Genomic DNA, 69,424 nt, shown 5'->3' with positions numbered 1-69,424 from the left:
AGCAGGGAGGGAGCAGGGGGGAGCAGGGAGGGAGCAGGAGGGAGCAGGAGGGAGCAGGAGGGAGAAGGGAGGAGCAGGGAGGAGTAGGAGGGAGCAGGGAGGGAGCAGGGGGGAGCAAGCAGGGGGGAGCAGGAGGGAGCAGGGGGGAGAAGGAGGGAGCAGGAGGGAGCAGGGGGGAGAAGGAGGGAGCAGGAGGGAGCAGGAGGGAGCAGGGAGGGAGCAGGGAGGGAGCAGGGGGGGAGCAGGGGGGAGCAGGGAGGAGCAGGGGAGTGCAGGCAGGTGGATAAGAGGAATCCCCCGCCGCCTCTCTGTCATTCTTTTCTTCTCTCTTGCATTCCTGCTTCATTTGCCGCCGCTGTCTTTAGGATAATGAAACGTTTCTGTGTTGTGAGTTCCACACACACTCTCTCTCTCTCTGCGTCGCTCCTCTCCGCTCTTATCAAGTCGTCTGTCTGTCTGCAGCGATCCCTCGTGTTCCTAGCGGCCCAAATATTTCCTCCTCTGGCACGTGGCACAGATGTAAATAACTGCTCTGCTCTTTAATTATGCCTCATCGTGCTCTTTACAGTTACACACAACACATTATGATTATACTCTGTCTGTCTGTCTGTCTGCCTGTCTGTCTCCACCCCTCTGTTTGGCTCCCTGTCTTCAATTATATACATTATGGATATAAGTGGAAGTGTTTACTGGCATCAGAACCATCTTAGGAAATGAGTCAAGATAAGCAGGTGTGTGTGTGTATTCTGTTTTTTAGCGGTGATTAAGAACGCATCTCTCTCTCTCTCTCTCTCTCTCTCTCTCTCTCTCTCTCTCTCTCTCTCTCAGGAGGCATAAACCGGGCCGGGGCGGCGGTGCCCACGTTCCTGCGAGCCCCCACCATGCTCCAGCCTCACCTGGACATGAAGCCCTTCCTGCAGTTCCCCATGGACACGGCCCCGCCTCCACACAGCCTGAGCCTCTTCCACAACTTCAACGCGGTAGGAATTCACACACACACACATACGCGCACACACTCCACACCACCACAACCACTAAGTAGAACCTCATCCATTAGTGTAACCTTAATATCGTTGTAATTCCTCCCTTAACCCCCAAAGCGAATCAGAACCAACCCGTCCATGGTTCCTGGTAACAGGATGGGATGTTGTCATGGTGACACAAATAGTATACTTTTGACCTTATGTCAGATGTGTATTTAGATGATCTTATCCCTTAAACATTATAAGGTCTCTTTGATGTGATATTTATACGTTAGCATCCTGCTCCTGTCTCCGGGCCATGACTGCCGTCTGATCATTGAGACGGGGCCGCTGGGACATTAAGCATTTCACCAGCTCGGCATAAAGTGCTGCCTGCATCTCCCGCCCGCCCCCACACACACACACTCTCACACACACACACACACACACCCCCCGGACTCCATTAGGGAGCGTAAACTCCAATCAAGTCAGCAATATGTAAAATGAGTGAACTCTGTGCTATCTGGTGCTATTCCTGGAGCGCGTCTGTAACAGAATGATCCTGCGCGCGCGTGTGTGTGTGTGTGTCATCCTGGTATATTTGGCTGCGGCGCGGCGACGTGCACACACACACACATACACACACACACAAACACACACACACATACACACACACGGTGGAGGAACATAGCCGTTTCTCGTCACTAAGTGCGAGTGTTTGGCAGGAGTCGGCACCACGTGTGGCACAACAGGGATGGTAACAGGAGTCCAGAGGCCGTTAACCACACTTTAAGTATACAACCATCTTAACAGCCCTCCGTGGACGTAATGTAAGTGGAAGCGTTGGCACTTAGGCTCCAGCTACAGACAGATTAATAGAGATTCTGTTATTGGGCAGGCACTTCCTGTCTGCTAGTAAAGCCCTGGAATTAAAGATGTATACTTCTTGCGTTCCGTCTCGCCGTCTCTCTGCCTCTCTGCCTCTCTGATCCGCTGCTTATGTTTGGGTCACATCCCTCTGTTCTGCCTGCTTCCTCTGCGCTGAATGTTAATGTGTGTGAAGGTCCAGGGGGGGACACGGTGAATGTTAATGCCCCGGTGCTGTTCTACAGGGCTGTGGCCAGGAGATGGGGCCATAGGAGAGGGGGAGGGAGGACATTCTGACCTCTGCAGACTGGCACACACACACACACACACACACACACACACACACACACACACACACGGACAGACGAGTACTTAAAAGCTTTTTACTGCGTTTTGAGTTGAGCGGCGTTTGATTGTATCTTGTCAGAACATCCAGGGAGCAGAGTGTCACAGCCACCTTCAGCTGGTGTGTGTGTGTGTGTGTGTGTGTGTGTGTGTGTGTGTGGTGTCATTCTATACTTTGACTGTGTGAGCTCATTTATTCTAAACTGTTTACATTGCCTTTCCTGTCTTGTTGGGCTTTTAAGCGACTCTGAGCTGGGATGAGTTGGAACAGGTTGAACTCTTATTAAAGCTATCAGTTCCAGCCGGTGTCTTCCTCCTTTGTGCGCCCGCCACACAGTGGAAACGTGGACGTGGATTAAATTGCAATGAGGTCGCCGTCACAGGAGCAATTTGACTGACAAACGCCGGAGCGGGGCAGAGGGCCGCTTTCAAACTTTCATTCTCTATTAATAAGTGATCTGTGCCCGGTTGGTGCGGCTCTAATGAGACTGTGCTTCAGATAGAGTGTTATCAGAGCCTCAGCAGAGGAGCGGACACCCCCCCCCAGCCCCCAGCCCCCCAACGCCCCCACCCCTGAAGCCATATGCAGCTTTGAATGCTCCTCTAATGCGATTTGTCCTCTATACCTGCTCGTCCTGCTCCGTGCGTCTCCAGACAGACAGTGACGAAGCTGAATAATTTAGCCGCAGCAGCTGGTACTGATATGGATGCATATGCCCCCACACACACACACACACACACACACACACACACACAGTCTGAGCCGTGCAGCGTGGGTTGTTTCGGCTGCAAAGTCAGGAATTTAGGATGAACGTATCTAATCACGCAACACCATGTGCAGACTTGTTGAGTTTCACCTGCTGCAGGGTCAGAACCAGACTCCATCCAGCACTCTTCCCCCGCTCTCTCCCTCTCTCTCCCTCTCTCCCTCTCTCTCTCTCTCTCAACTAAGTCCTCCAGCTGTCTTCCTTTTTACACCACAACTTTTCCCACACTAGCTGTGCCATCACACTTGTTCCCTTTGACAGACCGGCACAGCTTATAAATCAAGGCTGAGCAGTTGGAATCTTTCACGTTTACAGTCGCAGTCCAGTGTGTGTGTGTGTGTGTGTGTGTGTGTGTGTGTGTTTGGGATCGACAGGAGGGGCAGAAGCTCTACTGGCCCGGAAAGAGCTGAGCAGGAAGAGAGAAGGGAGAGAGAGAGAGAGAGAGAGAGAGAGGAGCCTGGGACAAACCATGCTGCCTGCATCTGGACAGAGGGAACATGCATGAGGAGGAGAGAGAGAGAGGGAGAGGGAGAGGGAGAGAGAGGGAGAGAGAGCAAAAGGGGGAGGAGAGAGCAGGGGAGGAACAGTGAGGGAGCAGCAGGACAGGGAAGCGTGACAGAGGCAAGAGCAGAGAGGAGACGGTAGACGAGACAGAGACACTTGTTAGGGTGATGTGTCAATGAAAGACGAGAGAGAGAGAGAGAGAGAGAGAGAGAGAGAGAGAGAGAGAGAGAGAGAGAGAGAGTCCTCACAGCAGCAAACACTTTCTTCTTCTGAGCTGAAAGTGCTGAAGGGGAGAAACCAAACAGATCTCTGAGGCGGCCGTGCATCACCAGGCTGTCCATCTTCATTTTTTTATGTAGTTAAGTTTTTTATTCAGCACTGACAACCGACCGGGCGGCTGAATGAGTGAGGGAAGTTCACCTCACACTCTCACACACACCCAGAACCACACACACACCACGGGCGGCGGCGGCGGCGGCACACACACAGGAGGATCAATGCAGCTGCAGGCTTCCACAGAGGCGGAGGAGAAGAAGGTGAGTGTTAGGAGATGTTAGGGAAGATGAAGCTTTTGATTGCTTCTTCTCTTTATCTCTGTCTTCCTCTCTGTTGTGCTTCCAACTGGGCAACACACTAAAGTCAAACTTGTGCTTCAAAGGCTTTGTTATTATTATTATTATTATCTGGCACGCTGCAGGGTTTACAGCTCGTGCCAGAGCGGCCCCACCGAGAGACACGGCGCCCAGCATTCCACGCTGCCGGAATTCGAGCATTCCATAAGATTTTCGTTTGCAGGGCATTGAGCAAACACACTGGAGAGGGGAGGGGAGGGGGGGAGGAGGGGGGGACAAAGAGAGAGGAAGATGAAGGGCGAGATGGGAGACGAGAGGGAAGACAGTTAAACCACCAGAAGAGCGAAAGAAAGGGTCCAGAAGAAGAAGAAGAAGAAGGAGATGCTGGCGTCTTGTCTGTGGGAGATGTGTGATGTTTGAACATAAGGAACATCAGAAGGTGCTGTTGGCGTGACAACACTCACAGAACCCCTATATGCCATTTGACTCCCATAACTCTCCCGGCTCTCTTTCATCAGCGGATCAAGGTGTCTTTAGTTGCGTGTTCCTCAGACGAGCTGTAGCTTTAGAGCCGTGTCACTCGGGGGGGAAACGTTTCCTCGCCCCGACTGCTCCTCACTCTGAGTTTTGGAAAATCCCTCATCAGTTACATCATCGTACTCCAGAAAGGCTCGCTGGCTGCTGCCTAGTGTGTTTAACAGCTGAACCAACTGGCTGGATCGTAGTTGACCCACACCCAGAGTCAGGGCTGCTCTGGCTGGCTCCTCTGGCTGCTCTGGCTGGCTGGCTGCTCTGGCTGGCTGCTCTGGCTGGCTGGCTGGCTGGTGGCGGGGGGGAGAGGCCCTGTGGTTGATGTCGTCCAGCCCTCCACCTTCTTCACCTCTTGTTAACCTTTGTTTAAAGGGGTCTGGTGGGTCACAGCATGTGTGTGTGTGTGTGTGTCCTGAGGTAACACACACACACACACACACACACACACACACACACACTGAAGTCAGGCCCTGCCTCGATGGTTTCTTGCGGATCCCATTTTGTTAGTTGAGTGCTTCGTCACTGCAGAGATCTTCACTCTGTTGTTTGGACAGATAGGATCCAGCGACGCCATTGGCCAATATCCTGTTAGGCTCTGTGCATCGGAACATCTGGAGAGGGTTTGTTTTGGTGGAGAGGAATAGAGGGAGTATAGAGAGAGAGAAGGGACCGGAGCCAAATGAGATAAGAATGTGTGATGTGAGGATGTTCACCCCGCCCTCTCTCTCTCCCTCACTCCCTTACTCCCTCTCTCACCCTCTCCCACTCTCTCTCTCTTTCTCTCTCTCCTTGCTCTCTCTCTCTCCCTCTCCCGCTCTCTCCCCCTCTCTCTACCTCTTTCTCTCTCTCTCTCTCTCTCGCTCTCTCTCTCTCTCTCTCGCTCCCCTCCCACTCTCTCTCTCTCTCTTGCGCTCTCTCCTTGCTCTCTCTCTCTCCCTCTCCCGCTCTCTCCCCCCTCTCTCTCTCTCTCTCTCTCTCTCTCTCTCTCTCTCTCTCTCTCTCTCTCTCTCTCTCTCTCTCTCTCTCCCTCCCTCCCAGATGGTGTGTATCTGTGTCGTCTTGTCACCCTGTTAAACTCTCTCACCCCTCCTCCTCCTCCCCCCTTTTCCTCTCTTTCCATGTTTACCCCGGGTTCTTGGGGGTTGCCGGGTAACGGGCCCCCGTGCAGATTCTGGACTTGCTTGCGTTGGAGCTATGTGAATATCAATTTCCTCCGTGGCTGCTCGGGCCGACATGGAGACGTTTGTGTATGAGAGGGAAGCGTGGCTGAGGGTGAGCGAGGAAACGCTTGGTGTTTGGCCAAATGAAACCAAGGTAAGGAGCCAGGCTGAGGTGTTTGGGCTCTGACAGGCTCTGACGGGCTCTGGCGGGCTCTGACGGGCCTCGCCGAACCGACCCGGTTGCATCAGACTTGGAGAACCCTCTGGAACATTCTTACCACTTCAAAACATACAGCCTGGTATCCACACCATCCTTCAGTCCGGAGCTTTTGTTTTCTCTTCATTCCTCCGCAGCTCCATCAGAGCCACATCAGTGTGTGCATGTTGCCTGGTTGAGCTTCAGACGCAGTGCCAGACTGTCTGCGCCCATAAATCCACCTCAGCCAGCGACTCAAAACTAATGCTAAGGTCAATTAGCCGCCATCGCTAGATAAATTCATCTTCAAAGGCAGACGGATAATTGGAACGGGGCCTTTCTGATCGGCGCGGTCCGGGTCTTTGTTTTAAACGGGCCGGGCTTGATCCCCCGACACGTTGGAGAGCCGCTTAAGCGGGCTGCTTAAATTTATACGAGATGCTTAACATCACATCTGTGACCGACAGCCCCGCTGAAGCAATTAGCATAGGCAGATACTGTGTGTGTGTGTGTGTGTGTGTGTGTGTGTGTGGAGCTGTGTGTTGCCTGTGCCCTGTGATCCTGCCTGGTCAGGATCACAGGGCCCCGGGATGTGACAGGTGCGCGTGTGTGTGTGTTCGCCGTCGTAGCAACAAACTGCCGACACGGTTTGCTGGAGATAAAGAGAAACATGCAGCGAGGACGAGACGCCGTTAACGCTCCTGTCACTGTCACTCGTAAACACGGGACATGACCTACGGAGTCGTGACAGCAGGATTCCAGTTACGCAAACCTGTAGGACATGAATGACTCACTCACTCACCAGATCTCCCTCTCTCTCTCTCCCTCTCTCTCTCTCTCTCTCTCAGATGGATCCGGTCCAGAAGGCCGTGCTCAACCACACCTTCGGAGTCCCGCTGATCAAGACCAAGAGGCCGGTGATCTCCTGCAACGTCTGCCAGATCCGCTTCAACTCCGAGGTACAAAGATCGGGGGAAGATCTCATTCACACACACACACACACACACACGATCCTCTTCTCCCTCTCCTTCCTCCACTCTGGATCTCTGTTTTAATGGTTTGAATGTGCTGTGGTCCACATTTCAGGAATGTGTTCGTCACGCGTCCTGAGCCAGCGATGTGACAGAGGATGTGTTCCGGCGGCGTTTTTGTCTCGGTTGTGTTTTGGCAGTGGAGATCCCGCTGGAATGTCATTTATGGGAGACGGCGTGAAGTTAGCGGGAGGAAAAATAAGCAGCAGGCCCGTCAGGAGTGGGAGAGAGAGCGTGAAATAGGATTCCTGCCCGAGCTTCTTCAGGGATTCTCTCTCTGCTGACAAATCTCAATTAAGATCTTCTCACATGAGGCAAAGTCAACGTGTGAGGAGTCAAAGTTGCTTCCTTCGGTGCTTTTATATCCTTCCATCCATCAGTTTTAAGAGCAGTTTCATCTGTTTGTCCATATGGTGCACTTTAGATCTGCAAACACAATGGGAGTTTAATTGCACATTCCTCCCACTGGCAAGCTGCGGCTTTCACTGATGGCAAATTAATGAAAGAGCAAGCCGGTCGTTTGTGATTCCAACCTGTTCTCCATCCTCTCTTACCGCCGCTAGACCGAGAGGAAAACTGTGTGTGATTGGTGATCGTTCTGTGGTCCAGGGCGTGCACACACACAGCAGGCGGGAGCGGACGGAGCGGAGCTATATATACTCGCCCAGGGCTGCAATCATGGGTTTGCGTGCGGCCGAAGGAGCTCCAAGGCTGTGATTTCAGCTTTCTGTGCTGTACGTTCATAGACGACAGGAAACGGTGAAGAGGCAGATGTTTACAGTGCGGAGAAGAGAAGAGAGGAGAAGAGAGAGAGAGAGAGAGAGGGAGAGCTGAATGTCAAACAGGAGAGGGATGTGTACGTTTAACAGCTGCTTAGAGTGACGTCATCATACAGAATCTCATGTGTTGCTGTAACGGTGTGTGAGTGAAAGTGCACAGGAGCTCTTTGGATGCTGTGTATGCAGGACGGAGTGTGTGGAGCGGTGAGGGATGATGTTTAGATCAGAGCCGGACAGAGAGCCGGAATGTTTATCTACACTATTTCTCTCACTTACCTCAGTAGTTAAGCGATGACACAGCTGAACCGCTCTGAGCCTCGGGGTTTACTTCTTCATATGAGCTCACTTTGGACATGTGACCCCTCCTGGATCAGCCTGTAGGTGGGACGTCAGCGGTTATTGTCTTTATTAGCAGTTTAGATATTTGTAGTTTACTGAAATTAAGGCAAATAACAAGATTGATGATTTGTTGGTGGTTTGTTGTCCAGCCTGAGTGGAAATAAGTCTAGAATGTGGAACAGGACAATACAACTGAACTGTAGTGAACCTCTTTCTGAGTGTGTGTGTGTGTGTGTGTGTGTGTGTGTGTGTGTGTGTGTGTGTGTGTGTGTGTGTGAGCCCGGTATGTCCCCGTGTCCGTCTGCTCTTCTCCACTTCCTGGACACATCCTTCTGCGCACCGTTATCATCAACACCATGAATCATCGGACCAGGAACACGAGCGGATTAGGTTTCCTAAGAACTCGCTCTTCCCACTGAAGCGCACACACACACACACACAGGCACACACACACACTGTGATGCGAGCATGCGGATCCTCTCAGATATGTGCGACTCCTCTGCCTCGCTGTTGTCAATGTCACTCTCCCTGCCAGTGTAACAAGAAGACGGCGACGCCGCAGCACGTGGGCTTTGTCACGTCTGCTGCAGACTCGCAGACTGGCGGACTTGGAATCCCCCCTCACCCCCTCCTCACCCCTCCTCACCCCCCTCCTCACCCCCACCCAGTATAACCACAGCTCCAAGAATCCTGGGCTCCAATCCCAGCTTTGTTTCTGAGGTTCAGGCTCTGGATTATCCTGCCCTTGAAGTTGACATTTGGGTGTCTCCTCCGCCTGTGAGACGGTTGGGGAGCTTGGTGAGCGTCTCTGCGTCTCTGCGTCTCTGCGTCTCTGCGTCAAACGTCCCCGTCTCTGTGTTTGTCTTCAAAAGATCTCAGCTCCTCCATCCTTCCCCACCCTGGCCGCACTCATTTCACGCATCATTTTCACATCATTTATTTCTCCCATTTGCTCTTCCTTTCTCTCTCTCTCTCTCTCTCTCTCTCTCTCTCTCCCTCCCTCTCTCTCTCCCCCCCCCCTCTCTCTCTCCCCCCTCGTCCTATCTGTCTTCCTCTCCTTTTCTGCATTATTTACAGCATGGAAATGCCTCAAATTGGCTGCCACTACTTATTATAAGATGCATTCGTCAAGGGCACGGATTAGTCTCTGGCTCTGACAGCCCCGGTGCATCTTGGGAGAAGTGTGCGAGAGGAGACGCTGGGGGGGGGGGGAGGAGGAGGTTTGGCTCCTCCGTCCCTGCGTCCTGTGTGGGTGTGAGGAGCTAAACGGGGCCATATGCAGAGTAACCTTGGTGGCGTGCTGCATTAGTGACATCACAGGCTTTGTCGCGCTGCATTGACCAGAGCTGCTGCAGCATCACGATGCACCTCTTCCTCTTCCTCTTCCTCTCTCCTTCACTCCTCTCCCTTGTTTGCTTCCTTACACTCCTTCCTTTACTTCTCTCTTTGTGTGTTTTCCTTTAACTTCCTCGCCCCCCTTCCCTCTCCTGCATCTGGAGTTGCTGCATTGCGCTGTGACATCACAGCGTTCTCTCCTCGGCACGACGGAAAGCCTTTCTCTACGTTTGGAGCGTCCTGCATAATAAATCCTACGCGTGTCAGCCTCATGTGGAGCAGCTTCTCCTCCCTCTCTCTCTCTCTCTCTCTCCGTCTCTTTACATTGCCTTGCCTTGTTGTGTAATTCCCTGGATACACAACATCTCTCCCTTCTTCCTCTCTCACTCTCACACCGGCGCCCGTATGTTTGGCAGAGTTGAAGAAGGTCTCCATGACTCCTCTGCCATTCTCCACGCCTTACCCTCGCCCTTCCCCCTCCCCCCCCTCTTCCATTCCTTCCTGCATCTTTCATGGATCACGTCTTTTTTAGCCTCACCCACACACTTCTCCACCCTGCAGCTCCTTGCCTGGCTCCAGTTACTGAGGTTCTAAATCCAGAGTCTTGTTTGTCATCACGAATTACAAGACTCCCCCCCCCCCTGTTCTGCTGCGGCGGCGCACATCCCCGGTCCTGAGCCGCTGCCCAGCGCGTGATGGCCGCGCTGTCACTCAGAATCCCCCGGGGCTGTCAGCACCCACGGCAGCTGTCAGCCGCCGTCCAATACCGTGTCGCTCCCCGGCTGCAAACTAATCCAGCCACTTAATAATCTCGCTCGTAATGGCCCCCTTGATCTAATATTATTTGGCCGGCGCGGCACACGGCGCGGCCCATCTGCTCGCCCGCACGCACACACACACACACACACACACACACACACTCACACACACACACAGACATACTGGGAAACGAGCAGAGTATGAAGCTGTCAGGTACCTGATTGAGGTGTCTGGGTCAGCAAATCTGGTGAAAGAGAGATAGAAACATGAAGCAAACACATGTCTTATCCTAGCTTTGTGTGTGTGTGTGTGTTTATGTTTCTGTGTGTGTGTTTGTGTACGTGTGTGTGTATGTGTGCATGTGTTTATTTTGCGCAATCACAACAATGTGAAGCCAGACCGCTGGCGACAGCTCAGCTAAGCAGCCCCACGTCTCACCCGCCGCACTGTCCCAGACACACATACCTCAGTGTGTACACACACACACACACACACACACACACACACACACACAGACTTAGTGTGTCTTCACAGATGTCCCGATGCTCCCCTGACCAGCCATTCGTCTCCATTGTTTACTCTGAGAACAAACGTGTAAGCAGTGGTCTGTCTGTCTGTCTGTCTGTCTGCCTGTCTGTCTGTCTCTCAGCAGCTCAGCAGCCTCTGTCATTGATCTGCGCCCCCCTTTGGTTTTCCCTCCGGCGGAATGCAGGACATTCTCCGGTCCTTATATCTCTGATTTATGGTTAAACTGAGATAATACAGTTCTGCTCTTTCCTCTGCCTGGGCTGTGATCTATGTTTAGATTCAAACAGACCGAGTTCACTCTGTGTTTGAGCAAAGGCCAGCAGGTGAAGACCATTACTGTCACAGGAACGTGTGTGTGTGTGTGTGTGTGTGTGTGTGTGTGTGTGTGTGTGTGTGTGTGTTGTAGAGTGCCTGGCACCCCACTGACCCGGGTTTCAACCTTTCCCCCCCCCCTCGGCTCTGGACACTTAGGTCATGCATTCTATAGATTTAACTCTTTGTTTACTGTAGATATGAAGCGCTTGATCGTCTGTAGTCCCCCGTAAAGCCGGACTGAGACGAGGGCAGATATAGGATGGCAGGGACGGGTGGAGTGCAGGGCTCTGATGTCCTGATCGCTGTATCATTGCATCTTTGTATTCCCATGATGTAATCCATCTATCCACTGTAAACCTGCCCTCCGTCTGCTGCCTGCACTCTCCAGAGCGTATTGAATAACATGCAAACGTGTATGTGTGTGTGTGTCTGTGTGTGTGTGGGTGTGTGTGTGTGTCCGTGCTCATTGTTGTCATTTGTGTTAACCTCAACCCTAAACTTGTGTTCCTTCCTGTCTCCTGCCGTCAGAGCCAGGCAGAAGCCCACTACAAAGGCAACCGCCACGCCAGGAGAGTCAAAGGCATCGAGACGTCCAAGAGTCGTCCTCAAGATGGGGACAAGGCCCAGACGGCGCCCCCCACCTCGTCCCCTTCTCCGCCCGGAGCCCCCGGCGCCGCCACCGACAGCGACCCCAGCAAACCGGGTAAGAGAGAGAGAGAGAGGGAGCGCTGATTTCCCCCGAGGGTTGTTGAAATGGTCGCCACCCAGGACGGTCGGGGGCCGATGAGGTTTCGGGGGAAATTAGATGGAAAATAGTCTCCCTGAAATATGAAGAAATAACAAACACACACACACACACACACATACACACACACGCACACGTTCTGCTTTACCAGCTTCTCCGCCGCCTGTGTGGTCTGACAAACGGGCCGGCTCAGCTCCAGCATCGCTTACGGCCCGCCGCTGATTAGGCAGAACTCATAAGCTGGAGTCGGAGCGATGAGCTATAAGAAGGAAACGTTACAAGTGTAGAAACAACACGCCGCAATAAATTCCTCCTTTAAAATCCCTGGAAAGCTGCACTTGTGTAAATTGAACTCTAACTTCAGTCGGCTCGCGTGGGTCTGAACGCCGCTCCACCTGGCAGAGGAGCGGAATGGAAGCGGGCAGGTTGAGAGGAAAAGTCAAACTGGAAACAGACGGCGACTCTCATTTTCCAACACGGCGGCAAAGTGCGAGCCAAAGCTGAGCTCCCCAGAGAGCCCAAACAAAATACTTTAAAAGATATTTGCCCCGGGAGGCGACTGATTCAGCTCATTAAAATATATTATAGTGGCAGTTACGGCTCGCACGCGCCTCCTCTCAGTGTGTCTGCAGGTTTGTGTGCTGATTTAAAGACTTTCTGTATCCATGTAGAACCCAAACAGCCTCACAGACTCCAGTAAACATTGGAACGTCCTCCCGCCTGGCTGCTCCGGTGTCGACCCGCTGACTCAGGCTCTGAATATGCCGGGCCGGTGCTTTTCGGTGAGGTTTAGGCAGGTTTCTGGAGAGGAAACTGTTTCCTGACGTTTCCCCTTTATCATGGAGAGGATTCAAAACAAACACGATGGTTACATGAGCCAAACCGGGTCAGAACCAAAGGGCCCACAGAGTTCAGCGCCTTTGCCTCCTTTTAGCTCTGTAAATATTGTTCTTTCCGCACTTTGAGAATTTTCCTCGATTGCCCTCAAGTGTGGCTCTCAGTCCGCTGAGATCAGCCCCATGCGAGTCCTCATGAGTGAAAACGCAGAGCCGGCAAAACAAGCCTGAGAGTAGCAACATGTGAAAGAATGCCGTTTTCCATCCAAAGCCTCATTCTCGTGACCCTGGAACCCCATCTCTGTGTGTGTGTGTGTGTGTGTGTGTCCTTAGTGTGATCTTGTCCCAACGGAGGGGGAGGGGCTTAAACACACACACATGCTTGCACACATCTACTGTACACACACGCACACACATGTAAACAATGTGAGCATGAGTGGCGACAGAAGGATGAGGAGCTTTTCCCACAGCTCACACACGCACACACACACACACACGCACACACGGCCCCCGTATAAACACACACACCCATTCATCAGCAGCGGGAGTGTGTGTGTGTGTTTATACGGGGGCCTCTTTTGAAATCATATATTCCCGTGAGGCTCAGAGAGATATTGTGTGGAATGAGCCTTTAGTCGCTGCTTCACCTGAGGCTGATTGATCAGAGCCGACGCCACAAACAGGAGGAATCCAGGCGGAGCTTATTGTTTGAAGCCGTCACAGCGGGTCGGGAACGCTCCGAATCAGGGGCTTGCGGTCAGCGCGGCCCCCTATGAAGAAGAGGAGGAGGAAGTGGCGGGGGGGAGGAGGAGGAGGAGGCCCTGGGCTTTGGGGGGGAGGGGGAAGGGGGGGGGGGGGGGGGGGGGGGCCTGGGCTTTGGGGGGGAGGGGGGGGGGGCCTGCGAGAGAAGAGAAGGAGGCGCTGCAGCTGTTTACTTGGAAAGAAACTCTGCTCTCCCCTTCCTCCTTCGTCCGTCCCTCTGCTGTGTGTGTGTGTGTGTGTGTGTGTGTGTGTGTGTGTGTGTGTGAGACGCCTCCCACTTTAATGAAGGCCCTGTTAAAACCACCCTGACATTATAGCACCACACACACACACACACACACACACACACACACACACACACACACACACGCGCGCGCACACACACAAGGTCAGTGAAAGGGATGACTTTCATGCGAGGGTTTTGGGTTGCGTGTCTGTGTGGTGACTGCAGTGTAGAGTTACACAGAGCTGTTACACAGAGCTGTTACACAGAGCAGCATGTGAGTGGTCTGCTCTGTCCTATAGAGCTAAACCGACCTTCCTCTCTTTTTGCTTTATCAGACTCATCTTCACACAAGTCCATATACGTTGGCTGAAGTCATAAACACGACCTTCAGAAAAGCACCACCTGTGTGTGTTTGTGTGTGTGTGTGTGTGTGAGTGTGTGTGACTCAGAGTTAGGATGCGGGCCAGACTTTAGAGGGGAGGGGGGGGGGGGGAGGCTCCTCTCTGCATTATGAATGAGGCTCAACCCGCATGAGGACAGCGTTGTGTTTCAGAGCTCGTTAATCATTAAGAACAAGTGAGGGGAGAGACCAGACGTCCAACCTGAGTTACCCTAACATCTGATCACACACACACACACACACACACGAGTCCCTCCTCCAGCCCCTGTGGGTGAACCTCATGTTATTCTTGCTGGAGCAGTGAGGTGATGATTTGTAATTCAGTTTGTTTACTGCGGTTTCTAACTGCACCGCTTTCCTCCCACGTTAAAAATAAGCCCATGTCTCCTCTCGCTGTCCTATAGGCTCGCAGGACGCACACAGTCATTCTCCTCCTGTTTATCTATACAGCCAGACAGGTTTCCATTGTTGCAGAGCTGTGCTGGATCCATCCTCGCGTTTCCCTGCGTAAGCATTGGTTAATAAGCTAAATTCAGCTCTAATTCCATCTTTGCATTCCGGCTTCTTCCGGCATCCTGAGAGGCCCGGAGGAGAAACCAGATCATTTAGCGTCTCACACTTCCAAGGATGAGGTTGAACTTTTGCCTCCTGTGGCGAACAATGAAGGAGCTTTGTGGCTGAATTCAAATTAGTCCTGATTTAATCCTGCGGTTTGATCAACAAAGCGTCTCTCCCTGAACGCCACAGCCTGCAAACTATACATAGCTTTAATTTCCTGAAGTGGATTAGGGAACGCAAACACACCAGGCAACAGTGTGAAGCATCTGGACTGAGTTATCTCTCTCTGCTGACCTCTCCTCTCCCCGTGAATAATGCCTCCTCCTCCTCCTTCTCCTCCTCCTCCTCTTCCTCGCTGACTATGAGCCCAGCACGCAGGGAGGAAGGTCAGTTAACGGCCTCATCCATGTTTAATTAGACTCACAAAAGTCTAAGAGAATCTAATAAGTTGTGTGTGTTGCAGGGTTTCTCAGGGCGAGAGAGAGTCGCCTCACTTTGTCACTCCGGCCCAATCTATAATTAAATCTCTCCTGGTTTTTTTCCTCCTTCGGTAAGTAAATGTGACAAAGAGGAAAAAGGCCCACAAGGCTCAGCGGGGTGCCTGATGCGGTGAGACAAGACGGCACGTTGAATCAGGCTGAACCTGCTCTAAAGAGGGGGGGGGGGGGCTGAGGGTGAGGAGACGCTGGCGGGCAGCGTGAGGTGAAACAGCGAGCAGGGCTGCATGCGACGGTTTTGGTGTGGCGGCTCTCCAGGCCAGCGTGGATCAAGGAAATCCCCCCCCAAATTACCGTTTGGCCGCCCAGCCCTTACTCTGCCCCGCCGGAGCTTAACTCAAACCACATGTGATGGATTCTTGCTTTGTTTCTCAGCATTGTATTGAAGTCGTTATGAGTGTGTGTGAGTGTGTGTGCGTGTGTGTGTGTGGGGAGGGGGAGGGCATCGGTGCGAAAACATCTTGATAGGAAATTCACTGACGTATAAAAGTGCTTTAGCGCTTTCATTACGCCGTCCTCCTCCCGGACGGCGCCGCAGCTTCGGAGCGCCGCACTCTCATCTCAGTCGTGAGTCACAAACCTTCACGACTCCGCCCGGGGGAGCGCTCGCCCTCCGGCGCCGCGGCCTTATAGAGTCCTCAATGTCAAACGCAGTCAAAATAATACCAAATAATCCTTTTTTAAACTCAACATCTGTTTGACGAGCGCACGAGCCAAGCAGCTGGAAACTTCCAATACGGAAAAGAGGGAATTTAGATCTTGGAAAGAGGTGGAATGGAAAGCACTCGGAATGGCATCGTCTCCTCCGATGATGCAATGGAGGGATCTTGGACAGGCCCGGTTACCTGTTATGTAATCTGCCATCAGACTGCGTGCGACTCAGGCCGGGCCTCAGCGCTCAGGACAGCGACCCTGATGTGTTTATACGTGAGCAGCTCCATGCAGGAATCCATTAAAGCTAATTCAGCCCTTTAACTCAATCTCTGTTCCCTTCAGCTCCATGTTATCCCTTCATCTGCTGTGGCGTTCCCTCTTCCCTCTGCCTGTGTTAGGTGCTGTGGGGCGTTTGGGTGCGGTGAGGAGGGGGGGGGGGGGGGGGGGGGCCTGAAATGTATCCAGATGAAGGGGGTCTTGATTCAGCCGACGCCCATCGCTTAGAGACTAGCTAAGGCATGACGTATGGGAGCGGCTGAGCACAAACATGTGGCTGTAAGAGTATAAACATGTTCTATAATGAAACTCCTCCCTAGCAAATATGAGGAAGGAGTAACAAAGTCACACACACACACGTGATCAACAATGAGCCATCTCCAGAGGAGGGGGGGGGGGTGCGAGGAGAGAGGGAGAGCGAGAGCAGAGCTTCCTGCCTGTCTCTCTCTCTCTCTCTCTCTCTCTCTCGCCCCGGGGGCAGAACAAGTGGCGTTCAGCGTTTCAGCTTTCGGCCAAAACCAACAAGAGTGCAGACAAACATCCACAGGTTCAGATATGTGTTTCCTCTTTCCCCCTTTCGAAACGACCACATCAGTGAAATATGGCCACGGACGCTTCAAAAGGCCGAGAAGCGTGTCTGTGTCGCACACGCAGACACACACACACACACACACAGACACGCTACACAGGTTTGCCTCTCTGATGGGCTTTATGTGTATCTGCTGTTTAAATTAAAAGGAAGCTTTTAAAGGCGGAGGCTGCGGCCGGTCCAGTAGGAAACAGCGAGCACTTCCCTCTGTGTTTACGTTGGTGCGTCTGATGCTTTCACCACATTGGAAAGCCTGAGTGATGCGGTGGAGCAGCAGGCGTGTGTGTGTCTGCTTCAGTCTGGACTCCACAGTAAAACCATTTATTGTCTGATTTATGCAGTTAAACTAAATGTGTCCCTCTCTGTTTCTGTCCTGTCGTTGCAGATGAAACACGAGTCCTGACGCAGTTAAACGGCCCCCTGCTGGCCCCAGGACCTCTTCCTCCTCTCAACACCCCTCCCACCCCACCCATGGACTCCCCCCTGCCCTCCCTGTGCCCCCTCCTGCCCACCGCCGCCACCGCCCCCCAGGTGCCCCCTCCCTCCTCCTCCCCGGGCTGTGGCATCGGCATCGGCATCGGCACAAACCCGGATCAGTCTGGATCCGGTCCCCCGGTTTCAGGGGCCCCCGGCGCCGGCGCGGCATCCGGCAGCCCGTCCAACCCCGAGACGGAGGAAGACAAGGCCAAGAAGCTGCTGTACTGCTCGCTGTGCAAGGTGGCCGTCAACTCCCTGTCACAGCTGGAGGCCCACAACAAAGGTGAGGTCCAGGTCCATGTCTGTGTCTGTGTCGCGCGTCTTCTTCTCTCTATTCAAACATGCTGCTGTTGCCAAGTAAACGTCTGGCTGTGGCTCCTCTGAGGCGTCTCAGACGGTTGTGACCTGGATGAGGGCAGGGACAGAGTGAGGAGCAGAGAACTGATCTGTTTGACACTGAGGGAGGCAAACCTGTGTAACTGAGCACCACACACCTGTGCTGAGGTGCCTCACCTGTCTGCGCCCGCCGCTCACACACTCACACACCTACACACACTCACACACAAACACACAAACACACAAACACACACACAGAGTTTGTATTGCGATTGTCAGGCAGGCATTAGAGGGAAAAGCTGCCTGAAGCTCCAGTGGAATGAGAAGCAGAGGAAGGATGTGAAAGCGGCTAACCAGCGCACGAGGGACATGTAGCTCACAAAGAAGATAGGCTGTTATGTGTTGAGCTCATACCCGCCTCTCCATTCTGTCAGGCAGCTTTCACACATGACAACACACTGCTTCAGAGCGGCACAGACCCCTGAGGAACCCTGTGCCTGCTTTACTCCAGACTCCCCTCCCTGTTTGCCTCCACTGTGACCTTGTTTGCCCACTTAAGGACACTGTTCATACCCACAGACACTGTTTGCACTTCCGACACACACGGAGACACACACAGGCTCCCCGCACACGAAACAGACCAATCATCTGCCCCGAAGAAGAAACGGGTGAAGGATTCTAGGGCATTTTTCAAATCTAATGAAAGGAAACACACAGATTTATGTCCTGAATGTAAATGATGGCTCCTATAGGCAACGACACATGGAGTGACATCATTTGCCTCTCATCCTCCTCTCATTTCAGGAGGTAAAGAGCGGGGATGGATGTGTGGAAACTGAATCTTTATCATAAACAGGTTGAAATCATGGAGTTCTTTAGAGAAAATATCAAACTCAGGCTTGAATCAAAGCTTAAACGTCTCTTTGGTTCGGTCTGATCTCAAAATAATCCCACTTCTGTCTAGGCGCTGGATGAAAAGCAAGCGGAATAGTTTCCCCGAGTACAAATCAAGAGCAGCTCCTTTTGAAAGAGGGAGAGAATTCTGTGCAGATGAGCTTTGATAAGATTATTTCCCCGGGTCTCCTCGGTTGTTTGATGGCCGGAGCCTCTCAAGTTCGTCCCGCCAGACATCGACGCGGCCAACAAATGCTTTTAATGTCGACGTGTAATCACCGGCACCATTATGAGTGAAGTAACCTTTGGCAGGCTTTTGGAAAGGAGATTTTATTGAGCTCTGACAAATCGTTCAGCGCTCCGCCCTCACAGCCTCGCGACCGTAAATTCATCTCACACCCGCCCGTATGCACATGCCTCCCGTCCTATATTCATTATGTATCTGCATGTGTGAAACTGAAAGATCACAGGCGGCGTTCTGCAGCTTTTAAGCAAACATAACCCTGTGTCACTGCCGGCTGTCAGTGAGCTGGCCCGCACATCAACCCCCGCCGTGATTTACAGCCGAAACTCTTGCAATCTGGAAGCAGTCCCGCTCTCCCCTGCTCTGCAGAAACATCAGTGTGTGCATGTAAGCCGCCGCATGTGCGACCCAGACACCAGCAGCAGCAGCAGCGGCGGCGGCGGCGGCGGCGGCGTGCGTGGCAGCGAGCGAGCGAGCAACAAGCGAAGAACGATGATGATGTGCGCCTGAGATTGTCTCAACATTTATGCAACAGTTTCCTCTCGGCCTCGGTTTGTTTTTGTGCGTGTTTTTCTGTGCCGTGTTTGTTTGTGTTTGTTGCTTCACACTCACAAAGACTCGGCTCAATCCACCGGGCCGTCCATTGTCGAACCAAAAATAGAACAAAGGCAAAATACAGCAGGCACCAGAGTCCGGCCTTTTCCTCCACAGTTTAGACCCACAGCCTGCATCTATAGGCCCCCCTACACACACACACACACACACACACACACACACACACCCCAGGCCCTTCCCTCCTCTGTAACCTTAACTCTGTTCAAAGAGATTTTCAGAGTGACTCAAACTCTCAGTCAGATCCAGTGATAGAGGGATGTTTCACTCTGAGGGTAGGAGACAGACAGACAGACAGACAGACAGACGGGTGGGGAGCAGGGGCAAAGAACAAAACATGATTATTTAAAGAGAAGCCTTCCTGGCACATGCTTTAGGCGTACACACGCTCTGGAGATTCCTTGAAAGGTGGAACGTGATACGTAAGAACATGCAGCACATTTCCTCCGTGTGGATGAGATTGATTCAGTCTGCTTTACTGTAAAGACATGAGAGAGGCTGGACAGATCTTATTAACAAGCTCTGCATGAATCTGTTTAGTGACATGCTTCCTCCTTGATTGACAGCTGGGCTCAGTCTGCTCGGTCTGAGGAGGGGGGGGGGGGGGGGGGTGACATGTGAAGACCCCAGAGTCTGGAGTTCTCTGATTTTAAACCAAAAGGTTCTAACTCATGTGTGTGTCTGTGCCTTTTGACACACTCACATTGCTGTGTGTGTGTCTCTGTGTGTGAGGGTCGATAACGTATGAATATTCATGAGGCAGGAGTTGGACGGTGCTGCTGACTCGTCTCTTCCTCTGAGACTCAGAGTGTGTGTCTGCTGATGATGATGATGATGATGATGATGGTGCCACTCAGTGTGACAACCGGCTGAGCTGCACTCGCCAACGGATCATTACCTCTGGAACATTACATCACATTAAAGCAGTTGTCTGCGAGTGCAAAGTCAATGTCATGGCAACGACAGCAGCAACAACAACACACGTGACTGCAAAACCCTAATGTGTTTTTTTGTCAGACGCCACCTTAAAATTAAGTCAAAATAAGAAGTCATCTTCCTATTAGTGGGCGATGACATCATCACTCAGAGGATCAGCAGGTGAAGCCAGAGGATGCTCAGCTGCATGCTACACCCCTCTACTGGTGACAGGGTGGTACTACACCCTCTGTCTCTCCTGACATGTGCTGCACACACACTATGAGCTCATTTATTGGACAATCAGAGTTCATGCTGATATTTGTGAGTGCAATCGGAGAAAATCCCGAGGAATGTTGGAATGTTGTCCGGGGCTCATTCCAGGCTCAGGCAGATGGAAACAGCTCGGCTCTGGTTGCTCTGATTCATCCCGTCTGTGTTGTGTCAGGAGGATTTGTTATTCTCAAATTTTCATACGGGTAAATTGTTGCTTTGGCGCGCGTGTGTGTGTGTGTGTGTGTGTGTGTGTGTGTGCAGGTACCAAACACAAAACCATCCTGGAGGCACGGAGCGGGCTGGGCCCCATCAAGGCGTATCCTCGCCTGGGCCCCAAGCCCATCGGAGAGCAGGGAGGGGGGCCGGTGGACCCCAACACTCAGGAACGAACCTTCCACTGTGAGATCTGCAACGTGCGGGTCAACTCTGAACTGCAGCTCAAACAGGTGGGGGACAAAACAACACGCAGCCGGAGGAACACAAACATACCTCAGACATGATCACCGCTCTCTGGTATAGAACAATATGATGATGTCGTGTTGATTGCCAGTAAACATCTTGTAGGCTCATGTTTGTTTTACTTCATTATGGAGAGAGTCTGCCTTTCTTCATCTTGGATTGTAAAAGCTAAGCAAAGACACACACACACACACACAAACACACACACACAGCCTCGAGTTTATTTAGAAACTATGACATCACTCGTACATAATTCACCGCCTGCACACACACACACATGGCTGCGTTTGTGTCCATGCCTTTCTGATTAAGCAGCCAGTCTGAATGTGTGAGTGTCTCTGCCTGTATGCAGGTCTAACACACACACACACACACTCACACACACTGTCCCCTTCCTCTCTGCAGCACATATCAAGTCGAAGGCACCGGGACGGCATGGCGGGCAAACCCAACCCCCTCCTCAGCCGACACAAGAAGCACAGGGGCGTGGACCTGACGGTAACCTTTCACCTTTCACTCTTCATCCTCACTCCTCTTCCAAACACATTCAGCAGAAAACCCAGATCCACACTCCAGATAGACGATGTTAGTCTAAGACAAGATGCCTTCAGGGCTGCTGGAGTCATTACTACTTGTCCATCTAATCGGACCGTAGCCCTCCAGCTGTTCTGGTGTGTGTGTGGCCTTCATGGAGATGTTAACACACCACTCAACTGAACGTGTGCATGATGGCAGATCAAAGTCTGGAGTCTGGAGATGAGCTTATATTTGTGTTCTGCTCCATATGTTGACCTTCTGGAAATAATTATTATATCCCCCCCCCCTCTCCCTCCTCTCCCTCCTCTCCCTCCTCTCCCTCCTCTCCCTCCTCTCCCTCCTCTCTCTCTCCATCTGTCTCCTCCTGTCTCCAGTCTTCTCTGACCTTCTCCAAGGATCTCACCAAAGCTTTGGGCGCAGGTCTCTTGCCCAGCCCCATGGCCGTCGCCGCCGCAATGGCCGCCGCAGCGTCCTCGAACCATCTGGCTCTCCGCGCCGCCGCAGCCGCTCCGCACACCGCACACCACCCGCACCATCACCTATTGCAAGGCCCCCCTCTCACCCACGCCATCCTAAGACCCGCCCCCGGGCCCATCCGCACCACGCACGGGCCCATCCTCTTCTCCCCTTACTGACACGCCGCCCTCTGACCTCGGCCAGTCAGGAACAGCCACTCCAAAAGCACACTGTGAAGATACGAACACGACCGACGGCAGACGGGGGAAACTCCAGCTATTTAAAAATCAAGATGAGAGAGGAGCAGGAGGGGGGGGGAGGGGGGGAGAACAGCTGAGAGCAGAAAGAGAAAACTCTCCCTCCATTTCAAAGACTGCTGACGGATCCACAGATGGAATGAGCGGAGAGGAGAGATACTCATTATGCATTGAACTCCCTTGTACATCTCTCACCTCTCCTCCTCCTCCTCCTCCTTCTTCTTCTTCTTCCTCCCTCTTGCACTGTGGCCCTGTCACGGTCGCCTCAATAGCTACAGAACAAACCGGCAAACACACGCCGATCTTTCTGGAAACACTAAACCTGGTCTGAGTGTTACATTCATCACTCTGGTCCCGGTTTGGTTCTTCCTCCCTTTTTCGTCGCGGCTCAACGTGTTTATTCTCATCCTATGCACCTCAAAAACCAAGACAATAATGTTATGTCCGTAGGGTAGCTGCTTCCATCGGTCTTGCTGTATGCGCGGCGTGTAGCTGCGGAGCCTCCCGGGCGCTCAACACGTCCGCGTCTCTCTCTGCGCCCGAGGACGGAAAACTCTTCAATTTGTGACATTAGGTCTCTGCTAGATCCAACATGGCTTCAGCTGACAGGCAGGCTGCTGTAGTTACGTCCGAGCATGTAGTAGATGGAGGGGGTGGGAGGGTGTGTGTGTGTCTGTGTGTGTGTCTGTGGGTGGGTGGGAGAGCAGGACTCTGGGAAAGGGGGGGGGGGGGTTGTACTCCCTCATCGCCCCGTCACTGGTGAGAGAAGGGCCACTGGGGGTCAGCGGACAGATTGACCCCAGGCACACACACACACACACACACACACACACACACACACAGGTCAAAACAAATCTGTGCTTTTAAATAGACTGAAACAACAAAAATGGCCACAGGGCACATCTGCCAACCTCTGTAACGTTCAGCCTCACCAAAGGGGGGAGGGGATGGTGTGTGTGTGTGTGTGTGTGTGTGTGTGTGTGTGTGTGATGGAATCAGCCAAGGTCACACTTTGACACACGGACGCCTGCTGTTTCTTTGCTATTCAGTACATGTTTGGGAGTAAAGTGTGTGCAGCTTAGATAGAGAGCTTTTGATGGCCGTTACTTAGGATACGCAGTGGTGGAGGAGAGAGAGAGAGCAGAGTTCATCCCTTCACTCACGCTGATCGAAAAAAGAAGAAGAATGGCCTCGTCCTCGCGTCTCCCTGGTCCTCCACTCGCAGGCTGATTCATGGTGCGGGTGGGCGGGTCGCGACCTCATGTCCTACTGTATTTGTGGCGTCTCCCTCACCTACGCACGCTGCCTGGCTCCAGGGTCGTTCAAGGTCGGGCTTCTGCATCACTGTTGTCGCCCTCTCCTCTTCCTCGCCGCGTCCTCCTCCTCCTCCTCCTCTCCTCCCCCATGTTTCCTACTCAAAGGTCCAGAGGCGTCTATAGCGGAGGGCTCGCTGACGTAACGCTGAGAGGGGCGACTTCTAGAGGGAGAGAACCAAAAGCAAAATAAATCCACGGAGGAAAGATCCTGAGCCGGAGAGACAACCGAGCCGCAACCCCAGCGAGGTCGCTCGGGAGCGCGCCGTCTATTAATACTTCCTGTCTTACAACTGAAAGCCATGAAATACACCATGATTTGTTTTCTTTATAACAAAGACTGGTTAGCACTCTCCTTTGGTTTGGTTTGGAGCTCTGGTTTGTGTTTATATTGCACATTGAGAATAAAAGCTAAACTAAAAATGCATCAAGGAATCACAACAACAACAAAAAAGATATTTTTCTAGATAGGAAACGCTAATAACTGCAGCCACCAAGGGAAGAGAGGGGCCAGATGCATGCTGGGACGGTGGGCAGAGTGAGTGCTGACATACCGGCAGGCCGAAGTCACGGAGAGTAGCAACCCGCCGCCACAGCTTGAACACTTTCACTCTTTTTCTGAACAGAACGTGTGAACACTGTGCCCTTCCTCTGAGAAGCAATGAGCTCTAATGTCTTACCTTTGTCTGAATATTGCAATGCAATGAGCAATTTTTATCAGAGTGACTCGTTATCATTGTGACATGTTGTGACATGTGGTCCGGAGTCACGTGCGCGCGCGCGTGTGTGTGTGTGTGAACTGGTCGCGCACACACACACACACGCCCGCCGACAGACTTTTCTGTTCTTCCATGAGGAGGTTGACCCTTGACGGGATGCTGTGAGGGGCAGAGAGGCGTAGCTGGGCTTAGGGACCGGCCCTTCATATTAAAGGGCCTTGTTGCTATGGTGATCTCTGCTTGGGGAACAGGGTACAGACCAGGTATCAAGGGATTCAAACCAGATCTGTTCATCAGGCTTTATTTTCTTTTTTCTAGTTGACTTGGGTTGCGTTGTTTTATCTGTTTTTATTTTATTTTCTGTGTGTGAGAAATGTGTTGAAATAAAAAAAACATGAGAAATATTATCAATGCCATTACTTAAAGAAACGGCCGGTTTGGAGTCGGCTTCCACCGTTGTGCTCTTCTTCTTCCTCTTCTTCCTCTCCTTGGTTTTTTTGTTGTTGTTGCCGATGGAAACCTTCTTCCATGAGTTCATTTTGTGAGTGAGTTCATATTCCAGCGTCTGTGCTCTCCTTCCTGTTGGTGTGTGTACCATATGTGTTCTCTCTCTCTCTCTGTGTGAGTGTGAGTGTGTGTGTGTGTGTGTTTGGACCTGCTCTCTCTCTCCCTCACTTCCCACCCATGGGAGACAGAAGCAGCTCTGAGCTCAAGTGGCCTAAGCTTGGGAAACCCTGGATTCTGCATCAGAGACTTTGATCAATGACTAATCCAGCCTAATCAATTTACCGCAAAACTCGTCACTGGTAGTCAAATAGCAGCCCCACAGATGTGCTCATGTTCCCTCCAGGACGTGTTCATACTGTGAGAACTCCCATTGATTCATTCTCATATTGACTTATGGGAAATAAATGTTAGATTCCCATTTTCTGGGCAGGTACTTCATGTTAGCTGTGTTTAGGCTCCTGGCCTTCGCCTTACTCTGCCCTCCCTCGGCCTCTCCCGGAGCAGAGAGAGAGAGACGGAGAGGCTACGGTGTGATTTTGTCTTGCCAATAAAGTTATTTTTTGAATTTCATTGTCAGAGGGACAAAGAGTTTGTATGGCGACTTGTAGCAATACCCGACTCATCCTGGCTACTCTTGTTTATCGCAATAAGAAGATGAAACCGAACAATAAATGTGTATGTGAGTAAAAAAAACATTATAAATGTAATTTAATGGAAAAGAAACTTTATGGTACTATTGATATTAAGAGAAACCATGGTGAAAAAAAATAAATGTCAATAAATCATTAAATGAAATCCACGTCTGAGTTGTTTTCTGTATTGATTTGACTGAAGAACTTTAAAGCAGCAGGGGGTTTGAGTCCCTTTGTGCTACGTTGTGATCAATGTTTGGGCTCAAAGACATCAGATTCCAGGAGTGGGATATTAATATTGATGATATTTTATGGATTTCCATCAGGATCTCAAGTCAATCCTGGCCCAGATCTCCAGTCTGGTGTGCTTAAAGGGTTAATAAAGTCCCACCTCACCTCCACAGGTTCCACTCTGAGTTATGATATAGTGTCTTAACTCTCTGATGTGTTTCTATATTCATGCCTGCAGCTCATCCTGCTCCCACTGATCCTCCCCAGCTGGCCCTCTCACTGTCCCACCCTCAGGCCTCCGCACCATGGCTGTGTGTGGGTTTGTGTGTGTGTGCGAGGGGTGAGGAGGGGGCTCTGGAACGCACCGCACTATAAATCAAATTGACTGCAAAAAAAGCACACAAAAAGAGCCTTATGATCTCACTGGGTGACGCATTCCTTCATATTGAAGAACTGACCATTGTAGTTTAGCTGAATGCTGCAGTTAAAGCAAACAGAACGTTACGCTCCGCCACATTCCACTCTCTGCTCTTTAATGTCATCAAGATGCACAGTCAGAGTTCAAACTAAACGCTGCTGCAGCATCTGTACTTTGTTTCCAGTACAGTATTCATGTATCTGCTGGTTCCAAACGCTCTCTCTCTGCTGCTGCTGCACCGTATTCAAATCAACCACCTACAATATTTGGTATCTTTGAAGTGTGAAGATTCTAAGATGAAACCGGTTGCACGAACACATAGCTCATTCATGCTGAAGCTTCTCCCTGAGGAGCAGAGGCAGAAGATGTACAGCTGACTGGTGCCGCATTGTGCAGCGTGATGAAGAGCGGCATTGTGCCGTCTGGAGAGCTCTGCTGCGCTCTAATAATAGACTGCCTTCATGTCGCGCCCCGGAGTTTGTCTGTGGGACTTTAGAACATTCCTGAACCGAGCGACAACTTCCAAGCTGTTCTCTGTAGAACCTCCAGACTGCGACAGTTCACCGCTCAGCCACTAGATGGCCCCGCTACAGAGGCTGTACAAGTCCTGAGTGTGTGAAGGGAGACGCTCCTTCCACAGATAGTCGCTGCTGCCGCTCATAACCGGTGAATCACACACCAGCATTATATAACAATGAGGTGCTTTGAAGGGAATTCTTAAGGGCCGTGACCTCTCAGGGGGGGGACGAGGGGAGACAATCAAAGACATTCAGCTGTGAAATGTACATAAGCAGCTATTGTTTTGCCTTTCAAACTGTGACTACAAGGACAGAACACACAGCCATATGGAAGAGAAAAAGGGCCATAAGCACTCTGGACAGATGGTTGCTATGTTGTCCTTCCTTTATGGCCGCGCTCTTCAAAGGCATTATGAGACTAAATGACTCGTGGGATTCTCCAGCGTCTTGGAAAATACAAACATTAGACTTTAAAGAGAGACTTTCAGAGCGTTTCATCTGAAGTGCTGTCGGCCCGTTTACTCAGGATCTCTGTGTAGTGTGTGTGTGTGTGTGTGTGTGTGTGTGTGTGTGTGTGTGCGTGTGTGTGTGTGTGTGTGTAGGCCTGTCTTCATTATGATAAGTGGGATTATTCCTGCAATTTATGGAACAGAACCCTGAGGTTAAGTAGTAACAGTAATGAAAGGCTACAGTGTTTTGCTTTTAACGTGTTTGTTTTAACATGTTTTCAAAATCAATAAGGCAACAATAATAAGGCTTCATTAAAGATACATTTAGAAGGAAATCTCTTGAGTGTATGCAAATTATTCTCTTCCATTTATTAGTGATTTTCCTCAGATATGGCCGGGTTCTTGCTCCAGAACATCCTGGTTCTGGAGCAAGAACCCGGAGACATCAGGGGCTGGAGGTTTGAGGACACAGTGTCAATCACCGCCTCAGATTCAGCTGAGAAAAGGTCGTGTTTACCTCCAACAAGCAGGTGATGCTGGTCCGTCTGTGTGTCTGATGATCAGCAGGGTCACTCAAACTCTTCATCGTCAGGTTGACCATAGCTGAGAGAAGAAGCCGTCTCATTCAGGTGCAGGTGTTATTTGATATTCCTCCCTGTTTTGTTAGAATTGGCTGCTTAAGTGAAGTGGGGGTGGCTCCCCCTTCAAAAAGCCTTTTACCTCATGAATGAATCAGTCCTCTGGAACCAAAGCAGGTGGACGTGTGTGTACTCGCTACTGAAGCAAACAATCACACATCCATCCACCTGCTGGTGACATATCAATATATAACAACAAATACATTTAGTGGATAAGTTTGGAGGCAGACTGAGCAGATTGTTCTCCCTATGCAGCCTTCTGAGGGTCCCTCTGCTTGAAGCTGTGTCATTTCTGAAACAGAGGCAAGGTAATTGGTGGGTCTCACTTTCAGCTGGGAGTCTAGTGGTGGATCAGACCTGCAGCTCTGTCGTCGAGAGTCTCACACACTGATGTAGCAATAACACAATATGATGGCCAAATGGAATCTGAAGAGGCAGAGACATCTGCACTTTTCTTTAAATGGAAGCCTGGACCTCAGGAAAAAGAAGAGCTCATGTTCTTTGGAGCCGCTCGCCTTCCTTCTCCGCCTCTTTACAGAGTATTGCACATGTTACACGTGCAGAGGAACGATGTGAGCCGGAGCCTCGCTTATGCACGGAGAGCCAGGATTTCTATTTCTGCTCGGTGGAATAAGATTAATTCACTGCAGATGTTTGCTAGAAAAACAGAAGTTAAGAAATGAATTTGAAGCTGTAATAGAAATGTCAGATTTAAAAGAGTCTGTGTTTGCTGCAGATAAATGAATTCCATCAAAGTCTCAGCCACAGGGGTGGAAATGAAACAGGTATTATAATGACACTCATTTCTAATCTAATTCAGTCAACACATTGTTTTGGATAGAATCAGATCAGAGAATAAGAGATCTGAGCAATGTGAAATAGAATCATGAGCCGTACACACAGGAAATGAAACGTCAGTGAAATGAAAAATATGTTCAATATTAAACTCCATTTTCCAAAACCTGAGTATCCCCTCTGAATATCAATATTTGGTTCTCAGAAGTTGATGGTCAGAGGTGATGTTCCGTGTTATGGAGTGTTTTGAAACTCAAAGAAAGGTTTGACATTGGCTTTAAATTAAAACATATTTTGCATTAACTAAGGTTGAATCATTCAAAGAATTCTTTGAAAGTGCAAAATGAAATGACGTCCAGTGGAAGAGGCCAATTTGAGGGGGCTGTCGGAACGGCACAACTGAATAGAGAAGTTCAGAAAATCAGCCAAGATGAAGAGGAAGATGAAGATGAAGAGCACATATGGACACTTGCTCCACTGACTCACACCTTCTGATTACGCAAACAAGATTGCATTGCGAAACAGAATCGTGTTTCCATCGTGACTGTGATCGACACAAAAGCACCGGGGGACTTCAAAGGAAAGAACCAAACTGCACCCGGAGCGGCCCGCCAATAAAACACAAACATTCAGATTTTATGAGCTTTTTTATGAGCAAATGGATGTGAGTGACTGAAACAGTGAGCACAGTGTGTGATGCATTTCAACTACAAAGAGCCCAACAAACTCTAGCATGTGATGGCGGCATAAATATGGAAGAAGCCCTGATGACATCACATTTGCATGATAAGATGACACACGATCAGCATGACAATCATTCACTCTGGAGAGTGTGTGAGCGTTGGGAGCTGCATGAGGTCACTCCTGCTTTGTCCTCACAGGAGATGATTCGTCACCGTCGCCCCCCACACACACACACACACACACACACACACACACACACCTCAGAGCAGTGTGAGCACCAAACGTGTCCTTCTGTTTCCAGTTCAGATGGTTTTCAGACGTTGGACTTCATTACTTGTGTTTTTGTGTGTGTTTGGGTTGTCGCACCTGTTCACAATCACCAGAATTACACACGACAGGAGCAGAAGCTTCTTAAAAGGAAAACAGCTGCTTTCCATTCTCCCTCCTCTCCTTCTTCCTTCCCTCTGTCCAACAGCATGAGTTGCAATTTTACTCAATTTGCCGTTCTTCTCTATTTTTGCCCCACAGGTCAAACCCAAATCCTGCTGTAACAAACATCCATCAACACACAGAAGCACAGATTAGTCCTCTGCTTAATATCGGTATTCTTCAGGGAAATAAAGTTAATTCCAAATACTAAAGTCACTCTCAGGGTCACACATGATCGCCACATTGCCTCAGGTCATCTGGATGCAGGGGGGGGTGCATACATGTGCATAGAAACATGATTTATGTGCACATAACTGAAGCTGGAGCCTAGTTCGCTCCACATCACCGGCTCTAAAATGATAGTTTCCGCAGCACAGTAGCTCAGTTTTTCAATGGGGTTGGCATGGCAGCCGAAAGGAGACAAAGCCATGTTTGTGGGAGACTGCAGAGAGAGAAAGATCTGGAGTCCTTCACGCTGCTGTAGGCGGTGCAGGCGAGCTGCCCTCCTGCACTGCAGCACAGCAGGTCACTGCAGGAGCCAAGCTAATTAAACATTCTGCAGGAAACCAATAGAGAACCTTGAATGAAATGAGTCCATATTGAAAATCTGGCGAATGTAGTTTTGATTTTTGCCCTTGAGTATTAAAAATATTAAATAATAATTCCTCCTATGTGTCAGGATATCTGTCAACTAGCAGCTGCAGCCGGTCGGTGCACAGGAGGAGACAGAATAATAGAAACACCTCCTAATAAATGAGAAGGAAAACTGTGATAACTATAAATATAACACAGACTGAGACTGATGGCGGTCAAAAAGGAAATATATAAATTCAAAGCAGAATAGTTTGTAAGGTAAAGGGAAGCCTAACAAAAAAGTTGATGCAATGTGTAAACAAAACACAAATTAATGGCAAACATCATCAGCATCATCATCATCATCTTCACTTCTCCTGTCTGTGGCAGGAAGCTTTACACGCAACTGTGCTGTCCACACCAAACTGCCCAGCCAGCGCTACCTCCCGCTGTACACTTCCTGGCTGGCATCATTACCCAAAAGTCACAGCAAGTCACAGATGTCCGAGGAATGTTCTATTTAAATCCCCCAATACACACACACAAACATAAACACACACACATAATCCATTCAACGTGAACCCCGGGAGCACTGCAGGAAATGATGGGTAATGAAACCAATCGTGAGGATGGCGGGTGGAGGAGGGGGAGGGGGAGGGGGGGTAAGAGCATTGACACTGAGGCTTGATGGTCAGACATTGGGATGTAATGTGAAAGATAGGGCGCCACCTTTAATTAAGATGATGGGCTGCTGGATGGAAGGAAACAAATAACGTTGTCATTCAGTAAGATCCTGTTGTGACAGCCGCTCACTAATTATCTCTCACTGTCTCACATCCACACCATGTTGTCATCAAATATGGTTGTGCAGGGTTTGAAAATAGAAACAGTATGTGCTTGTTTGTGAGACGGGGAAGGTACAGTCAAGTGCATTATAACAGGAAGTCTCAGACTAAGGGGTGCGAGAAGTGATTATTTGATTGAACAACTTAGAATCCACAGCGTGAACTTTATGATTTTCTGTCTGATCTGAGTTGTGAAAGGTGAATAAATTAGGCCAACGTGCAATGTGTCGCGACGTCTGACTTCCTCATCTTGTTTGCCCCTCAGGCTTTCATCTCTTCCTCAACATGAAAGTGGCTTTAGGTGGAAACCATTTGAACTCGGCAGATGTCGTCATATCAGAGGATTCGGTGGTTGCAGAGTTTATAGCTTGAAAGGCTCGAACACTTGTTTCTGTGTCATTTGCATCCTTTGAGGTATTTTTTCATTTCCTGCATCTTGGAAACTAAAGCTTTTTTGTTCTTGCACCATTTCAGGGCTGAACCATGCAAACAAAAGTCTTGATTATGTACAGAGGAGGTTAAACAAAGCAGAATTAGACTCCAGGATCAGCCGAGTAAACAATTCATCAGCTCCAAATGGCAAATCTAGTTGCCTTTGACTTCATACGCCTCTACGTTATCATGACCAAATCACCATGTATCCACAGTACAATCATCACAATCAGAACAAGGCAGGATCTCTCATGTTGTGTCATATAATCTAGACACGCGTAATGAGTTTATAATGTCCTGATGTGCACGACAGCCTTTGAGTGTCCTCCCACTGTCTTATCAGAGCCTCGTCCTTTATCACGCCCATCACACTCGGCCTTCCCTGACATCCTCTGCCTCAGACAGTCAGTGAGGTGGAATTAAGATGTAAGTCTATCTATCTCACATGTCGCTGACAGCCTCCCTGTTCAGACCCACCTGAAGCACCATCCATAATTTTTGCATGGTCCGAGCAATTTACCTTCATGTCTGGCACGGCAGACATGGTGCCAGCTGTGTTTACCGGGACTCTGTGTGTTATGAACCTAATCACTTTACCAGCCCAAGCCTGCCTGTTATGGATGGCACTTGTCATTTACAGAGGAGAGCTCTGGGCCATCAGTCTTCCCTATGCGTGAGTGAGCGTGTGTGTGTGTGTGTGTCTGTGTGTGTGTGTAGGTGGTCGTGAGGTCTTTTATCTCTCCGTCTGCAGATCCATTGAAGCTCAGGGAAACTCTTCTCATGCATAAATCGCTTGAGCCTGAACCCAGCGCTCGTGAACAGTAATGTACATATTTACATATAAATGCCCTATTGCGTGATTGGCCGTGACACATTCAAACACACTGAAATTATGTGATAAACAGACACTCGTGACAAATTGTGGCGGGTTTAATGCTGCACACGCCGGCCAGAAATGACTTCTCGTGCTGAAACGGAGGAAAGAAACGGGGAGACAAAATAATAAGGACGTCGACTGTCAAATGATTTAAGTTACAGTTACACTTCTATTAATGTGGATGGCATCAGGCTGACTGCTCGTGAGGAATAATTGACAGCTGTAAAACTCTCTAAAGCTCAGTATGCAGGGAGATTACTCATGATGAATGATAAATATGACAAGGAGAACATTGTGATAATATGCGCTAAAGTTGGACTGTAACTTGGACGAGGAGAACGAGTGTCTGCTTGGTCTCACGCCAAATATGTATTCATAAAGAGTTAGAAGCATAAAGAACAAGCACATAATGCAGGCGAGTTAAGTCTGGAGTGAAATGTTCCCACGTCTCTTCTCTCCAACAAAATACTTCTAACGTTTCTCTGCAGACCCATGAACTGATGGTAACCTCATCCATTAAGCAGATGCTGAGACTGAAAAATATCAAATTAAACAATACAAAAGCCTCAGATCTCAAGCTGGTTCCCAACCTTAAGAAACCAACAGTTGACAGATGTATTCTAATGTCTCTGGAGTCTGAAGTGAGGAATGTAAGACGTATGACGCATCTACTCTGTACCGCTGTCAATTGGAAATGTAGCTTGAGGGACATGAAAAGAAGACACCACTCGCTCGATGTGTCAGAATCAATCGATACCTGACCTTTTAAAGCGCAAAAGCAATAATAGCTGTTTCTTGAAGGTAAAGGAGGCCGGCAAATTAGACGAGGCCGCCATGAATAATGTGTTCCATTGACGTGCATCTCCTGTGAAAAGAGACAAAGTGAGGCGCCAAAATGCCAGCGGTCATTCAGAGCCGAGCTGTTATTGTCTCTGAAATTATTAGGCCACCTCTGGTCCCGTGTGGTGTGTATATAACATGATGATACTCTATACAGTGTGTCTTGTTTGCCTGCCATAGCCTGTGAACATTAGCGGGCAGTGTGTTTACAAGTAATTTTGCCTTATTATGTAGTCAAACTCCTAACAGCTTGCTAAGTGCCCAGCAGTGAGCCCGACAAGCATATTAGCAAGTAGAAACAATAGAATTAATCAACACCCCCAAGCAAAAGCACCGAGGTAATGACTGTGGGTAAGAGAATGTGATTGCTGGGATCAATACGGCCAAATATATCTCCAGCACCGGCTTGGGAAATCTTCTACATTGTCCCATGAGCGTCTAACACATCACAGCTGATTAAACATCTGCAGCTCCCAGGTGTCTGTGTGTTTATGTGATTGTTATATATTTCATGTCGTCATTATTGCCCGTGAATGTGGAACAGTGGCACCACATCACAAAGTTCCTCACATAAAGTAGTCCCCAAATTTAATCACCGGCTGATCAATGTAACCGCGATCTGTCTGAGTCGATACGTTCCTCACCTCCATGACACGCTACCTTCATTTACATTGACCGTTTTTAATGGGCAGGAGCCACAGAATGCTACGGGCGGCAGACAGAGGTCGTGTCCAGCCAGTCAGACCGAGACATGACGGGAGCTCAGCTGTAATATTTCCTACCCTCACTCATACCGCAGTAATAAGCTATAATCTCTAAATTGCATCTCCATCGCCCACCCCAAGGCTCATTAAAAGCCTTTTCCAACATGTCCCAGGCTAAAACTTTGCTGACAACGTCTTCAAGGCGTCATGCAGAATTAGGATCCCACGGTTTTCTGCTGGAGCTCACGAGGGAAGCGCTAATGTTACAGCTACTGCAGTTTCATCGCAAAGCGTCGGAGAGCCACATAACTGTTATGTTATTGCTGTTATGTTGTTGTTTGTTCATACATTCATACATACATTGCTCACCGTTCTGTCTGTGAATAGGTAGAGGACCTTGTGTGGACGTGTTTGTAAAGCTGTAACTGTGTTATCATGACGACTTAGTGCGCACCTAATCTAAACCACAACGCTAGGAATCTAAAAATGGCTGGTTCTGTCTCTGATTCTCAAACCTCACTTCCTTTAAGTATAGCCTCTAAGGGGCGTCTAAGAGGCTATACTTACTTGTACTTATGTATTAGTACACTACATTACTTATTTTCAGACAAAATTAGTGTAAATAGCTAACATTGGCGAGCTAGCTTGATTGCTCACGTTAGTTCTAGCTGACTAGCTAACTGTTGATCCATGGCATGTGGTTGATTGCATCATTTGACCTTTGAGGGACCCTTGAAGGACGTCAATATCATGATCTGGTATTTGTCTGTTTCCTGTTTTATTTTGAAGTATCCTGTGTTTTTGTGTTTCTGTCAATTTACTTCCTTTTGTTTCCCTCCAATTTTCTGTATCACCTGTTTCCAGTCAGTTCATTACCTCCTCAGTATATAAACTCCTGTTATTGTGTTGGTCCTGTTTTGTCTTTGTCATGTTGCATTGTCACCTGGTCCCTCCTGGTCCCTCCTGATGCCTCCTGGTCCCTCCTGATCCCTCCTGGTCCCTCCTGATCCCTCCTGGTCCCTCCTGGTCCTTTCTGGTCCCTCCTGGTCCCTCCATGTGAGTTTTTCACCGTGTTCCCTGCGTGTGGTTTGCTCTATGTGTGTTCCTTTACTCCTGGTCAGTGTTTGGATGACCTGTTGTCTGGATTCCTCGTGTGTAAGTCATGAATTTATTTGTGTTTTCTACAAAGCATTTCTGTTAATCTCCTTTCTGGATTAGTATTTGCTTGGTCTATTTTAGTTTTTGACTTTTAGCATTCAGAGTTTTGGCTTGTTTATGCCCTGTGACCTGTTTGTGGCCTTCTGTTCCCTCGGCATGAAGGTCTGATATATAACAGTCAATCTCTGGACATCTCGTCCGAGCAGTGAGCACCCCTGAGAAACTGAAAGAGACTCGAGACTCAAATCCTCAAAACCTCAAACACGTGTTGATGCCAGTTCCACACCTGAAGTATGTTTTTTGAGTCATTTGCACCTTCAAGATAGAAACAAATAGATTCTACGGCTCGCATTCAACACACCAAGTATCTGATTGCAACTGTGTCATCAAGCAGGCTGCAAACAACAAAATGTAGTAGTTAGGACAAAGTGTTAGAGAGTCGGATTGCCACACTGATGAGCAGAATGCTAACGTTGCGTCCTATCAAGAGCACACAGCGTTCCCTAAGGCACAATGAGTAGAAAATGGGCAATGTTGTCAGTCGTCACACCAAAGCAGCCTGCGGCCGAGTAGAGGGAGATTTAAGTGTGTTATTTTCTCTAGTGTGGCGCTCATTGTTACAGAGGGAAGATTGGAGTGGACCTAAAGCTTTTCACACGGAGAGAGAGCAGAGAAACACTTTACAGAGCTCGTTGGGAAGAACTGGAAAGCGAGAATGCAATTTGGTTTACAGCTCCACAATGTTCCGATGCTAATAGATAAAGATGTATGGATGAAGCTTATAGATGAAGTCTGTGCAAGTCAGAGATCAGAGAGGAGTGGGTGGAGTATAAATCTATCAAAGTGGATTGTGGTGCCTGAAGGAGCTTCATAATGTGGAGTGTAAGTTCATTTTTCTTCATTAGATTAGAGCCCATTAACTCAATTATTGACAGGTGCCTCTTCATCCTCTACATCTGCCTATTTTAGTCTGTGTGTCGCCACCAGCAAGTGCCAAACAGCAGGGATGAGCGTAGAGTGTGTGTGCGCGTGTGTGAAGGACTGTGCTTCCTCTTGCTGTGTTTCACACATACGCTCGTCACACCAATGGCCTCTGGTCAGAGATTCAGTCACGCTCGGCCTGGACATATAGCAAAGGAGACTCCATGATGCAAGCTCTATCTCCCTCCATCTCTCTCTCCCTCCATCTCTCTCTCCCTCCATTTCTCTCTCCCTCTATCTCGCTCTCTCTCTCTCTCTCTCTCTCTCTTACCCTTTTAGACCTTCACCGTCACCGTCCCCTCTAAACTGCGGGGTGCATCTTACTTTAGCTTCTCCCTCTCAGGCTGTGAGAGTGTGTTCAAATGAATGATTGGCAGCTCCATTAGAGAGAGAGAAGAGGGGACTAACAGTGTCCGTACTCCCGGCTCAACGTGCCGCTCTCCTCTCCACCGGATACAAAGCCCACACACAGGCATAAATCTGTGTTACTGCAACCTTACATGGACAGCTAGACAAACTGAAGTGCCAGGAGGTAGTTTCAGGATGGCACAGTCAGCTTGTGGCCTTGAGAAGTCTTAGCTGAGTCAGAAACGTAATAAACTACATGAATTATGTGACTCAACAGGCGCAGCTCATACATGAACAGTAGACGTGTGCAGGTCATTTCATTTATTAATCTCTTTACATTTCTCTTTTTGCATGTGTTCCCTTGTTCTGCTGTTTGTGCCTGAACGAACACACTGGCAGCATTACAGCATTAAACCTCTACAATGGGAGTGTTTTATTTATTTAATCTCAAAGGACCGTTGGAGCAGAACCGTCATTTACAGGAAAATGGATAAATAAAAGCAATAACCATAAAAATATAAAGACGCCCAATCAAATCATGGCTGTTATCAGACATTATAATGTTGCCTTGATATCAGAGAGTGCAAATATTAGGAGCTTTGTCGGTTGTTCCAATTGTTCCAGTTCAGTTGATGGAATATGGAGCCAAAGTCTAACCTGTGATTGTTTACCAAGACGTTTAATATTACAGGGAAATGGAAGCTTCTGAAGTAAACCTCAGGGAATGAGTAAATACCAATGACAGTCAGATGTTATGACGACAGACGGCCAGGCAACTTTTGTGTACAGGAGGTGTGTGTGTGTAGTAAACACCTGTGGAGTGCTTTCAAGCTGGAGCAGAGACTGAATATCTATAATTAAAAAGAGATAACTTCTATTTTTATCTATATGTCTTAAGGTATAATCTCAGACTGATGAGCTTTAGACAACATGACATGAGGTAGCTGAACCTCTTCATCTGTATTCATGCCTATCTGAGCCCAGCAGGAGGCCGTGAGCAGCAGTAAGCTTCTCTTCTCCTCAAACTGCTCCGTCGTTGACCTCAATGGGTCACCTGCTGTTTCCGAGCCGTCCATTCATGTCCAGCTGACATTATAAAGAATGTTTATGTCGATTTCTTTTTGTAGGTTCACCTCAGGAGCTCTGTGGACGTCTCAGACACAGACGGGGACCGTTTGTCAAGTTCAGACGCAGGGAATGAAGGTGGTCCAAATGCCACACAGCAGACAGAGCATGAGGTCCGTCAGTGAACACGGCTACCTGCAGTGCAGTGTGACGCAGGTACTCAAGTACTTCAATCAACTAATCAATGACAGTAATGGATAATAAGAGTAACTATCTATGCTCAAAACTGGAAACATTCAGGTAAATGTCTTCTCCCGTTTAATTAATTCCCGTTTTGGACATTTTGGAGGAGCTGCATTTGGAATAGTCATGCATGAAGGATCAGAGGCAGTAACACTTTGCTTTACTTCACTTTTACCACCACAGCTGTCAGGACAAGCAAGCCTGTAGCTCTCAGCATCTGTGTGTTACATCTGTTTGCCCATCGCGCGTTGTGGATAAACAGCCCCGGGTCTTCTTTCCCCACTCCACAAAGAGGGGTCGCTTTGATTGCCAGAGGGGATAAAAACGACTCATCAATAATGTAAAAATGCATTTAATGACTTCCCCACTTCCGTCAGATCTCCCACCCTGATCCCCTGCACTGCGTCTCCCTCTACGCCACTACAAGCAGGAACCAGACTAATATGGAGGTGGGAAGTCATTACTAAAACATAGAGACGTTAACCTTTTGTGAAATGTGCTGTTTGGGATTTTGCCTGCTACTTTGTTGTCGCTGTCACACGGAGACATTGATATTTGTTGCACTTCCCTTTGCCTGTTTAACAGCTCTGACCTCAAATGCTGCTTTATTAAAATACGTGTGCTGGTTTACATTCACAAAGCACTCATGAGCACCGAGGGAAGGGTAATTGCTTGTATAATTGCACAAAACATTAAAAGTTTTCTTTGATAAGAGCTTTGTTTGTAAAAATACTTTTCGTGATTTGCATTAAGCGTTAAAATTGTTGTCTGGTTTACAAGATGTGCTTTTTTGTCTCCCCTCAGAGTCTTTTAAGGGAGAATAGCACCCATAAAACGATATGAGATGACTCCCTGAGAGGAACAGAGCGCCTGTCAGTCACTGAGTCAATGTTAGTCTGAGGATTTGTCAGAATGTCTGTGGTAACTAAGCTTCTGTTCATTAAAGCCTTATTACATGCAGAGGCCGGGCCAACAACACCTCAGTGAGCTTGGACTTGTGTTAAATACGCTCCACTAATCTCAAGTTCATTTCTAAATGTGTTGATATGATGCAAATGCGTCCCATTAACTATAAACAAGAATTGGGACGTGGCTGCGCAGGTAGAAATGTCTCCACTTTTACATTTTCTGTCTGACAGAGAACCGTGTGTGTGTGTGTGTGTGTGTGTGTGTGTGTGTGTGTGTGTGTGTGTGTGTGTGTGTGGAATAGATGCACAGGCAGCTGCTATCTGTATAATAACTTCCTAAAGACATTAGTATCCTGGCAGCATCATGTGACTGCTCAGTGGAAATAAGGCACCTTGAGGTTCATTTCAGAAGGTTGGCAAGGAGATACAAGTGCAGTGAACACACACACACACACACCAGTGCAGGTTCTGATGGAGGCAGTGTGTCATGAATGATTAATGACGTTGATTTATCCCCACTTGCTTATTGATGAATGTATTGGTAGATGGTGTGTGTGTGTGTGTGTGTGTGTGTGTGTGTGTGTGTGTGTGTGTGTGTGTGTGATGGTGGGGACACACCTCTCTGCGTCACACTGATCCTCGCTGTGGGTAAGTTACGCAGCCCCTCAGCACGACGTGATAAAGGAGCTGATGTCCTACCTACGCCTCACTTGCTGATTGGAGTTACGCAGGTAGAACATCGCATATTTAACAAAGAGCGCCCGGCTCACTTTCTGCACACCAGGACCTTCTGCAGGAGCCGCCCGTCCCTCCTCACGCCTCACCGGGACGCACGCCTGTTCCCTCCCGCTCCAGATTACCAGCCCCACGAAAAACAGGTAAGAGGCGCTTTGAAAACATTTAATAAGAAGTTTGAGAGGAATAAAATCACAGGAGTATCAGCGGCTATCTTCCATTTTATGTATGAGGCTTAAGCTGTTATATGGAGAGAAAACTAAGGTGTGAGGCGGTAACGATGACATTTCACCTTATTAACGGGATTTATTCACCATTTTTAAATAAATGATTCGTCACAATAACATTAATTAAAAAGACTCTCAGGAAATTTTCTTTATAACGGAGTCTGCGCGCTTTTACGCACAAGTGCCCATCGCTCCATGTGCGCTACAGGTGCCTTTGGAGCCTCCGTGAACACTCGTTTGCGCTCATTCCTGTCGCGCAGGTGGTGCTGAGAAGATGAGAAGAGGTTTGCTGCTGGTGTCTCTGTTTCTCGTCATGAAACTTCGATGGAGTGAGTCCAGATGCGAGGAGCCCGCAGCGCGCTCGCCAACTTCAGACGTAGGTTCCCCCTGCACTCATCGCTCGAATCAGAGCAAAGGTGTGTTAATGCTCAGGGTCACATTGATCAGAGAGTGATACTCTGCTTGTCGTCTCTCCTGCAGACGGGCTTGGCTCTCCTCAAACGGAACCTTCTAAAGAGATACAGTGATTTGGATTATGACAGCTTTGTGGGTCTGATGGGCAGGAGAAGCGCCGGTGAGTCTGAGGCTTTCATGCGCAAACAAGCTCCAATATGCATGGAGAGATTGACTAAAATATCATAGAAGTGTGATATTGAATGTGGAGGATGTGATTGTATTCTTTGCTCCAGTAATTTCACTTAAATTGACCTGGAATGTGTTTATTGGATTAAGCAACTACACATATTCTCTTGTTTAGATGCTGATGCTGCGCCATCTCCAAATAAAAGTAAGATTTTTTTTTAAAACAATTTTCCATTGACATCTGGTTTATGTAACCATATAAAAAAAACAATATTGACTCTATTTTGCTTGATTTTAGGGGAAATGCATGACATCTTCGTTGGTCTTATGGGAAGGAGAGACTCTGAGTCCGGTGAGTTTGATTCAGATTCATATTGTTGAGGTTTCATACTGGCTACATATTATAGCTGTACTGTATGTGTGTGTGTGTGTGTGTATGTGTGTGTGCTGTCACAGGCAATGGTCGCTGGAGGAGAGAGTCCCCGGAGAGGAGAGGCATTTTTCTCAATAAGTGCAGGCTGAGGTGAGTGTGTCTCTCTGTGCGTGTCTCTCTCTCATGCTCAGGAAATGGAACATCAGTCAGTGTGGTCACTTCACACAATGAGGTCACACCAGACGTTGTGAATCCACACAAGGTTGAGCTGCAAAAGAAATGTGGTTGGTGCAGCTGCAGGTTCTACTGTCAATGATTCTGATGTGCATTTGTTTGTGTGGCAAATTTGGCAATAAAGCAAATATGTCAAGTTAGCCTTTTTTATGTTGTAATTCAATTAAATAAAAAATTAAATATTTAGCACAGTATTATGGGAGTAATGAGATTAATATCCAGTGATGTATGATGATGTTAGTGTGTTTTTTGTTCCAGGTTTCTCCAGGGACAGTAGCTGCTGCAGGAAGACTTTCATCTGGCAGAAGATCACAGAGACGACAAAGCAAACAGTAACAAGTAAAAGTCAGATGGAAACAGAAACACAGGCCTGAGACAGAGAGTTGCCAGCTGGCGGATGAAAGTGACGATAAATTACTGAGATTTTAATGTTCATCTGTCCATTTCTTTACCACATCATTCATTTCTCCAAAAGTCAAAATAAAACAGTTTTTTTTAATATAAATACTTAATTCATTTCACATTTTGGTGGATTATTTGTGCAGACTGGCTGAGCTCGGCTGTGATGCAGATAATAATGTTCAATCGTGCGCGCTGTAAATGTTTGCTGTTATGAAATGACTTGACAACAGGGACTGATTGGAGATTAGTATAATACTGTGTTCATTGGAAGCCATATTTGTGTTCAGAGCAAACATTTCAAATGGCACATGAAATCTCTTATCGCTCACACACACCGGTAAAAAGGCATTTGCTACTGAACACACAACATAACACTGGAGGCTGTGGATTTGAAATCTTTGGAATCTGTATACCGGCTACACAACAGAGGAGAAATATCAGAAACGGGCAATCAAACCTTTTACTTATGACTTGTACTGTATATGGCTATCATCCGGTTAGATCAAATACAAATAGTGAACATAAAAATCATGTTCAGCAGCATCATCACTCCAAACTCACACCTGACAGCGTAAATCCACAATACTTGAAATGTGTCAGATGCAATTAGCTCCATCCAGCTCCCTTATAGCGTCAGTCAGCCGAGCGTATGAGCGGCTGATTTAACACTGATTAAAGGAACGGGATTCACATTTAACATATCCAGTATTCAATAATGACTGGTCGGAATATCCATTTAAGATATCTCCAATATCTACAATTCAGTTTTCTCTGTACCAATTGTGAAATCCAGATATCCAAATAGTTGAAGTTCTGAGTCATAATTCCAAGACAAGCTATCATGTGACAGCCTGTCAGCTGAGCCTGAACCTGCAGGAGTCTCCAACAAGGTGTTTCATGTTTTAGTTCAGTGCCGCAGTTGAAATTAACCACAATGCCAGGCAGGTTTTGCCTCAGTTGCGTCATAACTAACAATATGCGACTTCATTACAGATATCTGGAAAGGAATTATGACGAGTGCAAATCCATTTAGTAGATATCTGAAATGTAATTCTGCAGTGAGGTGACGCTGTTTAAATGTTAAAGCAGCTGGACAAACACGGCAGCAGGATCTGCCGAGTGGTGTTCAAATATTAACCTTCCTCAATGTAAACACAGAAGCACAATATACTGTGAGTGGCTGAGGAGAGACCTGTCCTGACAGCCGACACGCTGTGCTGACATAAACAACCCGCTGAGCTCGCTCCCAATGCTCCTGTTCCCCATCCACTGTCTGTAAATGATGACTTCTATCGATTCAGTCAGACAAACCTCAGCCAAAACACATGCAGTCAGTTAAACTACAGCATCAGATGTCATTTGTTTCGACTCAGACTCAATTTAGACTAGGGAGTTGACTGGCTGGGACGGATGCAGCTGTGCTTCCTCTTCTTCCTCTTCCGTCCGTCCCCTCCTCCTCCTCCTCCTCGGCTCCTCCTGCAGCCAGGGCCGCCTCTGTACGCAGGTCCACATTACGGCCCGGTGGCGGCTGGTAGCGCGGTCTGTAGCCGTACGCTCGCAAGTAGTATGTGTAATACTCCAGTGCGTACATCAGCTCTGCTTGCACGTAATGGAAGGATACCGCCAGGTCAGAGCAGCACTGTGAACCCTGAGGAAACAAGACACATAAACATAAACAGCCTTGTTACTGCGTTCTTCCCGTAACACGGGATCAGATATCATGGGTGTCTTGGCTGTTCCTCATCAAATGAAGCATTCAGCGTTTTGTCAACAGTGTTTTAGGTTCACACCTTCGGCAGAAATCCCTTAAAGCTCTGAGCTATTAAGTAAAAACAGAAAAGGCATCAAGTGTAACACCTGCAAACGGAAGGAAAGCCACATAGCAACTCTCAGTGGTTTCAGTGCTTATAACAATTTATCACAAATAATCCCAAATTGATCTATTCTTGCGTAAAATTACCACCATGAGCAACTTTAATGTGTTTGCATTTTGTGTGTTAGTATTTGTTTTCTCTCAGTACAATGCGTTCTCTTTAGAAATCTATAATTATATTGCTCTTTATCTTTTTACCTTTGAAAGACAAAGTGGCTTGTTTGCGTCAGACCTTTCCCTGCTCAAGCCGTCAGACACAATATCACTAATGGACCCGTCTCATTTTAATTGCAAAGTACAATAAATTAGCTGCATCATCAGAAACAAATTGGGCAATTTTCCTTTTGTTGACAGGACGTCGCCTCTGAACGCAATCATCCACTTTAATGTGAACTTCACTGTGCGAGCGCAGAATAGGAATTGACCACATAATCAAATATTCATTTACTGAGGGAGTATCTCTGTGAGGCAGTGTTTGGTTCACAAGGCAAAACATTTATGATGTGTGTGCTGTAGAAACAGTGTAAACATTTCAAAATTAAAGCTATTCTCTCACTAGTCAGGTATAAATCAAACAAGAGGGGACTTACCTCAACAACTGGGTAATAATACCAGCTCTTGGAGAACTTGCTTGTTAGGTGATGTTGTGGCACAAACGGGTGGAAGGTTTCTCGTTGCAAAGTATCTCTGGAGTCCCCGGCCAGGACTCCCATCTTCTCCAAACACTGCCCCAGTGCCACGTCCTCTACAGGGGTGGTGTGTGTGCAGACCCCAGTCATAAACCCTTCCACGAACCTCCTGAGGGCCTCTTTGCTCAGCACGTAGCCGGCCCCACCGCTCATGTAGCCTTGCTTGGCATAAGGCCTGAAGCGCTTGCCGAAGTAGACGGGCTCCTCTGCGCTGTGATTGGACAGAATCCAGCGCAGGTTGTCCACCACCACATAGGTGTCATCGTCCGCTTTCAGGAACCAGTCTGCTTCCTGGACGTGGTGCTCGTAGACGTAATGGAAGGCCCGGATGGTCTTCCAGTAGAGCTGGTTACGGCCGTCCTTGGTGCCCAGACCCACGGTGGGGAAGTCGGGATCCTCCGCCGAGCTCATGAAGACCACCACGTTGCAGTGCCGAGTCCAGGTGGAGCGGACGTGGCGAGTCTTGGTCTGCAGGTTATAAGGTCGAGTCATCACCCAGCAGAGGATACGAACCTTCTGGAACATCTCACCTGCCACGCGGCTGTCTTCACCTACGGGAGACAATGAAACTGTCCAGTCGCCCAGATTCTCCTTACATCCTGCTATGATTACTTCATATCTAAGACTTAGGGATAATACAAATTAATGAGCGTTTAAACTCAAGTATCAACGTGAATACACAAGATGGTGGGTATTAAGACAAAGCAAAAACATTGAAACATCTGCATAAGAGAAATCATCAGTGCAACATCACTGACCTGTTTGCTGAAGGTGCAGCAAGTTGATGAGAGCGGATCCTTCTCTCCTCCAGGTCACCGGCGTCGGCGCCGCCTTTAGACCTTTTTCCTGGGCCTCTGTCAGAATGGGGTAACTCCTCTGGAACCACACCTGGTGCAGGAAGACGTACATGCTGCAGGCCCCCACCAAGAGGCCCAGGATGAAGGGCCATCTGGAGCTGGGACATCTCATGGTGACACGGCCTCCAGGACATCCAGGACATCCAGGCTCCAGTTACACCATACCTATGCTGAAACGCAACGCAGCAGGGTGAGACAGGTAAGCCACCAACAACACTAATCAAGTGTCTGAAGCTGAAGTTTTTGCTCATTTTGTTTGTAAAGGAGTGCGTCACACACACGCAGACTTTCCCTGTGTGTGATGTGGCTCTAAGCTGTGTAACTGTGCATGTGACGCAAAGAACTGAAACTCGACAAACAAGACTCCACAAATGTGGATAATGTCGTTTATCATTTCAATTTGTGCTATTTGTTTATACTGAAGCAAACATTTTACATGACATTGACCATACAATTATAGGATATTTTGGAGCTTTGGAGATATTTATACAGAAAGAGGGGGAAAAGGAGAGAGAGAGAGAGATAGAGAGAGGGAGAGAGAAAGAGAGAAAGAAGGAAGGTTGTATTATTATTACTATTGTTGTTGTTAAACTTTCCCCTCTCACCAAGCTGTGATGATGCACAGTTCCTGCAGATAAGTGAACTTGTAAAGCGTGTTTGTGTTGTTTGATGAGAAGATAAAGAAAATGTGCACTTAGCAGAGACACAAACTTTATCAGATCAACCGCACAGCACTGTTTAATGCCCCTGCAGCCTCACAGGCTGAGGAAAGACAACATCTGCAATCAGACACCAGTTCTTCAATTAATGATCTATTCAGCTAAAACATTTATCTCTCCTCTCCGACACTGAATCATTGACTGAATCTCTGGACTCAGAGCAGCTCTGACTGTGGAAATGTCCTCATCGCCCAGCAAATCATCACTGCTGCTCTTACTGTGTCATGGAAGTTGTTCCATTAATTACTGTAATCTTCTCGATTGCATTAGCACAGGCTGGTCTCCCTCCGGATGTATCTACTCACACAGACAGCACAGTGGGAGTCCTAATTCAGGGTGGGTTGTTGTGCTCGGTCATGAAGACCTCAGGAAGTGACTTGAGTCTATTTGTTGCATCACAGTTAGCCACAGATGTTAAACATTTACATGGGACAGCTGCTGACAGGAGTGTAGTGACCTTATTTCTTCAACCACAAATAAAAGAACAATCACTTATTCAGCCTTATCCAAGCATCATATTCCAATACTGCAAACACGCTGTGACAGCGACATTAAGGCCGTTTGCAATACAAAGATGTGTGTTTGTATTTGTTTTGTATTGCGATACCGATCTGCGTCTGCAAACTCAAGCGCTTTACGGATTAGAGTGTGAGAGTGTGTGTGTTTGATGTGTGTTATTTACCTTTGGTGGGGTCTAGTCATATGTGAAGATGCTTGTTCAGGTCCGCCATGAGTCTGCGCCGCTGTCACATCACGCTCAGGTTTACATTCTGTCCGTATTTATGCAGAAATCGTTTCTGTTTTTAAAGCAACAAGGCGAGGAGACGAGGAGAGAGGAGTGAGGAGAGCTGCAGGACAGATTGACATGCTGCAGCGTCAGGGACTAAACTCTGAAACGTGCCCTCTCATTGGCTGGCCTTCGATGACGTACCAGGAAGTAGACTCTCGTGCCCTAATGTAAGTCGGGGCGTTGATGTGAAGCATTCAAACGGTTTATTTGTTTTTTAACATCCTAAATCAGAGCCGTTTCTAAAATGTGAAACTTATTTGCGTTGCACAATAGTTGCGAAATGAGTAATATGACTTTAAATACATTATGTAACATTATTATTTAATTTTGTTATCGATTCGGGGCCATTCATTTTTGTTAAAAAAATGTTCAAGACAAATAAAGACTTTTTATATGAAAATAAAATAAAAATTTCAAAATGAGGACATGACCATGTAAATATTTAAGAAACAGATATACACTGCTCAAGAAAATTAAAGGAACACTTTGAAAACACATCAGATTTCAATGTGAAAAAGAAATATGTTGGATATCTATACTGATATGGACAGTTTAATGTCTTAGGAACAAAAGGATGGCACATCTTTTGATGGAAATAAAAGTTTTCAGCCTACAGAAGGCTCAATATATAGACACCCCAAAATCAAAGTGAAAAAATGATGTGGCAGGTTAGTCCATTTTGCCAAAATTCAATTTCTGCAACTCAAAATGCTTCTCAATATCTTGTGTGGCCCCCACGTGCTTGTATGCATGCTTGACAACGTCGCGGCATGCTCCTAATGAGACGATGGATGGTGTCTTGTGGGATGTCCTCCCAGATCTGTCTAAGGGCATCAGTGAGCTCCTGTAAAGTCTGAGGAGCAACCTGACGACGTCTGATGGACCGAAACATTATGTCCCAGAGGTGTTCTATCGGGTTTAGGTCAGGTGATCGTGAGGGCCATTCGATTGTATCAATTCCTTCATCCTCCAGATACTGCCTGCACACACTTGCCACATGAGGCCGGGCATTGTCGTGCATCAGGAGGAACCCAGGACCTACAGCACCAGCGTAGGGTCTGACCATGGGTTCAAGGATTTTATCCCGATACCTAATGGCAGTAAGACTGCCGTTCTCTAGCCTGTAGAGGTCTGTGCGTCCCTCCATGGATATGCCTCCCCAGACCATCACTGACCCACCACCGAATCGGTCATGCTGAACGATGGTGCAGGCAGCATAGCGTTCTCCTTGGCTTCTCCAGACCCTTTCACGTCTATCACAGGTGCTCATGGTGAACCTGCTCTCATCTGTGAAAAGCACGGGGCGCCAGTGGCGGACATGCCAATTCTGGTGTTCTATGGCAAATGCCAATTGAGCTCCGCGGTGCTGGGCAGTGAGTACAGGGCACATTACAGGACGTCGCGCCCTGAGGCCACCCTCATGAAGTCTGTTTCGGACTGTTTGGGCAGAAACATTCACACCAGTGGCCTGCTGCAGGTCATTTTGTAGGGCTCGGGCAGTGCTCAACCTGTTCCTCCTTGCACAAAGCAGCAGATATCGGTCCTGCTGATGGGTTGAGGACCGTCTACGGCCCTGTCCAGCTCTCCTAGAGTAACTGCCTGTCTCCTGGAATCTCCTCCATGTTCTGGAGATTGTGCTGGGAGACGCATCAAATCTCCTTGCAACGGCACGCGTGGATGTGCCATCCTGGCGGAGTTGGACAATCTGTGCAACTTCTGTAGGGTTAAGAAATCGCCTCATGCTCCCAGTCGTGATAATGACTCTAGCTAAAGCCAACACTAGTGGAAAACCAGTTCAAAAAGATCAAGAGGGAGAAACTTGAAATGGCCTCCACATGCAAAACCAGTCCTGTTTGGGGGTCGTCTCATTCTTGCCCCTCTAGTGCACCTGTTGATAATTCCATCAACACCAATGCAGCTGAAACTGATTAACAACCCCCTCTGCCACTTAACTGACCAAATCATTATCAGAAAAGTGCAATTGAATTCATGCCATACCCTGATAAAAAACCGTTCCTTTAATTTTTTTGAGCAGTGTATATATATATCGTCCTCCAGACGTCTACGTTCACATAATTCGCGTTATTCCTGTTGGTTCGTGTCTTAAATTTAAACATGCAGTTGCTGCTTTGGCTAAAGGAGGCGTCAGATCTGCTGGGCTGCTTCCTCTCCTGCTACAAGGCTCACATTTCACATATACGAGGCGTGGGCAGCACGTCGTCACGTAATCTAGTTTAAACTAGGTCCGATTCATGCAGATAAATATTAAAATTTACAATTCCCGTTTGTCCCTCCGGCAATGTGTGTCACAGTGATAGAAGGAGTGGCTCCGGGACGCCGGCAGCTTATCGGCACACTTGCAGCGGCCTCGCCTCTTCTGCGGAACACTCAGAGGGTCTGACACTTCATCTGAAACTTCTTCTGAAACTTTCTCTGAAACTTCCTCCAACTGAACCAAACGCTGGACATATAGGGGCACATAAGGACAGGACGCGCCAAAGGAAAGAGCGACAGTAAGTATCGCTCCGTCAGTGTGTCTGTTTTCATGTGACTGTACTGCGACTGTTTTTCACCGCAACTGTTGGTTTCCTTTTTTGTTCACATTATGAACCTTGACAGCATGTGAAGCAAACTACGTCTCTGAGTTTCTGGAGGGCAGTGAATGCAACATATGTATTTAGAAGTATCACAAAATGAATCAAATGTGTAATATCTACAGTTTGGGCTCAAGCAATGAGGAAGGGAACTAGAGGAAACGTATTTGTGTTTCAATGTAATCACATTTGCGGATTTAGTTGGTAAATATTCTATAACATAAATGGTTTCTGTAGGTAATCTTTACAGAAGACACAAGCGTTATTAACATTAATGATACATGTGAAGTGGGGGTCAGTGGAGAATATAAGTGTATATAAGAGAATGTAAGAACTTGTAGAACTTGGATATAGACACTTAATTAACAATAAACAATGTAGTTTGCATCATTGAGTTGACTAAAGAGGAGCATCAAGTATCACAGTGGATAGGAATGTTCAGATGTTCTGTTGCTTCACCTCACATAGTTTGCATGGTTTTATCTTAAACTTCCTCACATGACTCTATGAATCACTAACTAACTCACCCAGATAGAAGTAATTTCAACACAGGATGTCCTCTCCTCTCCTCTTTGTTTTGTTCTTCTGTTTTCACATTGCTGTCTGACATCGTGCTGTAGAAACTGTATTTACCCTATGACATTGCAATTCCGATCTTCTTGTACTCTACCTCAGGGTCTACGTATAAACAACAACAATAGTAGTGATAATACAACCTTCCTTTTCTATCTCTCTCTCTCTCTCTTTTCCCTCTTTCTATATAAAAAATGATCTCCAAAATATCCTACAACTGTATGTGCAATGTCATGTACAATGTTTGCTGTAAATGATGCTGCTGCTGCAAATCACACCCTGTGCCCACAGAAACAGTGTGTTGGGAGTGTGTGAGCCGTGTCATTGTTAGGGAGCTCTGCTGACACTGGTTTATATCTGCATTCTAGATGCGTCTCATCTCTATCAGATGTTTCGGGCTGATTGTGGTCTTTGGATTACTGCCCATACTCCTGTTTTATTCCTGGAACGCCTGGTCCGGTTCTGGAGTTGTCATCCGTCTGGGACAGCGCGGCTCCATACAGAAGCTCCTGGAGGAGAGAACCAAAGGCTTCGTCGGTGGCCATGACAACATCGCCTACCACGTAAACGAGGCTGTAGCAGGGTGTGTTACCGGTCAGGCAGACTTTGGTTGATCTATCTCCTCTTGAATCGCTTCTCAAATTTGAATGCCTCTGTTTTCCCTGCCACAGTCGCTTGGCACAGAATGCGTGTGTGTGCGAGGGCGATCCTGAGACCTTTCGCCTGCCGCTCGCCAATCTGCTCTTCCCACGAGTTTGGGCCCACAACCTCCACCTGTCGTTCCTGAGCTCCCATCCTGACCCTGAAGGGGTGAAGAGACACCGGGCTCAGGAATACAGCAGCTCTCAGAAGAGGTAAAGGACAGACAAACACACACACAGACACACACACACACGAGAGAGACAGATGAGACATATGACAGATAACATACATTCATCCTGCACCACCCTGGACTTTGACCCAGCTCAGTTACTCATTATGTCCCAACCTGCCTGCTTCGCTTCAGATTTTTTTTTTTCCACCACTGAGAGTTCAAATTTGCATTGGTTTTGAATGCATCTGGGCAGTGACCACATGCTTGTTCTTACACACACACACACACACACACACACCAGCATACTGTCATACCCAGGTTAATATACTACTATACAAACAGTAGCATAGTGTGTGTGTGTGACCTTAATTGATCTGTTCTCTTGATGGCTGTGGTGAGCGTCCTAATGTCCTAGTAACACTTTTGATTGAGCAAGCTGCAGTTTTCACCCTCAAGACACGTGTGTGTGTGTGTGCTGCCCACAATTTACTGAGCACTGTTCACTGAGCAACTCTTCAGTGTCGTTTATGGGGAAATTGTCGACCTTAGCTGTGTAGTGAGTTGACTCAGAGGCAGAAATGTAGGCGGTGTGGTTGGTGAGGAGCCTTACGTGTGTGTGGGTGTATGTGTGTGTGCGTGTGCGTGTGCATGTGCGTGTGCGTGTGCGTGTGTGTGTGATGTTTATTTAACGTAATCATTATTTAATCAAGTAAATGGCATTGACATCATCACGGCCTCACACTTACACACACTGTACGCGAATCGCTCACACACAGCATGATGGTGTCACACAGAGAGAGAGAGAGAGAGAGAGAGAGGAATGAGGCCAGCGGTGTGAGCACACACAAGCTGAGTGAAAGGCAAGAAGGTGCTGAGAGCAGAGAGAGGAGAGGTGAGAGAGGGGAAGAGTCTGAGGAAGGTATTGTATTCAAAAGACAATGTTGTTTTTCTCCGGCCACGTAGCCTAAATTTGCATTTCCTGATTGGCTCAGAGCCGTCTCGGACAAAGAGCTGTGCAGCAGCCGCAGCACCACAAACAACAGGGGCAGGACAAAAGCAAGGTCAACCTGAATTTAGTGGGTTTCTTTCTCTTTCTCTTTTCTTTTTGATTGCCTTCTGCCTCTCTGAACGGAAGTTGACAAGCGCTGTGTGTGTGTGTGTGTGAGGACATCAAAAGGGAAGCTGACACAATGTCACACACACACACACACACACACACACACACACACACACACAAAGGGGGGATAGGTGCAATGGGACTTTGCTATATGAAGTGTTTCCTGTCTGCTGTGGCTCTGCTGTGAAGGTCCTACACTCCTGCAGATGAGCTCATCGTAGCTGAAGCCAACAGTCCTCTGCAGTATCCGACCCAGGGCGTGCAGGTCCAACCCCTCAGGACCGCTATCATACCCGGTGAGACCGCAGCCGCCATTACCCATTCAAGGTAGTGTATCCTCCCTTGTGATGATATCTGATACTGAAGCTTGTGCTCCTATCATAGGTTTGGGTCTTAGAGAAGAGACAAGAGCCAATCACACGGTAAAATCTCACACACGCGCACACACACACACACACACACACACACACACGCACATTTCCTCTGTCTGAATGCTCCAAACCGTGCCTCCAGGTTCACCTGACAGCCACGCTGGGGACGTTTGATGTGGCGGCTACAGTAGACGCGGTGTCTGTGAAAGGAGACGGCGAGATGCACATGACGGTGTCGAGTCCAGACCTCGACGCTCTGAACCGCCAGCTGCAGTTCGTCACGTACACCAACACCGTGTTCAACCCCAAGACAGCGGATACAGGTGAGGCCCGACCCGGTGTGTGTCTGCGTGTGTCATGAGCTGAACTGCTGAGGGAGGAGACGTTCACAGACGTGGGACAGAGGAATCAGCTGATGTGTGTGATGCTGCCTTTGCTTCCCTGAGATCCGGAGGTGTATGGAATGTGCAGTAGTGTGCACACTGTACACACTGTTGTGATTTGTGCTCCTGTCTTGAATAATGTTGATGACTGCGCTGTAGTGAAAGCAAAGCTCTTGATGATTTCCTTAAATGCTCATGCTTTCATTCTCTGTTCCACAGTTCAGTTCTCCACAGAAGGACACCGCTCGTTCTTCACCATTAAAGTTGGACACGACCGCGTCCCCGAACTTTACAACTCTGGATCCCCAGGAGGTTTGTGGCCAGTCGCACTTCCACAAGTCTTTGATTTGTTTGATGCACAATACGAAGTGTGAGTGTGCTGATTGTGTTTGTTTCCACTCTAGAGTACAACATCAGTGCTCTTGTTACCATAGCCACCAAGACCTTCCTTCGTTATGACAAACTCAAAGATCTGATTGACAGCATCCGGAAGTACTACCCCACTGTCACCATAGTGATAGCAGATGACAACGAACACCCTAAAGCGGTGCCTGGGCCGTACATAGATCAGTACATCATGCCATTTAAGAAGGTAGAGACGTCTGAGCGTCAGAACATCTGACTGAGATACGACTGTCAAGTTGTCGCTGTGAGTTGATCACCTTTACCTCTGCAGGGTTGGTTTGCAGGAAGGAACCTGGCCGTGTCTCAGGTGATCACCAAGTACGTGCTGTGGGTGGACGACGACTTCATCTTCTCCTCAAACACCAAGCTGGAGAAGATGGTGGACATCCTTGAGAAGACCACCTTGGACTTGGTGAGAACAATCGGGCTTTAAGGGTTGGATTCATTCATTCATTAATGCATTCAGATTGTTTGACGTGTGAATTCTGATGATGTCCCAGGTTGGTGGCGCTGTGAGAGAGGTGACAGGTTACACTGCAACGTTTTGTCACACCATTTCCGTGGAGGCGGGAGGCGAGGACGGCAACTGCTTACACATCAGGCAAGGTCACCACCACAGCGTGGACGGGTTCCCCAGCTGCGTGGTCGCCGACGCAGTCATCAACTTCTTCATGGGGAGGACGGAGAAGGTGCGGCAGGCCGGCTTTAACCCCCGGTTGTCACGGCATGGTCATCTAGGTCAGTCTTCCCTGCCTGCATGCTGCTGTACCAACACTGCTCGCCTTTTTAGAACCTTAATCCAGCTTAAATGTCTTCCAACCCTGTAGAGTTCTTCATCGACGCACTGGGATCCCTCCACATTGGTTCCTGTAGCGACGTCATCGTAAACCACGCATCCAAAATCAAACTTCCCTGGAGTCAGACCAGTTCAGAAAAGGCCTACGAACACTTCCGCTACTCCTCAAAGAACACTGAGGGAGTCAATCCGGATGAAAACTTCTACTTTAGGAACCGATTCAAGTGCATGACCAGCAACTGAAGCCTGTGTGAGTCGGTGTGTGTGTGTGTGTGTGTGTGTGTGTGTGTGTGTGTGTGTGTGTGTTTGTGTGTGTGTGTGTGTGTGTGAGATCCAAGGCCGTCACTGTTGAGGTACTTAGTACTAGTACTTACTGAGACTGACCTTAGAATGACAATGACCCTAAAGGTGAGGGATCCTCTCCCACTGCTGTGTTTGCACTGAGATGAAGTTATTTGCACAGATTTTGTGAGCAGATTGTGATTCTTGAGCGCAGCAGAGACCAAAGTGCCTCATATTACCATCAGTATTTATTTTTCTACTCGATGCACAGAAGTAAAAAGCCATTTGTGAAAGATTAAACACTGTTTTGCAGTTTTTATACGCATGTGTTCACAGTCAGAGGAGAGAATTAGTCCACGCACTTGAGTTTCTGGCTCCCACGCATTTCAAACCCGCAGGATTTCAGGCCTGATGAAGACTTTGCGGGTCGAAACGTTGCTTTTATCAGTAATAATTCAAGAAACCTGTTGTGCAGACCACCTCTCTCTCTCTCTCTCCCTCTCTCCCTTTCTCTCTCTCTCTCTCTCTCTCTCTCCCTCTCTCCCTTTCTCTCTCTCTCTCTCTCTCTCTCTTAGCTGCTCTGTACTGGGTTGGTCCAGCACCTGATCCCATTGGGGTCAGTGCCTTTAAGTTGGTACGGTTCCTTCAATGGATGCACTCACTGAATGTGTCTTTAAAATGCTAAAAAGATCTTCTACTGAAATCCCCGATCCTATTACAGTATTTGTGGTAAAACATACAAATATAAAGGGTCAGGGTCTCTTAACCCGGGATGGTGAACCAGCTGACGGGCTGCTGTGCCACTTTCCACCACTAGATGGAAGCAAAAGATAGAAGCTGCTCGTCCACCGCTGTGCCAAATGGTTCACATGGCTTTAAGTCAAATATCAATATGATACATTTCAACAGAGGCACAGATGTGATTGTTGGAACCAATAATTTGATTTGATTGATGTTATATTGTAGTTTATATTACTTTGCTGTGATGTTGAATTGTTTGATTCTGTCTATGTTGAACTGAGAGTGTGTGAGGACAAAAATACAAATGTTTTCTTTTGCTGATGTGAGGGTCTGATAATTGTGCACATGTGTTTGTGTGTTGTTTACACTCCATTTTCCTCAAAGCATGTTCTTACGCATAAATCAAAGCTTTATCATTAAAGCACTCCTGACCTTCCTGTACGAGTGTGTAGTGTTACATTTGTGTGGCTGTGTGTGTAGTAGGTGTGTGTGTGTGTGTGTGCATGTTTGTAGCTCTGCCCGTGCAGTCTGGCTTAGTAAATGCTTGTCCTGAGCCTTGTGTACTGCGTTCTAATTGAAGTGGACTACTTCCTGCCAATTAGTGAAACACTCCTTGAGCTTTAAAGGGAAAACCCAGAGGGTGCAGTGTCTGGAGGCCTCTTTGAAATATGCACTGGAAAAAAATTAATAACTTGGCTATCCAACATCAAGCGGGCAAATAATGAGTTTTTGCTTTTTCCCTGGTTTTGAACTCACACTACATCGAGCTTTATCAGGTCAAGGTAGCAGGATTCTGATGAGGAGCTCTGGGAACAAAAGCTTTAGCTGCTGGACAGCAGGGGGCAGTGTGGTGATGGAGGCACAGGTAAATGTGGCTTTCACATCATTCCTGTGGACATAATTCAGTGTTTTTGACCATGTTTTGTGTAAAAGCGTCCTTTTAGTTTGATTGTCATGTGTCACAGTGTATTGTAGTAATATATGGTGATTAGATTGCTTCATGTTTGAGCTTCTAGGTGTGTCAGCTTGTGGGCCTGGAAGCAAACATTGAAGCCTTGCAGCGTCTCTCCATGTGACTGTTTGCTTGCTGCTTACTTAACAGACCACTGTGTTATCAGACGGCGCTGACACAGCTGCTCTGCACTCGCTCACTCAATACAAAGGCTTCTCTTCATTTCTCGCCAACACCTGATAAAAGGCTTCACATCCCCCTCCACAATACTGTATTAACCTCATAAACCAACCAACCAGAACACTGATATGATGTTGACCATCTCATAATTAACATGAAAGAACCCACATCTCTGTTATCTGAAGCTGGGACACAAACAGGTTTTGGAGATATATTTATTGCCACTAGATGGCAGTTTGCTAACAAATACAAAATATCTTGTGCAGTCTCTTTGGAGTTAAAGATCATTTTAAGGCAACATGAGCAAGGCATTAACAATTGCATGTTCAAGCACATATTCCAAAGGATATAAATATACAAAATATGTTCACAAAGTATTCAGTGCACTTCTATTTATCTCTGTATTGCAGTAGAGACTAAATAAATAACACCAACCTACACTTCCAGCATATATGACCATAAACAAAGAAACAGAACAAAGTTACACAAAAATAATTCATATCTGGTTCATACTTTGTACATTTCTATACTGATTACTGACCCATACATTTCTTGCTGTAACTATAAGATATTGATGCTTGATTGAACCCATTTGAGTCTGACAGGAAACCATTCTTCACCATAAGATGGTGACATTGTAAAGGGATGGCGGTTCTGTTTTATAACGTGGTGCTACAACAGGCTACTGCTTTGTGAAACGACATCGGAGCAGGACAAGATGTCTCTCTGTGACAGGACAGGCGAGGTCCTCATGTCCTCTTCATTCTCTCTCTTTCCTCCCACATGCTCGGTGGATGGTAGCACAGATCGTCGGCCTCACACCCAAACGGTGGTGGTGTTTTCTGGAGGTTTTTCCTATGAAACACACACACACACACACACATTTGTTTACGTGATCCTGAATGTACCGTCTTCCGTATCTGTAATATTTCGTCTGTGTTTCACCTTCTGTTGTTGAATTTCCATCACAGCATCGTGGACGGTGACGAAAATATGTTGAGGGTTCATGTAGTTCATCAGACCGCTGGCTGTGAGGATCTTTAGGACTCGCTCTGAGGGACGGGGAGGAAATACATTTTAAATAGCCTTCTTAGATGAAAACTAGTGTGATGAATGATTGACCTTGTGTCGTCTTACCGTTACAGTTTGACAAATACACGTGAAGTCCAAATTTCTGGCATTCGATACACATCTGCAAAAAAGCCAAAAGACGCATGAGGACGCATGAAGACAGACTGAGGGACACACAGACGTCCTGGCTGACCTCACTCACCTGTGTGAAGATTCTCGCTCCAGCTACGTCAACAAAGGTCACACTGCTGCAATCCATGAGCACCACCTGCACCTCATTCTCTGCTGTTTCTGTTTGAAACCATTTAAAATGAGAATGAATCTATTTCCTCCATTGTTTGAGCTTCATATTCGTCCCCTCAGAGCCCCGTGAGAGTCTCCGTTACTCACCAGATTTAAAGAATTCGTTCTCTGAAGAAAAGGAAGTGTTGGCGATGCCTCGTTCCTAAAGGACGATTGAGGAAAGAAAGAAACTCAAATGATTACTTTTAAGTTTAGCTGACCTCTTATGTATTAAACCCTTAAACTTTATGACCAAATCCCCATCTAGAGCCTCCTAATACTGAGGTCAGGATGTAACAAACTCGTGGTTTGAGTCGTCTTCTGCCGCCTCACCACGGTGCTGACCGCCGTCTCTCTCTCCCGCTTCTCTAGAGCTTTCCTGGCCTTCTCCCGGCTGCGGATCCTCTCTGGCGTCAGGCCCAGCAGCCGGCTCATCTCCTCCCTGAAGAAGCTGCGGTTGCCGTAGTAGATGGGCCCGTTGTAGGTCAGGATCTTCACACCGGGAACCTCGTAGCACTGAGAGGAGCACAGGATAAACCAAACTAAACCTGCTGCTCTACTCCATCTGGGAATCAGCTTCTAGTTTGTGTGCTTCTCTCCTCTCACCTTGCTGTGGTTCTCCACAGGTCTGTAGATCTCTGTGTTGCTGGCCCGTCCAAGCACCGTGCAGCCCGCCCTGTCAATCCATTGTTAGGATATTAATCGCTATACAAGAATATAAAATAGGATAAGAATGTGCACAGAAATAGGCCGGCTGCCCTTCGTCTGGGAGACTGATAGGTTCTCTCCAGAGATTTATAACTCTCAAAACACTTAACACAACAATCTCTTTGTTTTGAATGAGTGTCACGACCCCGATTCATGTTTAAAATAGAGATTTGGCAAAAGCTTCATGCTGAGCGAATGGAGACTGTACCTTTGTGTGCGGCAGATAACGGTCATCATAGAGAACACCACCCCGATGGCCAGGCCCAGGTCCACGTTGAGGACCACCACAGACAGCCAGGTCACCACCCAGACCACCTGCACAAAGAGGCGCGAGGCCATCGGGGGTTATTTTCATGTCAGGATACAACAATTAACAATGGAACAATGAAAATAACACTTAATTCCTGCCAGACAATGAGAGCTGAGTTGAAGGATAAACAGTGATTTGCAGTGTCAGCAGTATTGAGCTGACCAACAGAGGTGTGTGTGAAATCACTGGAAAACCCAATTAGCTGAGCTTCATGGATGAGCTTCTAACCCGGAGGTAACCAGGGAACTCATTAACCATCTTTCCTCCTCTTTCATCCTCCTGTGGCTTATTTAGACATCACTTTGCAGAACACGCTCCAAAACAAGGTCTTACGCAATATCAACCGATGCCACTTACAAAGTCGATCTTGCTGATTCTCCAGAGTTCAGGTAAGTCCTGGAACTGCAGGAACATCTGCCTGAGGCTGGTGACGTTGATGCATGCCAGCACGGCCTGGGGAGAGGGATGGAGAATGGCGTCAGGTTGCTTTGCTTCTCTCGCCGTCCTGCCCTTATAAGCACAGACGCCCGTATAAACACACCTTTGGCAGGAAGTAGAACAGCGGTCCAATCAGCAGCAGGACAATCAGAACCACCAGACTAGTGAACACACCGGAGAGCTGCAGTAACACAAGCAGAAAACAGGCGGCGATTACTGACTGACAACTGATGAGGAGGAGGAGGATGATGATGATGATGATGATGATGATGCGTGCCGTACCTGTGTGTATCCTCCAGCGCTCTCAAGTATATTGGTTGTAGCCAGAGTGGCCGAGCTCGGGAAGCAGGTGAAGAAAGAGGACACGGTGTTGGAGATCCCATGAGCCAGCAACTCCTGTGATCAACCACCGCACAAAGAGTGAGCAGACAGGCAGGAAGTCTGAGGTCTCAGCCAGCAGACGGAGCAACGTTCCCTATCTTTACCTGGTTGGGATGGATGGAGTATCCGTGTTTATCGGCATAGATCATTGCCAGCGAGACCGACACTGCGTAACCCACAAACGTTATGGCAACCGTGTCTCCCACAATGTCGGGGAAAGTGTGCAAGGCCGGCATCTTCGGACTCGGGAACCTGAGGACGAGAGAGTCACGAGTCAGACAAGACAAAGAGCTCAAGGAGATCAGTTCAGATATGTTTTAAAAAGTTTAATTACCCAGCAGGGATGTGGCCAACGATTGCAATGTTGTAAGTGGAGTCCAGCGATGAAGCATAAGCCACTCCTGTCGCTATGATCACCTGAAGAATGAAGCATCACATGATCAACCATCACATCAACCTGCAAATGACTGAATACGAGCAAACCTTCAACACTTCATCTATTGGAATATGAGCCAGACTCACTGTGAGGATCTCCACAGGTATCGGTGTGCGCAGGCGCTGCCGGTAACGCATGTTGATCTCCTTAACTGGCACCAGGGCGGCCAAACACACCAGGGAGATCAGCAGCTCCGCCGTGTTGGTGTAAGGGAGGTTCTCCAACACAGACGCCAGAGTCTGAGAACACAAATCCAGTAAGCGCCCACCCGGAGAAAAAAGCTCCAGATCTAGTCATGAATCTGTGTTTACCTTGAAAAGGGAGAAAGCCCCAGTGTGGCGAGGGAGACGCAGCCCCAGCATGCTTTGCAGTTGAGAAATGGTAACATGGAAGGCAGCGGCACTGGTGAAGGCCTTAACGATTGGCTCGGACAGATAGGTGGAGAGGAACCCCAGCTGAAGACTAAACATGCAGAGCTGAGGCAGAAGAGATTCACACGTGAACTCATGTGTCGTGTCAGGGAATCAGATCTGATCGTCTTAACACACAGCAGAATGTGAGCCAGGCACTGCCATGCCAGGCCAAGTGCTGTTTACCATGATGATTCCTGAGAGGAGCGCAACAGCTGAGGCCACGCCGATCCTCTGCGCCTCAAAGTCAGCCGCTTCAGGAGAACTGGAGTTCATCTCCAGAGGAGTCGGAACCAGCTGCTCCACCACAGAGCCGGTCATCAGACTCACCACAGCAAACGTACCTGAACAAAGTCAGAAAACACTGAGGTGAGGAGAAATGAGCTGAATGTGTAACAACATGTACAACAACACAGCTCCACCACATCAAAGCAGCTCCATGTGCTGATTGGAATGATGTTTACTGTCATGATCAATAAGCTAAAGCTGTGATCTGGACGAGTCTTACCTGTGGAAACATGGCGACCTGTGCCAAACATCATGTAGAGAACCACAGGGAAGAAGGAGGTGTAGAGACCGAATATGGGAGCAACAGATGTGAGTAAAGCAAAGGCCATGCCTGTATGTGTGTGTGTGTGTGAGAGGGGGGAATTAAGAAAGATAATTTATCAATAAATTCATACTGTACATCCACAATGTAACATCTTTACTTGAAAAACATTTGTGTTTAAAGTGACAAACACTCAAACCACAACAGTAGATTACATATTTACAATGTGTGCACTTTTTACAGTTATTAGATTTAAATTTTTACTTTAAAAAGCGTACAGTTACAAAAGACATCACACAACAAAACATGAGCAGAAAAAGAAAGAAAGGGGGATTTTTTTAAATAAAATAAACGGCTTATAAAAGTACACATTTTAAAATTCAGTTTTATAAAATGTCAAGAAAAACTATTTAGTAATGAATGTAATTTAATTTAATAATAATAATAATAATAGATAAATTACAATAGATACATTTGCATCGTTTCTTAAAATGGCGATTATTGAACACTGAACTAATAATAATAATAATAATAATAATAATAATAATAAAAATATAATAATAATATAATAATAATAACAATATTAATAATATACACGCATACATTGCTACATATAATAATGCATTTAAAATGTATTGTAATTAAATTTAACGTCATTAAATGATCGCGTAAATTGTACAAACACGTTTTCCTTTTTGTTTATCGGATTCTACCAAACTCTACTTTCCTCTTGAAGACGCGTTCACGTACCTTGCGGAATGTGAAGTATCCCCACTGTCAGTCCCGCTACGGTGTCTCCTAAGATCCACTTCTTGAGCCTGTAGCGCGGCAGCCAGCTGAACACGGGGACCCTCTCCCGGAGCAGGTGGAGCCAGGCTCTCCGCGAACACCTGCACCTCCCGGCCAGCTTCTCCCGCAGACGCAGGCTCCCGCCGGCGTCATCCTCGGAGCCGTAGGCCTGCTTGAAGCGGTCCTCCGTGTAGATGTTCCTGTACACGGCCACATTAGCGCTCATATTGTCCCCGGTGGGTGGAGAGTTTAGTCTGCTTGTAGTCTATTGCTTTACATATATACCAAACTCTGCCCTGACATCAGGAGCCATTGCATTTTCCTGTCAGGGGCTTCTTAGCCAATGACCGGGCTCAAACCATTTTTTGTTACAATGTTGGCCAACTTTTTCCACATCCTTGTCTCGCCACAGAAAGGTGTGCTGCTGCTCCAGGTTTTATGTTGATGGATGTCTTCATAAATCCTCAGGGTCCTACTGCTAAAAGAATTGAAAGAAAGTAATGTCACTCACACACTCTGCCTCACACACACACACACAGGCACACACACTCTCTCACACACACAGAGCCCTGAAGATCCTCCCTTATGGCCAGCCTCCAGAGAGCTACAGGGGAGGTACAATTAAGTCACACAATGTATAGCACTGTGAAACGCCTACAGGGATCAAAGTGGCATTGTTGGTGGATTCTGAGGTGTAACCCCAAACCATATCTGTTAGCGAGGAGTTCATTTCCGAGAGGGATGGATGTCTGTCTTGGGAGGGCGTTTAAAGTGTGTAGCCACCAGGAAAGAGTCTGGTGCCCATGAGACCCCTTTGTAACTCGATCACACATGGCCGCCTGGTTCATGGATCAAACCACACCTTGACTCCGATCGGGGGGCCGTGTGTGATGAGCGAGATGTTGTTCTTTGTCGGAGACAGGATGCATACAAGATGGAACAGGTCAAATGGGATCTGTGTGACATAATGTGGCAGTAAAGGTATCAGACGGGGTTCAAACTGGTTGATGACTGGGTGTAATGCAGATTTCTTTGCGTGCATTAAGATCTCAAGTAATAAAGTAAAACCCTTAAATGAAGCAGAAGGAAATCACTCCTTCAGATCTCTGGTGTAAACCCTATTCTGGGCCCTGGTGAATGAACCTCTCCCCTTTCGCTGTGAAAGAAATCGGGCTACGTGAAGAAACGCAGGCAGTGCCACCGTTTTCCATTGTCGCTCCAGGCAACACCCATGCATTTGGTCTTCAATGGACCCCAAACTTTGTCTACAAGAGCAAAAACAAAAAGGAAAAGATGCAATCAGTGACTTGACTTACATCGGTGCGGCAGCAAAGAGGACCGAGCGTTGGCGGCCTGTGTTGCTGTGCACAGATTCAGTCAAAGTGCAGCTGAGCAGCAATGCAGATGTGTTATTAGCTGGAGTAATACAGGTAAAGGGGCGTGGCTTGATGTAATGGACTGTCTTGTTGCCTATCAGTTACATTTACTGGTACTGTACTGCCCGTTAGTCTAATCTTGACTAATATCTTCATGTTGTCGATCCCAAACTTGAAGAAGGAAAAAATAACAATAATACCGGGCATTCTGCACATGCCGTTGTTATTTCCTCGGCTGGTGCTGGGCGCTGGATGGGTGCCCTGCTGAAGTGTGATGTGTCTCCGTCTGCCTTGTGTTTTCTATTAATGAAGTAAACAGATATGCATAGACAGAGGTGTTTTTGTTATGTTCCTAGAATTCTCCTCGGTTGTGGAGAGGAGATGCAGTGATACAAGTGACTTCCTCCAAATGCCAGGAATGTGGGCCATTGTGTTGATCAGCTCCAGAGGATTTATGAACATACTGATGGCGTGGTGTGTCTGCAGGCTGTTTAAACAAGATATTAATCAGTGGTAAAAAGGAACAATGCGTTGAATGGAAAAGGATATGGAGTGTTAACCCCACGCTAGACCAAGACCCCTACTGCAGAACAGTCAGACACAGACACCGACACAGACGGGTCTTTATGAATTTAAACAAAGACGATGTGAATACCTGAGTGGCACAGAAAGCTCGCCGTCGTGTTGGTTCAGACAATCTAATCCAATTTGGAATCTTGAAATATGCAGTCGATTGTTAAGATGGCTTAAAAACAGGATATCAACACCCTGCTGTGGACACAAAATGTGTCAAGTGATACGGCCGGCTTTGCTTGACAAATGTGAGGTCACACTCCCTTCACCACAACATCGCTTCAGCTGTTCAAATAGGTGAACATGCAGTAGGTAGAAAGTAGAAAGGAGTCCTGATAAGACATTTAACAGTGGCGCCTTGGTGGTTGCTGGTGTGCTCCATTTTCTCAGAAGACAAGCAGTTAAAACATTTATGCAGAGTTGTGAGTTTTGTCAAAACTTCCGTCACCATCTGTGGTTGTGTTTGGCAGCAGATCTCATGACTCCATTTTGTTTGTTGCGTTAATATTAATCACACTATGAAAACATCTCCTCTCAGCCTGTCTCCTTCACGCTGAGTGTGTGTTCTGATCCTACAGAGTCTCTCTATTATTCTCATCCAGGGAGAGGCTCCAGTCATTTTGCAGGCTATAGTTCCTCCCATTGTTCTTTATCTGCTTTATGGGATGCTTGTCCCGACCCCCCATGGCATGTGCTTTGGAAATGACCTTGTCTATGAGGCTGTGTGCTGGCAGCCAAGCCTCTGTGTGTGTGTGTGTGTGTGTGTGTGTGTGTGTGTGTGTGTGTGTGTGTGTGTGTGTGTGTGGGTGTGTGGGTGTGTGTCCGTCTCCTTACCTCTCCCATCCCTTTCCGTTTGCGGCTCCTCTCCATCCATTAGCGCCTCATCTCTCACTGTCCATGAATTTACAATGTTTTGGAGCGATGAATCATTTCTCTCTGAAGAATTCTTCCTGTAGGTTCATGGATTTGTTGTAATGTGTCACTCACACTGTTCCAGGGTTCCTGCAGACGTTAAGAGCTGAGCACAATTCAGGGATTTGTCTAAGAGCCCTTTGATGTACTTTCAAAAGTGTATAGTTTATGGTAGTTTGTTGTGTTCCATTATTCAGGAAAAACAATAATCAAAGAAAGATCTCATTCTTTTTAGCATTTCAGGACCTTTGCTCCACCTAGTCTTCATTTCTTGACTGTAATTAACCATGTCATGATATGATATGATATATCATCTCAGGATAGTAGATGATAATTTAATAGCTTTTTTGTGAAAAGTATGCAGAGAATTTCCCTCAGTTGTTCTGATATTTACAGCGGAGGCCATGACCACAAAGCTCAGCTGCTTTTTTAATTGTAAATTCCATCTGAAACAGTAATTAACCTTGCTTGAGTTCTGCATGAGTTGCTGAATTCCTGTTGCAGTGTTCAGCGGTGATGAACATCTCCTGACCTTCACCACACCTACACCACTCCTGTCCATTTATCAAACATCTGCGTCATCCATCTCCTGTGCGGGTGAGGCAGCACCCGCCTACGTCTACATTGTGTGTTCGTCTGCACTAACGATGCATCCTTCATAATTATGTTCTAGGTTCTCATGGCGACAAAGATGATGAATTAATAACTTAATGTATTTGAACCTGGGGGAAGACATGATCATACTACCGCTTCCACTTGATTAAGCAGTGGGTGGATTGTGTCATTGTTTGGTCTGGCCCTGATAAAGGAAGTGTACTGTAAAGTGTGTGCTGTCTTCAGCTCTTCCATGTTGGAGAGTATCAGGACCAAAAACAGACTCTAAAAAAAGCCGAAGGAGCCTGTCTATCATCTGAGGAGAACAAAAGGTTAGACCTGGAGTCCCATCTGACCTTCCCTTCCTGGCTGCTCATCACTGTCCTGCTCATCCCGTGTCAGGATATGGTGCCACAGATTAAAAACACTATTGTGTTTAGTCTCATAGCAACCAATAACAATTTTTGCTGGTTTAATTTGGATAATAATAGAAATATAATTGACTCCAGCAGTTCTGGGGCTGTTGTGACCCACAGAGGGCCCAGTTTGACTGAGGAGCCTCATTGTGGGTTGTGTCACTTCCTAGTCTGTGCCAAAGCATTGTGCGGCTCAAGTACACAACGGCGACACAACCTTGAACCTCATTGTGAGAGCCGCTGCTGCATTGTCTGCCATCAACACTAGATTCACTTTCAACTGTAGATAATTTGTGAAGCCTTCAGGCACCACCCTATGGTAAATTCCCTCATTACTGTCTCCATTAGAGAAGAACGAAAAGACCCAATAAACATAACATACCACATTGCCTAAAGGAGTTTGATCTGGAAAGGTATGAAGTCCTGGATCATCATGAAAGATGCACATTTCTTTGAAGTACGCACACACAACCAAATATGTAAACCATGTTACATAAGCTACAACCGAAGCAGCCATAGCCGGGAGGGAGAAGGGGATGGGATTTTGAGTTGATCCACTTTGTGACGTTGTTGTGCATGAGACTTGGCTGGAGTGTGTCCTTGAGAATCACCAGTGCAGCCAGGCTCACCTCACCTAAAGGTCGGGGCAGAGAAACTGTGCTCACTGTCCAAAATGTCCGCAAAACAACTTGTAGCAGGTGGAATCGTGTTATTCGCGATGTTGTGTGATGTGGAACAATGTTGCCACTATAATGGAAAACTATCCTGATTGGCCCCTGCACCTGATGACTCTCTGGGGATACTGTTTATTAATACAACGTAGTATTTTCCTGCAAAGAATAAAACAACAAAGGGACAGAGTACACTCAGGGACTCATTTAGAAATATGCTCATGTTTCCCCTTTAAGTCCCTGCAGGCACACATAGCCCACGAGGGCCATAGAAATCTGGCTTGGCTTGGCTCTGCCCCAGCACCTTCATTGATGTGGCCAGGTTCCGACTGTAAGTATAAGGAAGTGCCTCAAAGTGCTGCTGCATCAGCAGTCACCCTGTGCAGCACGTACCAGGCTGAGTGCAGCAGGGTGGAGGGCAAAGAGACGTGGACCCTGAACCGTGCTGCCAGACTGCATTCTGCCACAATTACACACAAGATCTGTCGCCAGACATCAAGAGGGCAAGAACTGAGTGTTCTGGTGCTTCACATGGTGATATGAGCAGTTTCAGTATTTTATGATGTTCCTGGAGGAAGTGCCATGTGTCACCGTCCTCTCCTCTCCCTCCTGCCTCCCTTTACCTCTCCATCACCTTTCCCTTGCTCCCAGCCTTCACCCTGGACCTAGTCAGCACAGCATCAAAGGGCCGTGGCTCCGGCTGGGTGGCCACTGGCTTCTCATTTCCTCCCATGCTCTCCAGCCATTCAGTGGTGGCGTGCTCCGTCAGGGCTGAGCAGACCCCAGGGAGTCCACCAGAAGCCTCCACTAGGCGCTCACCGCCGCTTCCTGCTCATTTAAGAGAGCCCTCAGAATGGAGCACCATTGTCCTGGCTGTTATCTGATGGCCCCACTCAACAGGCAGACAAAGCCCAGAGCCTGGGGGCTCCCCCGCCTCGCTGGCTGTGAGGAGGCTCTCTACTTTTTTTTTTTTTTTGGTTGCAATCTGTCAGTGGTTCACGAGAGGAGTTCTACAAACACTGATAGATGCACAAAAGTCCTTCCCTTATATTGTGCATACACAGAAACGTTATACTGGGCCACACAAACAAACTCGATCCAGTCATGTCTCGCTATTATTAAGTACATTTTACTGGTGAATGGCTGGCTCACTGACTGACTGGTGATGGAGGAGGTCACCTACCAAGCTTCACCTGTGAGAGTGAGAGGAGGGAGTTGGGTGCTCGTGCATTTATGAGCAAAGAACAGAAGAGAAAGCTGAGTTCAGAACAATATGTTTCAATCTGGAGGATTCATTCTCTTAGATTACAAACCAGCAAACATTGAGAGATTTTTGTACTTTAATTACAGTTTCAGCAGGCCTCTTTATCTGAGTTAGTACAAACACAACATGCAGAATGACATAGACAGATTACGAGTACAAACAATACAAACACAAATCAAATGAACCCTGCAGAAACAGCTGGATACCTAATTTTTTAAAGTAAAACAAATTGCCCACGTGCAGCGTGGTTACTTGCAAAGATGATGGCAGATTGTCTGCGACATGCTGTGGAAACAAAGGAGACTCTGTATGTTTGTGTGGGAACTCTATATCTACAGCCTGAAGGTAAAGCCCCTCAGCTGGGGGCTTCCACAGCAGTCCAGAGTGGCAGCAGACAGGGTGGGAAGAGTCGGGTTCACAAAGTAACTATAAAGTGAGCAGTGTAGGAGTTTGGTGAACAAATGGACAGCATAGAATAGGATCTACTGTAGGTTTGTGTCCTGCTCAGCACCCAAATACAAATCAGTTTGAATCCGTGCTTTCTACCAGATCAGTTGTAAACTATTAGCTTTGTGTTGAGTGATGGCTTAATAACTTTTGCTCTCATGTAAATGGATTTAAATGTGTTTAGCTCCAGAACCAGAGTCCTTCACCGTATGGATCCCAGTTCATGTCCCAACTTTAATCTGTCATCATCCCAGCAACAAGTCGTTACATTCGCTCGCTTGTGAACTTTAAAACTGAATTTGAACTAGAAATATCTCACACTGTTTCTTGTAAGAATGAAGTTTTGCGAGTTTTACGACTTGTAACATTATCTCATAGACTGAATAGCTGTCCTGACTGCGTCTCTAATCACTTTTTGGCCACTAGGTGTCAGAGGAAAGACGCAGCTGACATGTTGGCTAACGGGGCTAACGGAGCTAACGGGGCTAGCGCATTAGCAAACAATGGCCCCCACCGCGTCCAGCGACAGAGCAACACTAGCAGCCACCTCCCCGTGCACCTGAGGGATGTAAGTCCAACATTTACTCTAATGTTTACTCTGTGTGTGTTTGGGGTTTCGAACACTCTGCATTCTGTAGCAGCCGGCCATTGACTTCATTAAAATTAGCATTTAACAACACAGTGAATGTAGCTGTAAACATCATGTGGAGTTGGTTGATAATTAATGAACTTTGTCTTGATTAAGTTGTGCGATTCAGAGAAAATGTGACGTTCTGTTGTAGTTTACACTTTACAGGATCTGTGATGGTTGTTTGGCCCAGACACAATAGTTTTCTTGAGTTTGTTCTCAAGGCTGTGATACAACAAACTTAAATCAACAAAGTTATGTTGTTGACCGTAAGCTACTCGGTTTGTGGTTTCATACTCAAGATGGTTTATTGGTTGTAATTTCGTTTCTTCATTTCTGTCTTGGGGACTTTATTATATCTTATTTCATGTAGGAGATAACAATGAGCAAAGAGCAAAAACAACAACAACGACTATTAAGTTTCAGAGTAGGGAAATAGCTTATTGTAATGGAATAGCGTCCTAAAGATGGACTCCCCTCATTTAAAGCAGGGTAACAAATCGTATGTAGTCACATTCAGGGAAGTTGTTTAATTTGGACGTAATAAATATTCGTTTTATTTATTTATTTATTTCCAACTTCACGTTTAGTTGACTGATTAAACACGCTGTCCTGGTTTGACAGTTACTGTGTTTTGCAAAACCTAAAGGAAAAGCAACATATCTGCTTTATGAGTGTGTTTATTATTGACATATGTGGACACTATGGAACATCCTCATTCAGGCATCGCAACACTGGGATGGTGGATAGAGTTATAATCAGGTCTTCAGTTATACGATTGGACAAAAACTGGGATGTACTGTAAGAGCATGGAGTAGACAATAAGGCGGCAGTGACCTCTTGTGGACAGATCCGGTATAGCAACGACACGAAGAACTCAAGGAAAACCTAACCAGGACCAGCTATGTCTAATTTACTACAGTAATTTGGCTCTGTCGTGTTCTTGTTCTGTTTGAGAAGCCTCATTGCCTCATTGTGCCCCCTCCCCTCACACACACACACACACACACACACACACACAGAAAGGTACGGCGGTGTCCTATAGAGACATCATTGTGTGTGCTGTATCAAAGGGAGATTTGTTGAAGGAGCTTTGGTGTGCTGTGATATCACCCACATCAGTGAAGGGCTGCCCATGCAGGTGCCTGTGACTTGAAGGGGTGGGGGGTGGGGTAAGGTAACGTGGGCGGACCGACCGACTGCCTGCTCCTGTTTCATCAGAACTCCGACCTGACAAAACAGACTGGAGACGGGATCAAAACTAACAGGGGGTGTAAAGTGACTCAAGGCTCAATGTTTGAGCTGATTCCTTTAATATGAAGTAATAAGAGTGACCCAGATGTGATCCATTGTCCTGTTGTTTACAGAGGCTCCTGCTGCCTCTCCTCCTCTCCTCTCCTCTCCTCTCCTGCTGCCTCCTCAGCAGCTCACTCTGGTGGGGGGGCAGTGAACTGTGAACCAACTCTCTGTGTGCGGTGATGCGTTAAACAGATGGTCTAAACTCAGGTGTAGAATAGGAATAAGGGGGTGGATTAAATTCCCTTAAACCTTTTCATGTAATCATTAGTATATAATCCACTTTACCTCTCTTTTCTCCTTACACACGGGGAAAGTGAAGCCATAATATTGTCTTTGGGGGGGTCAGGCCGCACATTCCTCTACAGAAGACAGACAGAATGAAAACAGTGCAGCCAGATGTCATTGTACATCAGCGCAATGGAAGGTCAAAGGTCACACATTGAGTCAACACAGTTTGGAATTGAAGTACAGGAATATTAAAGAGAGCGGCGCAGGAGTAACTCAGCTGCCCGGGCTCTGACAGAGTGGCAGTATTTGTGCGTTAGTCAGCAGGGATTACTGGATGCGTGTGATTACAGGAAGCAGGTATAAAGTGACTGCTGCGTTGAAATCCAGTCCGGCCGTATTATTAGAGTCCAGAATGTAACGTAAGCACGAAGTATCTTATTGAATGCAAGTGCAGAGTGAGTGGATGTGTGTCAGATCGCTTTATTTGTTCATTTGAACACACGGTATCTCATCTATAGCGTGTCTGTGTTTGTGTCACTGCGGCGGCTGGTTGGATCGCCCATTTGTCCGAGGCTTAAAAAATGCTTAGGAATCGTCTTACAGGCAGTTTAATTAGATTCCTGTCTGGCCTGTACAACAAAGCAGCGCA

General features: G+C 47.6%; 5 protein-coding genes across 6 annotated transcripts; 3 read left to right on the top strand and 2 right to left on the bottom strand.

Annotated features, from left to right (window-relative positions):
• Positions 1–848: 848 nt before the first annotated feature.
• znf385a (zinc finger protein 385A) lies at positions 849–22,675 on the top strand. Of its 2 annotated transcripts, none has more exons than XM_076139682.1 (7): positions 849–980; positions 6,753–6,863; positions 11,519–11,693; positions 16,919–17,293; positions 20,549–20,733; positions 21,152–21,244; positions 21,658–22,675. In XM_076139682.1, the coding sequence occupies exons 1-7, from the start codon at positions 882–884 to the stop codon at positions 21,916–21,918; spliced, it is 1,299 nt and encodes a 432-aa protein (XP_075995797.1). In that variant the 5' UTR covers positions 849–881; the 3' UTR covers positions 21,919–22,675. The 2 variants fall into 2 exon arrangements, with proteins under 2 accessions (XP_075995797.1, XP_075995796.1); XM_076139681.1 differs by lacking the exon at positions 849–980 and adding an exon at positions 3,080–3,981.
• A 16,368-nt stretch (positions 22,676–39,043) lies between these two features.
• On the top strand, positions 39,044–40,868 carry tac3a (tachykinin precursor 3a). Its single transcript, XM_076139679.1, has 7 exons — positions 39,044–39,181; positions 39,526–39,641; positions 39,746–39,839; positions 40,023–40,052; positions 40,146–40,199; positions 40,304–40,370; positions 40,713–40,868. The coding sequence occupies exons 2-7, from the start codon at positions 39,540–39,542 to the stop codon at positions 40,729–40,731; spliced, it is 366 nt and encodes a 121-aa protein (XP_075995794.1). The 5' UTR covers positions 39,044–39,181; positions 39,526–39,539; the 3' UTR covers positions 40,732–40,868.
• Positions 40,869–40,933: 65 nt separating this feature from the next.
• Positions 40,934–45,867, bottom strand: LOC142989985 (glycoprotein-N-acetylgalactosamine 3-beta-galactosyltransferase 1-A-like). Its single transcript, XM_076139677.1, has 4 exons — positions 45,677–45,867; positions 44,177–44,445; positions 43,320–43,969; positions 40,934–42,504 (listed from the first exon to the last, which is right to left on the bottom strand). The coding sequence occupies exons 2-4, from the start codon at positions 44,385–44,387 to the stop codon at positions 42,232–42,234; spliced, it is 1,134 nt and encodes a 377-aa protein (XP_075995792.1). The 5' UTR covers positions 44,388–44,445; positions 45,677–45,867; the 3' UTR covers positions 40,934–42,231.
• Positions 45,868–48,010: 2,143 nt separating this feature from the next.
• LOC142989984 (beta-1,4 N-acetylgalactosaminyltransferase 1-like) lies at positions 48,011–54,301 on the top strand. The gene is made up of 11 exons (XM_076139676.1): positions 48,011–48,297; positions 49,320–49,534; positions 49,623–49,805; positions 51,072–51,178; positions 51,267–51,304; positions 51,396–51,576; positions 51,856–51,948; positions 52,041–52,228; positions 52,313–52,453; positions 52,542–52,779; positions 52,869–54,301. Exons 2-11 carry the CDS (start codon positions 49,320–49,322, stop codon positions 53,078–53,080), a joined length of 1,596 nt encoding a protein of 531 aa, XP_075995791.1. The 5' UTR covers positions 48,011–48,297; the 3' UTR covers positions 53,081–54,301.
• A 900-nt stretch (positions 54,302–55,201) lies between these two features.
• slc26a10 (solute carrier family 26 member 10) lies at positions 55,202–60,943 on the bottom strand. The gene is made up of 18 exons (XM_076139675.1): positions 60,329–60,943; positions 59,537–59,647; positions 59,215–59,372; positions 58,930–59,094; positions 58,705–58,857; positions 58,517–58,599; positions 58,287–58,434; positions 58,084–58,197; positions 57,905–57,982; positions 57,721–57,816; positions 57,262–57,368; positions 56,952–57,021; positions 56,679–56,861; positions 56,454–56,508; positions 56,266–56,354; positions 56,130–56,184; positions 55,938–56,044; positions 55,202–55,847 (listed from the first exon to the last, which is right to left on the bottom strand). Exons 1-18 carry the CDS (start codon positions 60,591–60,593, stop codon positions 55,809–55,811), a joined length of 2,076 nt encoding a protein of 691 aa, XP_075995790.1. The 5' UTR covers positions 60,594–60,943; the 3' UTR covers positions 55,202–55,808.
• Positions 60,944–69,424: the final 8,481 nt, after the last annotated feature.

The sequence above is a fragment of the Genypterus blacodes genome, unplaced genomic scaffold, assembly GCF_046128005.1.
Source record: "Genypterus blacodes isolate CSIRO-AG114 ecotype Tasmania unplaced genomic scaffold, CSIRO-AGI_Gbla_v1 ptg000440l_1, whole genome shotgun sequence".
Classification (NCBI taxonomy): domain Eukaryota; kingdom Metazoa; phylum Chordata; class Actinopteri; order Ophidiiformes; family Ophidiidae; genus Genypterus; species Genypterus blacodes.
Note: the sequence above shows the minus strand (reverse complement) of the source record. Positions and strands in the feature narration are given on the sequence as shown.

Bases quoted from the DNA above. Each gene is read 5' to 3' on its own strand.
- znf385a (XM_076139681.1), top strand. From the start codon at position 3,847: ATGAGTGAGGGAAGTTCACCTCACACTCTCACACACACCCAGAACCAC. The intron at 3,982-6,752 runs GTGAGTGTTAGG...TCTCTCTCTCAG, and splicing joins CAGAGGCGGAGGAGAAGAAG to ATGGATCCGGTCCAGAAGGC. The intron at 6,864-11,518 runs GTACAAAGATCG...TCCTGCCGTCAG, and splicing joins AGATCCGCTTCAACTCCGAG to AGCCAGGCAGAAGCCCACTA.
- tac3a (XM_076139679.1), top strand. From the start codon at position 39,540: ATGAGAAGAGGTTTGCTGCTGGTGTCTCTGTTTCTCGTCATGAAACTT. The intron at 39,642-39,745 runs GTAGGTTCCCCC...TCTCTCCTGCAG, and splicing joins CGCGCTCGCCAACTTCAGAC to ACGGGCTTGGCTCTCCTCAA. The intron at 40,053-40,145 runs GTAAGATTTTTT...GCTTGATTTTAG, and splicing joins TGCGCCATCTCCAAATAAAA to GGGAAATGCATGACATCTTC.
- LOC142989985 (XM_076139677.1), bottom strand. From the start codon at position 44,387: ATGAGATGTCCCAGCTCCAGATGGCCCTTCATCCTGGGCCTCTTGGTG. The intron at 43,970-44,176 runs GTCAGTGATGTT...TGTCTCCCGTAG, and splicing joins GCTGCACCTTCAGCAAACAG to GTGAAGACAGCCGCGTGGCA. The intron at 42,505-43,319 runs GTAAGTCCCCTC...TTGTTTCCTCAG, and splicing joins ATTATTACCCAGTTGTTGAG to GGTTCACAGTGCTGCTCTGA.
- LOC142989984 (XM_076139676.1), top strand. From the start codon at position 49,320: ATGCGTCTCATCTCTATCAGATGTTTCGGGCTGATTGTGGTCTTTGGA. The intron at 52,229-52,312 runs GTAGAGACGTCT...TTACCTCTGCAG, and splicing joins ACATCATGCCATTTAAGAAG to GGTTGGTTTGCAGGAAGGAA. The intron at 52,780-52,868 runs GTCAGTCTTCCC...CCAACCCTGTAG, and splicing joins GTCACGGCATGGTCATCTAG to AGTTCTTCATCGACGCACTG.
- slc26a10 (XM_076139675.1), bottom strand. From the start codon at position 60,593: ATGAGCGCTAATGTGGCCGTGTACAGGAACATCTACACGGAGGACCGC. The intron at 57,369-57,720 runs GTAAGTGGCATC...CTCTTTGTGCAG, and splicing joins GAATCAGCAAGATCGACTTT to GTGGTCTGGGTGGTGACCTG. The intron at 56,355-56,453 runs GTGAGTAACGGA...GGTTTCAAACAG, and splicing joins GAACGAATTCTTTAAATCTG to AAACAGCAGAGAATGAGGTG.